At 45.1% G+C, this 72,089-nt stretch overlaps 1 protein-coding gene and 1 pseudogene across 1 annotated transcript; one reads left to right on the forward strand and one right to left on the reverse strand.

Annotated features, from left to right (window-relative positions):
• Positions 1–7,976: 7,976 nt before the first annotated feature.
• On the reverse strand, positions 7,977–20,905 carry LOC129148261 (neugrin-like; annotated as a pseudogene).
• Positions 20,906–35,414: 14,509 nt separating this feature from the next.
• LOC103304605 (zinc finger protein 416-like) lies at positions 35,415–57,620 on the forward strand. Its single transcript, XM_054712878.1, has 7 exons — positions 35,415–35,432; positions 35,886–36,009; positions 40,304–41,044; positions 41,145–41,299; positions 53,276–53,399; positions 54,408–54,524; positions 57,456–57,620. The coding sequence occupies exons 2-7, from the start codon at positions 35,889–35,891 to the stop codon at positions 57,530–57,532; spliced, it is 1,335 nt and encodes a 444-aa protein (XP_054568853.1). The 5' UTR covers positions 35,415–35,432; positions 35,886–35,888; the 3' UTR covers positions 57,533–57,620.
• Positions 57,621–72,089: the final 14,469 nt, after the last annotated feature.

A 72,089-nucleotide genomic window follows, 5' to 3' on the forward strand; every position in this document is an offset into this window, starting at 1 on the left:
CACTGGGGAAAGATATCATGAGGGGTGAATGTAGAAAATCTTTTAGCTACAAAACTAGCAAGCTTATACACATGGCAGTTCACCCTGGAAAAAATTTTTTTCTTTCTTTTTTTTTTTTATTTTTTTAGCAATTATGTTGTAATTTTTTAAAATTTAATTAATTAATTAATTAATTAATTTTTAATTACTTTATTGATTAAGGTATCACATTTGTGTCTTAATCCCCCCCCCTTCCCATCCCAAACCCCTCCCCATGCATGCCCCCACACCCCTGTTGTCTGTGACCACTGGTTAGGCTTATATGCATGCATACAAGTCCTTTGGTTGATCTCTCCCCTTTACCCCCACCCTCCCCTATCTTCCCTCTGAGGTTTGACAATCTCATCGATGCTTCCCTGTCTCCAGGTCTGTTTTTGTTCATCAGTTTCTGTTGTTCGTTGTTTCCCCTAGATGAGTGAGATCAAGTGATACTAGAAATATACATATAAGAACCGAAAATGAGACAAGCAATAATGGTTATGCTGAGAGCCAAATGAATCAGTCTGTAGTGATTTTCTTTCTGGGCCAACAGTTCTTTTGAATCCCAATTTCAATATCACACAGTTTCTTATGTGTACATGTCAGCAATGATATTTCAGTTCTGGATGGTGGACAAATGGTGGTAATGCAGGTCCGACCCTCTTTGGTTTGGTTCTGGACAACCTGCAGTGACGCACACCTGCTGACTGCTAGTATGGAAAGGCGTTGTCAGCGTCTTCCATCTCTGGACTGTTTCTCTTCTGTCTTCATGGCTGGAACAGTCCTATAAATTCCTCTCTGTTGCAGGAATATACATGGCCTTGGAGTTGTTTTCTGAAAATATACAAACATATTTCCCACTAAAAGTTAATAAAGGAATCTTTTCTATAAATTTGACTTTGGATCTTTTTGCATTTTTTGCCCTAACGATTTTCCATTGGCTTGTTTTGACATCATGTATGTTTTTCATGGGTGTCTTGCTGTTAGCATTACAAATGAAAGTTAATTTTCTAAAGTAAAAATTTTCTAGATGTAATTTACTTACAGGATATCTTCCCTTACATGATATTCTTCAACTATTCCCCCTTTTTGATTTAAATATTAGGAGGCTTTTGAAAATTTTATAATGTAGTCTTGATAGCTTTTAAATGTTTTGCACTAAAATATGACTGCTTTAGGTTCATTACATGTTACTATGAGATGAACTACCAATAAAAATTTTAGTTAACACTTTAGGAACAGCTTTTTGTCCAGTACCATTAATTCTTCTAGAATATTCACTTATTTCAATTAGCCAATTTCAATTAGTCTGAGAACTTGGCTACTATTTTACTGTCAAATTTAATACTCTAATAACAATCTTATTTTACCGTGTAAATATTAGTGGAAAGGATTATTTGCCTTCTTGACCAGGCCCTGAGCATTCCTGGTGCTAGGCTGGATTTAGAAATCAAAAACCCACTTCCCCACATCATGGGTACTAGACAACTTAAACAAGTCTTGTTGCAGTGAGAGGGCAGCTGCTATCGTCAAAGTCTCTGTCTGTTACCTGGGTCCGGATTTGAGCTGCGCATGGGAAGCGAAGCAGCTATGGGGGCAGGAGACCTCCCTCAGAAGGGGTGAGGGTTCAGGCCGCTGCAAAGTTGGGGGGCGAGGGTCTGTGCCCCACGTCTGTTGACCCCCAAATTCTCTCCTGATGGCCCCTCTGTGACTGTGCCTGTCTTAGGTTGTTCATTTCCTGAGGAATCTTACCTGTATCTGGCTAACCAGCCATCCTCCAGGGCCAAGCAGGGTGATGTTAGGTTCATTTCTGTCTCCTTGGTAGCCTATGACCCTATGGCCTCCACACCCAGAACCTGCCTTGGGATCCCGTCGCCTGCTGATGAGGCCCTGGCACTGATCACATATGTTGGGGAACCCAGGTTTCTTCTCCAGGGAGGGCCAGCTCACCCCACTGGGTAAGAGACAGATCCATGGTTCTAGCCACCACGAGGCTTCAACCTCAGCATGAACAGAAAGCTCAGGCAACAACTGTGGGCAATTGGATTATGAGAAGAGGGTCCCTCTTGGCCAAAAGGGCAAGAGGGGCCAATATAAATTGCTCAGGTGCCTTCCCAGGGGGCCCTATACACAATGGAAGGGATTAAATCCTTTCATGTCCTTTTTAAATTGCTTCCAGACATTCAAAAAATTAGTTTGTAAGTTTGTTTGGGATAATTGTACATTATGCTGTTGTAATTCTAAAATATCAAGAGATGTGTTACCTTTGTCTCCAAGCACCAAAAAGATGATTTTTTATTGATTCCCAAGGGTGTGAGGTGCTATTATAGGTAATGGGGGTACAAATCTGGGAAAAATTATAATGACATTGTAGAATAATATCACGTAAGGATATGCTTTGTTCTAGGCCATGGCAATTTCATTTCAAACTGACTGTCAATTTCTAATGGGGGAATAAGGACACATGTGTAAAAAAATTATAATAAAAATTTAAAATATAGAAAAGAAATTGTGAAGTAACCAGAATCCCAAGAACGCCTGAGAACGTCTTTCTTTCCATGCTAGCAGTCATCAGCTGTATGGTAGTATTACCTGGGGCAAATGGGGAAGTATTTTGGACTAATGTTCCTGACCCTTCATGGGTAAGAGCCCTTACGTGGGCTGATCCCCCGCCTAATGTAGTCACCAATAATACCAAACACCTTGATCATCCAGGAGGACCATGGGTGGGGCAAGGAAGTATAATTACACAGGGGTCTCCACCCAGCTTCACTTTTGTATAACACAAAATCAAACCATTCCTCCTTTGGGTGTAAAATTAAAGAGAGGTTTCTGGCTTGTGTGGATAACAAAGAAAGGGACTATCACTACTTGCTCCTGGGAGAGGTGCAGAAAATGTAACTGGAAAAATAGTGCAGGGAATGCTTTATTTTTTTTTCCTCTTAAATTAATAACACTGAAGGAGATTCTTTATGCCACATTTACGTGAATTTAAATTCCTTTTAATGGAACATACACTCTGCTAGATTCATCGTAAGTTTAAGATGCAACTGAGGCTTAAAGGAGCTGCATTTTACTTTGTCAGAAGCCGCTCATTGTCCTCACTAGCAGAGAGATGTGGACAAGGAACCTGGAAGACCAGAGCCAATCACTCACTGTCTAGTTGAGACAATGGTAGCTGAAACAACTTCCACCGGTTAATCTTAGGTCAATCCTTGCTGATTGGCTATTACTGGCTATGGGTGGATCCCAAACCTAAAAAAAAGGGATTGCAAGGCCAGGACAAAGGGAGTCCTCCCCCTTGAGTTGGGCTTCTGCCTGGCCCCAAATATTGCCAAATTATTATTTTCTAGTCTCTTTCATTTGTGTGCGGCCTCCTCTAGAAACCAAACCATGAACCTGAACCCTGAACCACGCGGGTCGTGAGGGAGACATTCGCAACTAAAGGCCAAATGTGGGACACTCGAAGCACTTGCTAACATGCACAGACCTACTAACTGATTGATGTCACAGCGAGTATTTGTGGCTGAAGAGATTTCACCTCTTAACACCGGGCTCACCTCAAGAGTGTGCATCAGTCACAACCCCTGTGTGCTCAGAGGAAATGTATTCTGTATTCTCTCTTGTTCTTGAGAACATTATGATTACTCTGAGCTCTTGGCAGTATCTGCATTCCTTTATCTCTGACTAGGGAATACACCTGACGCAGGTTTCATTCAGAGCACCCACTCTCAGGTAAAAATTGCTACCTCTGTCAGGGACATTGTGGTTGTCACATTATGCTGTAATGAATTGTTTCAAGTTCTAATTCACCAACTTACAAATCACTTGCTGTCCTCTGTTCTGGTTTATGATCTTTCAGTAAAGGTGTTTTTTTCTTTTGTACCTTTAATTTTGGGGGTTATATTTACTGCCTGGGATGACTAGAAAGGAAAGTTGTGATCTCTCAGCGTGGAGAGGTGAACAGATATGAATGGGTCCCAAACTTTCTGTGCTTTTGCAGGCACATAATAATGGCAGAAAATCACTGTTTGTCCCATATTGGCTTTTCTGAATTGCTGTCCAATGCCTTGAAAATTGTCTTCATGACTTTGTAGTTCTAATTTGCAGCCTGGTGCCTCTATTATTGCTGAAGTCAATGGTCACCCTGGAAAGGACGCCTTTGTTGTGTTTTTGTGGACAAAATTATTTATAGTCTCTTGTCACAGTGTGTATTGCATAATTTTCAACAATGCTTAGGGGAATTCTTCCCCACATACTGGAAAGGAGCCATATGACATGATATATGAAATTTCATACCCTGGTGTCATCTTTGTATGACTCTGAGGTTTAAATGGAACCACCTCTAGGACATAATCACTTTACTCATAGTGAGTGGGAAAGATTGCATTAGATGAAAAGTGCCTCCTATGATTGTATTCCACAAATGATCAATGGTCTGTGGCTTTGTGATCTTTGCAGACAGACATTCTCAGGGCTTCCAAAACTTTCCTGTGGCTGAAGTCATTGGCAGAAAAAATAATCTCACAATTTTTTGGATTCCCCTGGACCATCTTGGGCATTCACCTCAAGGTTTCCTGATCAGCAAGATCTCAAAGCTAGAGGAAGGATAATCCTGTAGTCAATCCAAGGATGTGTCTTTATAACCAGTCAACATCCGTGTTGATTCCGATGGCAATAGTCTTCACTGCTTGCAATATTTGCTGCCAATGAGGCAAGGCTGGTCCTCCCAGCAAATTAGAAGAGAGATGGTAGAGCCCATATAGGGTTGTCATTGTAATTTTCTAGCAAGACAGAGATATCTAGGTCTTCATTTGGAAGCTATTTTAAAGGCTTTATTTACGTATATTTATAACTGACATGCAACAAAATACACTTTTCTAATGTCACCATTTGTTGAGCTTGGGCAAACGGATGAAACTGTGAAACCTTCTCATGTGAAATAAATGTATCTCTCACCCATATACAGTTTAGGGCAAAAGCAGAGTTACAGAAGTGAGTTTATAAAACAAAGAGCTTATTCTCTATTTTCAATAAGTATTTTATATATTTAAAATATGTTCATTGATTTTTAAAAAAAGAAATGGAGAGAGAGAGAGAGAAAGGAATGGTGATATAAGAAACCTCAAATAGATGCCTCCTGTAAGCCACGTACAGGGCATCCATCCAAGTATGTTCCCTTTCCTGGCATGGAATCAGTGACCTTTCATGGCAAGGGTTGTTGCCATACCAACTTAAGTACAATGGCCAGGGAAGAGTTTATACTTCTATTATTATTTATTATTGAATTAATTTTCATACACTCTAAAGCTACATTACTCCACCCTATATTTTCCTCCTGCCTTTTATAATCTGTCTTCTGCCTTCCTCACCCTAAATGCATTCATTGATTTTCCTTCCTTTACAAGATTAGTTCACATTTTTCATAAAATTTGAAACACTATAAGGTGTTCATTCTTTAACAAATATTGGTCTCTGTCATGCTACACAGTTATTTTGAGATTGAACACTAATGCTTATGTGAAATGTTATTTTTTATTGCTGAGTAGTATTATGTTCTGTGTATTATCACTTTATTGATCTTTCTATGGATTTTGTTATTTCTTGATTTAGGTTATTATAAATAAATTTTCTGGAAATACTGTGTTCAGTTATTTATATAAATGTATGTTTTACTTATCTAAATGTTACAGTGTAGGTACGTGTTTTGCATATGACGATATGCAAAACTGTGATCTAAAATGCTCATTCCCTTTACCTTCCCAGACACACACACTAATGAAAATTCTACTTTTTCTTTATCCCTGTAAACACATGCTATCTTTAATATTTTTAAATTGTAGGCCCAAAAATCAGTATAAACTTGTTGTTTTTTGTTAATGCATTTCCATAGGAAATTTTTATGGTGAGCATTTTCTTGTGTATTTATCTACACTGTCTTTATCTCTTTTATTGAAAGGTCTGGTCTGAAACTTTTGCAATTTTTAAAATGAATTCAGGATTTAATCAATAGGAGGACAGTTCAGCATCTAAGACATCTCTATTCATTTCACCTATTCCTTAAGGACTCAACTGATTTCTTTTCCTTTTGGAACTATATGTTTTGAATACTGGAAGGAAAATTGTTTTTCTCACATTTTATCTTATACACAATTTAATGCTCACTTGAATGATACACTTTTAAGTTAAATTTATGTTGCTAACATTCTCCACCATTTATTTCAAGTCAAAATATTCAATAGTAAATTAAGTGAAGTTAAGATTTGTACTATTTGTCAATTTTCCTCGTGGTAAATACTCTCATCATGATCAATTTCAAAATGACAAAATGTTGGCACAGAGCATGAGCCTGCTAGGATATTTCAGTAGCCCATCATTATATTTTATTTCCAACATGCTGATGTGGTAGGTACAAATATACTTGAGAACATTCATAATAAAATAGTAAAATAATGGAAAGTGGCAAGTTTTAATTATTTTTTTAACTTTGATGTAGGTGTAATTGATTTAAAATATACATTCAAAAATATAATTTTATTGATTTCAGTGAGGAAGGATATATATTTAGAGAGAAAGATGAATGATGAGAGAGAATCACTGATATGCTGCCTTCTGCATGCTCCACAATGTGAATCCAGCCCACCACCTGAGCATGTGTCCTGACCAGGAATTGATCAGTGACCTATAGGGTCATAGGTTAACACTCAACCACTGAACCACACTTCCCCGCCTCTCCTAAGATTTTCAGGGATCCCACGCAACCTGCAACCAGGGTAGCAATGAGCAGTGGCAGCTCATCCTGGCCTAACCCCTGAATCTGCGTTCAAGGCCTCATTTACTCTGAATGTCCCGGGAGCTAACAGCAGCCTCACTTTGGCTCGTTTATTTCCCACAATGTTTCTAGAGAGTCCAAGGAGCCTGCTGTTTCCTGTTCTATCTCTCTGCTGTTTCCTGTGCTATCTTAAGGCCTACATTTTTTCATTATCCCCAGTTTCAATTAATGTACCCTCAAAATCTTCTGAACTCCTGCAGTGAAATATTTTCTTTCTTTTTTTAAAAAATCTTTTCTAACATAAAGTAATGAACTCTAACACTACAGACAAAGGTGAGGTTGACCTGCTCTAGCTGCTTCCTGTTCCTAAACACAGGTATGCCTGGGACATCTTCTACAAAACAGACCAAGGCATGATTTTGCTTAGAGGACCTGGGAGAAAACGTGATGGTCTTCACTCAAATGGGTGTAGTTGAATCAAATCAATTTTAACACTCTTCTTTTTTTATTGATTTTTTTAGAGAGAGAGGGAGACAGAGAAACATCAATGATGAGAGAGAATCATTGATCAGCTCTCTCCTGCATGCCCCCTACAGGGATGGAGCTCTCCAACCTAGGCATGAGCCCTGACTTGGAATCCAACCAGAGATACCTTGTTTCATGGGTCCATGCCCAACCACTGAGCCATGCCATGTGGGCAAACTATTCTTTTATTGTTGACTACTACAAATAGACCCAATTTCCCCCATCCTCATCCCCCTTTGCCTCCCTCTTCCCTGCCCCCACCATTTCTAGGCACTCAGGACATTATTGTCTATGTCCATGGACTATGCATATATGTATATACTCTTTTTTTTGCTGCATTTCACTTTACTTTGCACAAAATGAATACAACCAATTGACTAAGCAGCTCCAGAACTGTTAGTGTTCATTAATCAAGAAGTAAATGACGTCAGAAGGAAAACTTTTCAATTCCTCCCACACACATATTGTAAAGACAACAAACTCCTAACATATGTGACACAGGCTGGTTTTGACACATAGAAAGCCTAAGCAAGTAGGGTGAGTACTGAATAGCCACATGGTCAGACCAGGAGCCATGCTCCAGGAGCTAGACTACACCTAGCCTGTTATTCACGCTGCCCACATATACATCTCTTCTGTGGAGTTCACTGTCCCTTGTCAGACTGAAATCCAAGCAGCTCCTCCCATTTTCAGGCTCATCATTTCCAAGGTGGACAATCCACACACAGAAATCCAGGCAGCTCAAATGTGCTCGCTCAGCTTTGTTTTACATGACACCTCCACCAGCCAGGCTCCAGTTCAAATTCTGTACAGGAAGTTCCCATTGTGGTCAAAGAACTCTCGCCTCCTCTGAGCACCTTGCTGCTGAAGTTCTGCTCACCCAGTTCTCTTGCCTTCAATGCTTCCAGCTCCTTTGCACTTGGCAATCCACCGCTGTCAGTGCCTCTGGCGCCCTCACCACCACTGGTGGAGTACTTCTGCAGCTCTCTGTGCTGACCTTGTGCTGCAGCATCAGGCACAAAGCTTTCCTTCTCCAGGCTCTGGACTCCTTTATTCCTTCCCTTCTGTCTCCTCGGTGTGTTTCTACTCTGAGTATTGGGTTCTGTCACTCTCAAAGCTGTGCTGTGACCGTGGCCTTGAGATGAGGCTTCAGCTCCTGACACAGGGCGGCCTGCAGAAAGCAGCTCCCAGGTATCCCCAGGGCCTGGAAGCTGGTGGAGCGAGTGGGCAGGCCCAGCTTTCTGAAGGACTTTTTGATCCTGCTTCAGTTTCTTCTCCAATGTGGGTACAAACTTGCTTTTTAAAACCCTTCTGATCACATCAGTGCTAATATCCAAGCCTTCAGCCAATCTGGGAACTGAGCAGGACTCTGGAAATTCTTCATGTAAATACCGGATCTGCTCCCTGGCTTCCCTGGTCAGAATCCTGGGCAGGGTCCCTCGCGGCTCCATTTGCCTCTGAATTTTCTGGAACAGGATGGCTTTTTTCTGTCGTCTTGGGTTGCTGGGGGAGAGAACCAATAGCAGAAGCTATGCGTGGGAGCAACATGGGTGGTTGAAGCCTCTGGACTAAATGAGGGAGCGCCCAGCCCTCCTCTCTTTGTTCAAGGCCCCAGAAATCTAACACCCACAACAGCAGCCCCTGAGCAAGGCGAGCTGAGCTCTCTAAACGGTGATGACATACGTTCCTGGTGAAGGGACCCTGGTCCCAAAGGAGTGAACACCTGCTCCTGCGCCTCTGATCAGGGAAGAAGCAGGGTACCTGCTTCAGGCCGAGGGCCCGGGAAGGAGCCGGTACCTCTCCACCTCCTGCAGCTCCCGCTCCTCTGGATCCCAGTCAGAATCTGGTCCGGCTCGTGGCCGGTAGGTCCCGGGCCTGCCACCCCTGTGTCCCGAACCCACTGCGAGTGACCACAGCACGGACTCGCGCCCCGAACAGGAGACTCAGAGCGAGTGCCTTATTGACCCAACTGCTTTCAGCCTGAAACCTATGTATATACTTTAAAAATATTTTTATTGATTTAAGAAAGAAGAAGGAAGGGGAGAGATAAATGAATCAATGATGAGAGAGAATCACTAATTATCTGCCTGTTACACGTCCCCACCCTCACCCAACTGAGAATTGAACCTAAAACCCATGCATGTTCCCTGACCAGGAATAGAACCATGACCTCAAGGATCATAGGTCAGTGTTCAACCATTGAGCAACACCAGCCGGGCTATATTATATATTTTTTTAAAAATTTAATACGTATTTTTGATCGTTGATAGTAATACAGATGTCTCCCATTGTCGCCTGTGCATATATTCTTTGGGGGATCTCTCCCGGTTCTCCCCACACCCCTCTCCTGGGAGGTCTGCCCATCTGTTCCAGTTAACCAGGCCTCTGGTCCCATCTTGGCCTTCCCCAGGGCCACTTGCTGAACCACATCACCTTTACTCACCAATGTCATTGGCTGGGATGCTAGCCCTCCCCTTGGCGTTTGAGAAAACTACCTTACCCAGAAAGGAATGCGATCACGTAGGCGGAGCTAAAGGGCACTGTGTAGGTGCATCCAGTTAGGGCGGGACTTCCGCCTTCCTCCTCCTGGCGGGCATTTTGACCTCTTCAGTTTCTTCCCGGACTCACAGGCTTCAGCCCACTCTTGGTGAGTAGGAGACCCCAGGAGGCAGCGTCCTTGCTGTGCAGGGTGTGTCTGAAGCTTGTTGAGCACCAACAGGCCGGGATTGGGGCCTCCGTGCCTCCCAGACTCCTCTCTGCTTACCGCGTTCTTTCAGCCTGACCCCATTGAACCCCCCAGCCTAGGGGACTGGCGCCTCTCAGTTACTGCAGCCCAGGAAGCCGCCTCCAGAACAGTGAGTCGCCTCTGGGTGACACAGGGTGTAAAGGGGGGAAGAGGGCCACAGGCTGCAATGCCACTTTGTAAGGACACGGTGGTGGGGCTGAGCCTGGAGGCTTAGGAAACCCGGGCCTGTTTGGGATCTAAAGGCAACAGAGAGATGAGGTGTGGATTTTGCACGAGGAGTTTTACTTTCATTCTCAGAACGCTGGGACCATAGATGGTTGTGAAAAAAAGAGGGACATTTTCTGAGGTAGGGTTCTAACTTTCCCTAACATTGCTCAGAGGAAGAACAGACTAGAAAACAGAGGACAGCATTATGGACAGGAAGGGGAAGTCCTGTAAATTACAAGGTAACTGGCAAGAGTGAGCACCGAGGACTGAGCCCTGAGATAATACAGGCATCTGGAGGGCACCTGGCCTCTGGCCTGGGCCAGGGTACTGAGCAGCCTGAGCGTGGTGGTCTCAACAGACCATTTTATTTCCATGAATTCTTGCAAATTCAGAATCGATTAGGTGTATGGGTTTGTGGAGCTTATTTCAGGGTCTCACACACTTGTGGCCTCTGATAGAGTGGACTCCTGGGCCTATCCAGCTGCTCTTATAGCTATTGGGCCTGGGTACTTTGAATGAACACTAAACCCAGAATCCTAAGGCCAGGGCTAGGGCTTCTTGAAGTGGACCTTTTTTCTGTCAACCAGTGTAATGAGTGGGAGGTCCTCCAGGACATAGGTTCCAGAATGTGCCAAGGCTTGGAGTGAGGAGTGAGCTGAATCAGGAACCGAGAGGTATGTTTTGGGGGGATATATATATTAGATGTAGAAAGGAAGGGAGAGATAGGGAAACAGTGATGAGCAAAATAGAAGGATCAGTTGCTGCCTGCACAAACCCTACTGTGAGTCCAGCCCACAACCCAGTCATGTGACCTCACTAGTGCATGGACTATGGTCAACCATCTCAGACATCAGCCAGGAATGTAGATCACTTTAATACAGGGAATCATGGTCAGGATGGTAATGTTAGCAGTAGCTCAGAAGGAACAGTGTGAGCCTGAGTGCTAGCTTTCCTGCTGGGTCCACTGCTTGTGGGAGGTGGGTCACAACACAGTGTAATGACAGAGTTGTCATGTAGAGTGTCGGGGAGAGATAATGGTTTTGAGGTGACCAAGGCCTTTAAAAGATGAGTGTCCCTGAGATTAATTGGAGGCCACAGAGTAATTCAAACAAGATGAGATTGGGTTGGTACATATTTATTTCTCTAAACCCTCACCAGGATATTATTGTGACTCTCAGTGTGGCCTGAATGGGAGAGTAACAGTCCGTTTTGTGGATTAGTTTAGCGGCTTGAATGGTCATCTCTGAGACTCACAAAGCATGGGCCAGCACAGCTCGACTTGAGTAACATTTAAGTGGAGAGATGTTGGTTGTGACTGGTGAAAGGACATCAAGTGCAGCACCAGGGGAGGTGGGCTCTGGGTATGTGAGATCTGACTGTGGTTCTTTATATGTTAAATTTAAGGGGAAAACAGTCATTGTCAGAAGTCTGCATAGCAGGACTCAAGGCTGCCTCTGTCAGTGTGGACTATCAAAGTCTGGGCAGTACTTGATCCTGCTTGAATTTGGCAAGTGTTCTCTTGACCACACATGCTAAATAATATGTAAGAGGGTGAAGAGATGACTATGGGTGGTGGGACTGTAGCAGTGCAGGTGTGAGAGAATTGTGGTAGAAAGAGTGATGAGCACTTGGAGAGGGAGTGTGACTTCATGGCCAGAGCACCCAGACATTGACATAAGAGTGAAAGAAGGGAGAGTCCATTTCTGGTGGAGTCTGGATGATAAAATAAGGGTACTTTTTGGATAATTGCCTGAAAATGGTGATGTTTTGGAGCTACCTGTCAGGTTCAGGGCTTAGATGACATTTATGTATCCACCTTTCTTTTATTAATGGGGATGAAACACTGATGGTTAAGAATGAGATGGTATACATCAGTGTTCCCCAGGCTTGAAAATCTCCATGGAAATGGGTAAGGGAGAAGAGTAAGAGAGAAATGGATTACGGAGATGGTTAACTATAATTTTGGAAAATAAGGAAATTAGGAAACAACCTGTCCTTGCCGTGGCGAATTTGCATTACCTTTGAAGTTGTGCCTCTGGGAATGATGCTGTGGGAGAGAAGTGTTCAAAGAACTATGTGCAAAAGGTAATACAAAGCTATGACCTCAGCACTCTGGGATTGTGGTTGTAAAGGTGGAGTTTGACGCAATGTATTTGGTATCTTTGAAGAACAGTTTGAGGGATTACACAGGTATTGCCTGACAAGACCAGTATCAAATAACTCATACTCCCTTTCTGACCAACATCTCTTCCTACTCTATGTTCTTGACACCCACTCTACTGTCAAGAGGAAGTGTGGTGTACATGTGAATCCCAGAGCTCAGTTATCTTCTATCTGCTCAACTGCCTTTATTGTGGGAAGACAAAATATCAGTAGAAATATAAGATGACAGTGACTTTCATGCAATGAAGGCCTGGTGTCTTCTCTAGTGTGTGGTGGAGTGGAGAGAGCAGATTGATGTGGAGGGTGGGAATATGACAGAGTTGGAATCTTAGGAGTGAATCTGACCCTGGGCTGTACTATTCCCATTATGACAGGATATGAACTTTGAGGATGTGGCCATTGCTTTCTCTCAGGAGGCATGGGGGCTCCTTGATGAGTCTCAGAGACTTCTCTACTGCAATGTGATGCTATAAGTTGTTGCACTTGTATCTGTAGGTAAGACCTTCACATTCTCCCAATGTCCTGAGATTATGTCCTCTCTTCCTTTATTCCTCTGATGTAGCTTTCGCTCTTCTACAGCCAGATAATGGGCTCTGCTAATTTTCCCCACTGTCATGTCAAATGTGCTGTTGCTGCCATGGGTGAGGTCTGTGGAGAGCCCTGAGTGAAGGACTCCACAAACATTGCCTCAGACAGTGCTGGATGTGTCTAGGAGTCAGGAGTCTTACAGATAGCTTAATGGGTCCCACCTGCTATTCCTCTCCCTGGCAGGGTCACTATGTCCAGATCCATGGCTTCCATTTCTACCTCCTTCCTGTAGCCAAAGGTTTTTGGTGACTGCCTGTGCCAGGTTATGGTCTTTACTTACATGAACCTTGAAATGTTCTTACAATATCACACTTCTGTTGTTTGTAATATTATCTTCAATAAATATGATTGCAAGAAAAATTGCTCTAGGCTAGTGTTGGCTGCCCATCTCTGTCGTCTGTCATTAATACTTGGAATATTTCTGTTGTACATATTTGTAGAAAAGAATGTGCAGGGCATACAGGCAGGATGGTCTCAGAAGAGGCCGGCCCTGTTGAGTTGCAACTGTGGGCTAGATATAATATTAGGTTGGTGTTTAGATGATACCAAGCACCTGCTCATTTCCAACAGTGTTTAGGTGCAAGTACCATGGGCAGTAGCACATTTCTACCTTTTCTCTGCCATCCTTGACACTGTGCTAACTTGTCATTTCACTTGTGACTTCCTGGCCGTTGACTACCTTCACCTGTGTGGCCTTTTTGTATCACCTGTTCCTCTGCATAGCTCCATCTTCAGTATTCTCTAACATTGACCTGCACATGTGTTATATGAGATGCACATACAGGCTTAAATAGTTCTTGAACACTAGCTAATAATTTATTGAATACTAGAGGCCCATTCATGAAATTTTTCATGGATAGGGTCCCTAGCCCTGGCTGGTGATCAGGGCCAATCCTATTCCCTTCCTCCCCAACTCCTCCATCCCTCGCCACATGCACACAGCCACTGCATGGTCCCCCCCCGCCCCCGCCCCGCACGCCCCCTACTTCTCCTTCCTTCGCTCTCTCAGCGCCCTGCTGCTGCTGTTGGTCACCCACCATGTTCCACACTGCCCCCTGGTGGTCAGTGCAGGTCATAATGAGCGATTGCTCTCCTGGTCGAACTCCCGAGGGGACACTTTGCGTATTAGCCTTTTATATATATATACTAGAGGCCTGTTGCACGATATTCGTGCAATAGGCCCCTGGCTTCACTCCCAGCCAGGGAGCCAGCAAGTCCCCACTCCCTGGGCCACCCCGGAGCCGGCAAGTCCCCTCCCCCCAGCCACCTGGGAGTAGGCACGTCCCCGCTCCCCATCCACCCGGGAGCCGGCAAGTCCCTTCTCCCCGGCCACCCAAGAGCCGGCACGTCCCTGCTCCTGGGCCTCCTAGAGCCGGCAAGTCCTCGCTTCTGTCAGGCACCACTCCAGTAGCTCCCTCCGCTGCCCTCCTTCCCCTCATAGCAGGCTTCGCACTGCTCTGCGAGTGAATATGCAAATTAACCTCCATCTTTCTTGGGTTAATTTGCATCCTCACTCTGTTTGGCTGTGGGTATAGCGGAGTGATGGTTAATTTGCATGTTTCTCTTTTATTAGGTAAGATAGATAGATTACTTGGAATGAGACATAACGCTATTTCAGCACAGCTTTCCATGTGACTAGCAGACAAACCATGTCCCATTGTTTATTTTGTCTTTAGCTTCCATTGCCCTAGGAGCAGTATCAGTGAAGAAGTTTGTTCGACATATGTCTGAGATTTTGCTGCCTGTGGATTCCTTAAGTCCTACCTAAGAATAGACAAATATGCAAATTGACCATACCTCTGACACACCCACAAGCCACGCCCACCATCCAATCAGAGCAAGTATGCAAATTAACCCAATCAAGATGACTACAGCCACAGAGAGCAAGGTTTCCTAGGTAACAGAGGAAGCCAAGCTTTCCACCTGCCCTTGCCAGGCCTAAGCCTCCACTCAAGCTACAAAGTTTCAATTATAGAAGGTAAACAAATTCAAACAGAAATGGTGGTAGAACGGAGCTTGAGAGAGCAGGCCAGGGTTGCCGGCGGCAACAGGGAAAGCAAAGCTTTCCACACACCCTGGCCGGGCCCACCCGCTTAAGGCAACAAAGTTTCAATTATAACCCCAACAGAAATGGCTGCCGTCTGCAGAGGGAGCCACAGGCTTGGCTCTGCTCCAGGCTACAAAGTTTCAATTGTAGAAGGTAAATAAATTCCAGATACCAGGACCTCGGCTTGGGTTGCCAGGGGGCGTGGCCGCCCTGCAAACCACCACAGGCCCCTCTCTCAGGCCGCCCCATGCCCCAAGGGAACCCCACCCTGATCAGGGACACCCTTCAGGGCAAACCAGCTGGCCCCCATCCCTGTACCAGGCCTCAATCCTATCTAATAAAAGAGTAATATGCAGATTGATCATCACTGCAAAATACAATATAGCTGCCCCCATGTGGTCAAAGACCCTGCCCCCATGTGGACACAAGATGGCCACCACAAGATGGCCAGCAGGAGAGGGCAGTTGGGAGGCACCCAGCCTGCAAGGGAGGGCAGTTGAGAGGGACCAGGCCTGCAAAGGAGGGCAGTTGGAGGTGATCAACTCTGCAGGAGAGGGCAATTAGGGTAACCAGGCTGGCAGAGGAGGGAAGTTGGGGGCAAACAGGCTGGCAGCAGAGTGGTTAGTGGGTGATCAGGCTGGCAGGCAGAAGCGGTTAGGGGCAATCAGGAAGGCAGGCAGGCAGGCAAGCAGTTGGGAGCCAGCAGTCCTGCATTGTGAGAGGGATGTCCGACTGCCCATTTAGGCCCGATCGGGCCTAAATGGGCAGTCGGACATCCCTAGAGAGGTCCCAGATTGAAGAGGGTACAGGCTGGGCTGAGGGACAATCCCCCTCCGTGCATGAATTTTGTGCATCAGGCCTCTAGTGTTTTTATGGTTTCCTGTCTCATGTTTAAGTCCTGTATCCATTTTGAGTTTATTTTTGTGTATGGTGTAAGTTGGTGGTCTAGTTTCATTTTTTTGCATGTATCTGTCCAACTTTCCCAACACCATTTATTAAAGAGACTGTCTTGACTCCTCCTTTGTCAAATATTAATTGAGCATAGTGGTTTGGTTTGATATCTGGATTCTCTATTCTATTCCATTGGTCTATTTGTCTGTTCTTGTGCCAGTACCAGGCTGTTTTGAGAACAGTGGCTTTGTAATACAGCTTGAAATCTGGCATTGAGATCCCTCCTACTTTATTCTTCTTTCTCAGGATTGCTGTGGCTATTCAGGGTCTTTTTTATTCCAGATGAATTTTTGGAGAGTTCTTTCTAGCTCTGTGAAATATGCTGTTGATATTTTAATGGGAAGTGCATTGAATCTATAGATTGCTTTGGTAGTATGGGCATTTTAATGATGTTGATTCTACCAATCCATGAACATGGTATGTTCTTCCATCTGTTTACGTCTTCCTCTATCTCTTTTTTCAATGTCCTGCAGTTTTCCGCGTATAGGTCTTTTACCTCCTTAGTTAAGTTTATTCCTAGGTATCATAATTTTTTTGGTGTGATGGTAAATGGGATTGCTTTTTTAGTCTCTCTTCTGTAAGTTCACTATTGGCGTATAGAAATACCACAGATTTCTTGGCGTTAATTTTGTATCCTGCTACATTGCCGAATTCATTTATTAAGTCTATTAGTTTTTTGATGGGGTCTTTTGGGGCTTTTTATGTACAATATCATGTCATCTGCAAATAAGGACAGCTTTACTTCTTCTTTTCCAATTTGGATGCCTTTTATTTCTTCTTCTTGTCTAATTGCAATGGCTAATACTTCCAGTACTATGTCAAACAGGAGTGGTGAGAGTGGGCATCCCTGTCTTGTTCCTGTACTTAGGGGAAACAGTTTTAGTTTTTGCCCATTGAATATGATGTTAGCTGTGGGTTTATCATATATAGATTTTATTATGTTGAAGTTTGATCGTTCTATTCCCACCTTGCTGAGAGTTTTTATCAAGAAAGGGTGTTGGATTTTGTCAAATGTTTTTTCTGCATCAATTGATATGACTATGTGATTTTTATCTCTCAATTTATTTATGTGATATGTCACATTCATTGATTTTTGGATATTGAACGATCCTTGCATTCCTGGGATAAATCCTACTTGGTCATGGTGTATGATCTTTCTGATGTACTGCTGGATCCGATTTGCTAGAATTTTGTTGAGGATTTTGACATCTATGTTCATGAGGGATATTGGCCTGTAATTCTCTTTCATTGTGTTATCTTTATCTGGTTTGGTATTAGGGTGCTCCTGTCTTCATATAAGGAGCTTGGAAGTGTTCCTTCCTCTTGAAATTTTTGGAATAGTGTGAGGAGGATAGGTTTTAGTTCTTCCTTGAATGTTTGGTAAATCTCCCCTGTGAAGCCGTCTGGCCCCGGGCTTTAGTTTTCCGGAAACTTTTTGATGACTGCTTCAATTTCTTCCATAGTTATTGGCCTATTGAGATGTTTAGATTCTTCCTGATTGAGTTTTGGAAGGTTATATTTTTCTAGGTATATGTCCATTTCCTCCAGGTTGTCCAGTTTGTTGGAATAGAGTTGTTCGTAGTATCTTTTTAACAATTCTTTGTATTTCTGTGGGGTCTGTTGTTATTTCACCTGTTTCATTTCTGATTTTGTTTATATGGGTCTTCTCTCTTTGCTTCGAGCCTGGCTGGAGGTTCATCAATCTTGTTTATCCTTTCAAGGAACTAGCTCTTGGTTTTGTTTGTCTTTTGCATTGTTTCTTTGGTGTCTATGTCATTTATCTCCGCTCTGATCTTTATTATTTCCTTCCTTCTGCTTACACTGGGCTTTTCTTGTTGCTCTCTTTCTATCTCTTTGAGTTGTAGGGTTAGGTAATTTATTACCATTGTTTCTTGTTTTTTGCAGTAGGCTTGTAGAGCTATGATCTTCCCTCAAGACTGTTTTCGCTGTGTCAGATAGATTTTGGATTGTTGTGTTTTCATTGTCATTTGTTGCCATGATGTTTTTTATTTCTTCTTTGATCTCTCTGGTAACCCAGTCATTGTTTCATAACATGCTGTTTAGTCTCCATGTGTTTGATTTCTTTGGATTGTTTTTATTGTAGTTGATTTCCAGTTTTATGCCACTGTGATCTGAGAAGATGCCTGATATGATTTCTATCTTCTGGAATTTGAAGAGACTTTGCCTATGTCCCAACATATGGTCTGTCTTTGAAAATGACCCATGTGCACTTGAGAAGAATGTATATTCTGTGGCTTTGGGGTGAAATGTTCTGAAGATGTAAATTAATTCCATCTGGTCTAGTGAGTCTTTTAGGATTGATGTTTCTTTGCTGATTTTTTGTTTAGAGGATGTGTCCAATGGTTATAGTGGGGTATTAAGATCTCCCACTGTGATTGTGTTGCTGTCGATCTCTCCCTTGATATCCTCCAGTAGTTGTTTTTTTTTAATGTATTTGGGTGCTCCTGTTTTGGATGGGTATATGTTTACCAGAGTTATTTCTTCTTGTTGGATTCCTCCCTTTAGTATTATGAAGTGGCCTTCGTTATCTCTTGTTATGTCCTTCACTTTGAGATCTAATTTGTAAGATATAAGTATTGCTACGCCAGCTTTTTTTTTTTTTTAATTTCCATTTTCCTGGAAAATCTTTTTCCATCCCTTTGCCCTCAGTCTGCGTGCATCTTTTTTTCTGAGGTGGGTTTCTTGTAGAAAGCAGATATATGGGTCTTGTTTTCTTATCCAATCCGTTACCCTATGTCTTTTGATTGGGGCATTTAATCCATTTACATTTAAAGTTATTATTGGTAGGTACTTATTTTTCACCATTTTTATTCTTTACCCCTGTGTACCTTCTTCACTTCCTATTCCTTTCTTTCTTTCTTTTTTTTTTTTTTTTTTACAGCAGACCCTGTAGCATTTCTTGCATTGCTGGTATGGTGGTAATAAATTTCCTTAGTCTTTTTTGGTCTGTGAAGCTCCTGATTTCACCTTCAATTTTGATTGATAGCCTTGCTGGGTACAGTATCCTTGGATTCAGACCCTTCCTTTGCATGACTTTGTATTCAGCTGGAGAAATCAACTGGTAGAAAATGGGACATAAATAATTATTTCAACAATAAAAAATTAAAAATATAAAATGAGCCCTAGCTTGTTTGCCTCAGTGGATAGAACATTGGCCTGTGGACTTTAGGGTTCCAGGTTCAATTCCCGTCAAGGGCACATACTTGGTTGTGGGCTCCATCCTTAGTGGGGTGTGTGCAGGAGATCAATTATTCTGTCATTATTGAAATTTCTCTCTCTCTCTATCTCTCTCTTCCTCCCTCCATCCCTCCTTCCCTTCCTCTTTGAAATCCATAAAAATATATTTTAAATATATATATAATAATAAAAAGGCTAATATGCAAATAGACTGAACAGTGGAACGACTGGTTGCTATGATGCACACTGACCACTAGGAGACAGATGCTCAACCCAGGATCTTCCCCCTGGTGGTCAGTGTGCTGCCACAGGGGAGTTCTACACAGCCAGAAGCTGGGCTCACAGCTGGGAAGTACAGTGTAGATGGCAGGAGCCTCTCCCGCATTCACGGCAGTGATAAAGATGTCCAAGTGATGGCTTAGGCCCGCTCCTAAGCCGTCAGTCAAACATCTCCCATGGGCTCCCATACTGTGAGAGGGCCAGGCCAAGCTGAGGAAACAGCCCCTCCCAAGTGCTAGAACTTCATGCACCAGGCCTCTAGTATATATATAAAATGAGTTTATTCTTTTAACCAATAGGAAGACAGTGCACAATTTAAGAATATTTGAAGTTCACTCATACCTCAGTGACCCAAATGACTTCTTTGCTACGTATATGAAACCATGGGATTTGAATATTGGAATGGAAAAATTTTACCCATATTTTTTCTAGGTATGATTTAAACCCACTTATATCATACACTCACCAGTTTACTCTGCATTGGTAACATTCTCCACCATTATTACTTAAGTCTAAGCATTCAAACTTCAAATGAAGTCTAGTTTTATAATCTTTATTAATATCCCTGGTGTAAAAACTCTCATTGTTGTGAGGTTCAAACGGCCAAAGTGATGGCTCTAAACATGGACATGAGAAAATATTTCAGTAGCACATCATTATATTTTATTTCCAATATGCTGATACAGTAGACCAAATATGTTCAAAATTTTTCATAATAAAAAAACAAAATTATTGGGAAGCATCAAGTTTAAACCTTTTTTAAAGATTGATTTAAGTAAAATTGATTTAAAGTGGACATTAGAAAAAAAACACATACACTTTTGGTGTTTCCCTGCATGCCTGCATTGCTGATACCAAGTTCCTCCTGCCCTTATCAGTGCTTCATTTTCGGTCTATAAAATAATTGATGCAATAATTCAGTCTGACATTGAAATAGCTTACTTTAAATATTTCCTTGTAAAGAAGGCAATAATGAAATCCCATGAATCCTATTCTAGCCTTCCATCACTATCTGTCATCATGATGGTTTTTGTGTCTATCTATTCTCAGGTACATTATTGAGTTATTTTACTTAAAATGTCATATATGTCTGACCGAGGCCAAACAGCTAAATGGGTCAGTGAATAATTTCAGTAATGGAAGGTTGCAAGTTCCAACCCTGGTCAGATCAATTACAAGAGTTAATCAAAGAATGTATAAAATTAATGGAACAAAAAATAGGTCTCTCTCTATATATATATCGTACTTTCCGGCTTATAAGATGACTTTTTAATCCAAGAAAATCTTCTCAAAAGTTGGGGTCTTATACGCCAGAAAATACAGTACTCACTCTCAGCTCCAGCATTGGGACAGCGGCTTGCGGGGGTTACAGGTCCGTAGATAGTCCTCTGGTTACATCCACGTACGTCATTTCGTCGTTTTGTCACCATCTCCCATTTATTTATATATAAAAAGATTCTATCATTTCAATGTAAGGCATTTGCATGAAGTTTGCATGGGAACTAGTTGGTGAGTGGAGCGGATGAATATGTCACGTGGCACGATACTAGGAAGATGCTGTCGTTCAGTCGCCATTTATAAGCCATTTTGGATTGTGCTTCATTCGCTCTCTTTCATTTGTATTGTTCTTTTGAGCACTTTTTGCCCTTTCTTATGTCACCTAAGCATAGGGCAGATTCTTCTGATGGCAGTGCTACAAAAAGAAGGAAAGCCATCACAATGGAAGTGAAAGTAGACATAATAAGACACTCGGAAAAGGGCGAAACACTGAGGAACTTTGGCCAGTTGCTTGGCTTAAGTCACATGACTGTCTCTATGATCATCGGTGACAAAAAGCATATACTTGAACATGTGAAAGGATCTGCTCCTATGAAATCAACTGTGATTACAGAGCAGCGTAGTGGTCTCATTATTGAGATGGAAAGATTATTAGTGCTTTGGCTGGATGAGCAGCATCAACGGCGTATCCCAGTTAGCCTGATGTTGATTCAGGAGAAGGCTAAAAGATTGTTTGAGGCCTTGAAAAAAGAAAAGGGGGAAGGGAGGAAAAGTGAAGACTGTGGATAGTAAAGGTTGGTTTATGCGTTTAAAGGCTCATCCTAATTTGCATAATGTTAAGGTGCGAGGGGAAGCTGCTAGTGGTGATGTGAAAGCAGCAGGTGATTTTCCTAGTGCGTTGGCTAAGATAATTAGGGAGGGGGGTTACTGTGATAAACAAGTGTTTAGTGTGGATGAGACAGGCTTGTTCTAGAAGCATATGTCTACACGTATGTACATTGCCAAGGAGGAGAAGACAGTATCAGGCCCTAAAGCCAGCAAGGAGAGATTGATTTTGCTACTTGGGGCTAATGCTCCTGGTGACTTCAAGCTGAAGCCCTTGTTAGTGTGTCTGGCCGAGAATCCAAGGGCACTCAAGGGCATATGGAAGGGTCAACTACCTGTCATCTGGAAATCTAACAAGAAGGCATGGGTGACACTTAGCGTATTTGAGGACTGGTTCACAAACCATTTTGTGCCAGAAGTGAAGGACTACTTACTGTGCTTCAAGGGGGCTTCCCTTTAAGGTGTTGCTAGTGCTGGACAATGCCCCTTGTCACCCTGCCGATTTGAATGACTTTGATCCAAATGTCAAGGTGGTTTACCTTCCACCTAGCACCACCTCCCTTTTACAGCCTATGGGCCAAGGTGTCATTGCCTCTTTTAAGGCCTACTAACTCCGAAGGACATTTGCTATGGCTTTTAGGGCAACTGAGAAGGATAAAGAGTTGACTCTCAATGACTTTTAGAAATCTTACAATGTTCTTCCTACTGCAAAAAACCTTTCTGATTCTTGGGATGAAGTTAAGCAGATGAACTTGAATCTTGTTTGGAAAAAATTGTGTCCCCAGTTTGTTAATGATTTACATGGCTTTGAGGATTCAGTTGAGGTTGTCATCAAGAATTGATGTAAGCAGCTTGATTTGGAGATGGAGGGTGAGAATGTCACAGAACTGCTGGCATCTCATAGAGAAGAGCTATCTATGGAAGAAGCATTTAATTGAAGAGGAAGACACACCAACCCCAGAGCCCAGGAGATTTACAAGCAAGGCATTAGGGGCTTTTGCCATGATAGAGGATGCCTTGGCAAGGTTTGAGGCTCAGGACCCCAACATTTACAGGTACACTAAGGTTGCCAGAGGGGTCATGGATAGCCTGGGGGTTACAAGGTGAAGGTATCCTTCCAAACTAGCCTCGGACGTTATATTAAGAAGGAAGAGAGGCCTGTAACGGATCCCATACTCTCTACCTCATATGCCTCTCCAGACCCACCTGACCCAGGATCTCTAGCACCTTCTGCAGGTTCTGCCTCTCCAGACCACCTGACCCAGTATCTCCAGCACCTTCTGCAGGTTCTACCTCTCTGGACTCACCTGACCCAGTATCTTATGCTCTTTCTGTAGGTTCTGCCTCTCAGACTTCCTCCCCCCAGGAGCCTAGTGTAAGCCTGTCTTTCCCCCTTTTAAACACCCAGTGTACAAGCCAACAACAGTAGTAAAGGTAAGGATAATACAGAATTTACCTTTGTATTTATATACTAGAAGCCCAGTGCACAAAATTCATGCACCGGTAATGTCCCTAGACCTACTGGCGATCAGTGCTGATTGGAGCTAGGTCGATTGGGGCCAGGCAGATCAGGGCCTGCAGCAGGGGGGGTGAAGGGGGAGGGACCATAGGAGGTTGGACGGTGTGTGTCATAGTGACCGGTCATTCTCATTCCCCTGTTCAGTCTATTTGCATATTAGGGTTCTATATATATATATAGATGTGCTTTATGTTTTTCATTATTTATTTACCACAAGTAAAGGACAGGAAATGTTCTCTTTTAATTTTTTTTTTACTGTTTCACTTCATTACTATTGTGTATGTGTGCCATGTAAGTGATGTAGGTGCTTATGTAGGTGTGTTTTGACGATGAAAATTGTATTGCCTTGCGCCGTAGGAACAGACCTCTGACATAACCCAAAGACCTACTATATCCTATCTAATAAAATAGAAATATGCAAATTGACCATTACTCCAACACACAACATTGCCACCCCCTGTGGCCAAAGATGGCCGCCCCATGTGGACACAAGATGGCCAACAGAGGAAGGTAGTTGTGGGTGATCAGGCCAGCAGGGGAGGGCAATTGGGGGCGACCAGGCCTGCAGGGGCGGATAGTTTGGTGGGACCCAGGCCTGCAGGGGAGGGCAGTTTGGGGTTACCAGGATGGCAAGATAGGGCAGTTAGGGGCGACCAGGGTAGGGCAGTTGCCGCCACCTCCTACCACCACCTTCTGACTCCCACCACCCGCCGCTGCCTCCCGCCACCTCCTGCCACCTCCCGACTCCTGCTGCCTGCCGCTGCCTCCCGCCAAGTTCTGCTGCTGCCTCCCGCCACCTCCTGCCACTGCCTCCTACCACCACTTCCTGCTTCCTGCCACCTCCCACCTTCCACCTCACCTCCCACCTCCTGCCACCTGCCGCTGCCTCCCGCCACCTCCTGCCTCCCACTGCCTGCTGCTGCCTCCCGACTCCCACTGCCTGCCGCTGCCTCCTGCCAGCTCCTGCTGCTGCTTCCCGCCACCTCCTGCCGCTGCCTCCTGCCACCACCTCCCACTTCCTGTCATCTCCCAGCTTCCACCCCACCTCCCACCTCCTGCCGCCGCCTCCCGCCTGCCACTGCAGCCTTCTGTCACCACCGCCGCCATCTCCCGCCGCTGCGGGACTGCCCTGCTTTCCATCCCTCTTCCTTGTACACTCTCCAGTCTTCACTCTGTGCCTGCGTATGCAAATTAACCTCCATCTCTGTTGGGTTAATTTGCATACTCGCTCTGATTGTCTGGTGGATGTAGCGGAATGATGGTTAATTTGCATATTTTTCTTTTATTAGTGTAGATAGGGAATTTTACGATAATTTCTAACAAGATGGGTTGCTGTGGTGCTTCATGCCAGGTTCAGAGCTTAGAGCCCATATATGGGCCCACCTGCCATTTCTTGTTGAGGGCTGACCATGTGAACAATAAGAATGAGATAGCAGGGAGAAACCAAGATGGCGGCATAGGTAAACACCTGAACCACTGCTTTGCACAACAACTTCAAAACTACCACTAAAAGACAAAATAGACATCATTCAGAACAACAGGAATGCTGTCTGAGTGGAAATTCTACAACTAAAAGGAAAGAGAAAAGCACACTGAGACTCATAGGAGGTGCGGAAGTAAAGGTAGAGATACAGAGATGCGCATGCAGAGAGGGCTGGCAACTAAGTATGTGGCTGTCTTTTTCAATTGGGAAGAAGTTAAAAGCTCCCGACTGCTCTAAACTCCAGTTTTGGGCGAGACTCAGAGGACCCAGACTCATACAGGGAGAAAATGGACTGTCTGGCATCGGGCAGAACTTGAGGGCGGCTTTCTTTCAGAGGTGCTTGCAGCAATTACCAAGGGACACTGAGAACCAGGGGACTCATAGGGCAGGGCTGATGGGAAGCCATTGCTGTTTGCTACACCTTGAGACTCCGCCCCATCCCAGCTGTGCACAGAGGCTTTTGCATATGATTGGCCTGGTCCTTTGAAATCTAAACTTACCTAACAAACTGCTGCTAAGTCAATGAGACCTAGAACATCCAAAGAAGGCACAAGGCCCCACAGCAGCTTGCATTTCTTCACAGCTGGGCCTCATCTGGGCACCTCGAAAACCGGCCACGGCCATTTTTGAGCTCCCCCCCAACCTATGTGGCGACCGTATGAAAGCAGCAAGGGCGGCGCTGTACAAGTATGGTAGAAGAAAATCTACTCACCAGGATTCGTGGAAAGATGTGATTTAACGTGGTCCTGATGACAAGGTGACGGGGTGCCTCACCGGCAAGGTGTAAGTGAAGGGCAGAGCAAGCTGCAGGCATCCAGGATACCCAGGTTATGGAAAAAAGAGATAGAGCTGTGTGGGGAGCGGTCTCGGCTTGACAAAGTCCCGAGGGGGCAAGCGTTCACAAAGTGAGCTGCCTCAGCACCCTGGACCCCCCTAGCCAGGCTGGTCTTGCTTAGCTTGTTTGAGGTGCTTAGCTTGCTTAGATTGCTAAAGGTCTAGGGAATAGGGAAGTTAGCCGCAGCAGCATAGCATACAAGATTAAGGAAGTAGCTCGGCCGCACTCTCGCTGAGCCGAGGTCATGAGTATCTGTCCTGACCACCAGACGGATAGGGAAAGGAGACAGGCCGGCTAGGAGGAACTGTTTTTTGCTTAGCATAAGGAACTGCTCAGGGCTGTGCAAACATGCTTGTGTAATCACTGTGTATAATAAGGCTGTGAGAAATAAACTCGGGGCTGCAGTTTGTCTGTCAGTCCTCCCGATCCCATCTCTGTGTCTCTCTCTTTCTTGTGGGCTAGTAAAATGTCATCCATGTAATGGATGATATATACTTCAGGAGAGCACCCTCGGGTAGGAAGGAGTGCTTGGGCTACAAATTTTTGGCACAAAGTGGGGCTATTAGCCATGCCCTGAGGAAGGACCAGCCAATGATATCTTTTCATTGGCTCCTTGAAATTGATGGAGGGTACACTGAAAGCAAATCTCTTGCAATCCTGGGGAGCTAGAGGGATGGTATAAAAACAATCTTTAAGATCCAGGATGATCTTATATGTGTCAGCCGGGATGGCAGAGGGGACCGGCAACCCGGGCTGCAAAGCCCCCATGAGTTCCATGGTCTCATTAACCTTTCTCAAATCTTGTAGTAACCTCCACTTGCCTGATTTTTTCTTAATTATAAAAATGGGGGAATTCCAGGGAGAGTTAGAAGGAGCAATGTGGCCTTTTTCTAGCTGCTCCTGTACCAGCTGCTCTGCGGCCTGTATCTTCTCAGAAGTAAGGGGCCATTGGTCAACCCACACGGGAGACTCCGACTTCCAGGTGATCGGGTCCGGGTGTGTTACAGGAGAGTCAATGACCCCTCCTAAAAATACCCCAGCCCTGCTCGGCCAGGCCTTTGTCGGGGCATAATTGGGTCAGTTCGCCCTTGGCCGTTCTTCCCTAGGCCTTGCATTGGCAACAACCCCTGGTCAAACATTTGCTGCGATACCGCCGCACTGGGGCTATATAAATAGACCCCCATCTCTTGCATGACATCCCGCCCCCACAGGTTCACCGGGAGCCCTGGGATGATATATGGTTGGAAAACTCCAGCGTGCCCCTCCTCATCCTGCCAACTCAATAATTCACAGCTCTGCTCGGGGGCCTCGGCCTGGCCTATCCCCTGGAGTTGAGACATAGCAGACTGCTTTGGCCAAGAATTGGGCCAGTGTTGCTCTGCAATAACTGACACATCTGCTCCAGTATCTAGTACCCCCTGAAAATCCTTCCCTCTTATTCTGAGCTTGAGTTCTGGTCTTTGAGCCTTAATTGCTTGTACCCAGTATAAGTCTGACGACCCAAACCCCCCCCGGCCCCGGGCACGGGAGGATACTTCCTTCCCTGTCTTGGCATAGGGCAGGAGAAGTAACTGTGCGATCCTTTGACCAGTCTGAATTACAGAAATAGTGGTTGGGGAATGTGTCATGATTTTTATTTCCCCAGTATAGTCCTCATCTATTACTCCGGGAGCTACATGAAGCCCCTTCATGGTGGTGCTACTTCTTCCTAATATTAGTCCTAAGACCCCCTTCGGGAGTGGCCTGTAGATGCCTGTGGGTAGGGCCTGCATTCCCATCTCAGGCGTTAATACTGTGTAGGTGGAGGCACAGAAGTGGCCCTTCTTGCCATAGAACAGCTGTGGGCGTGTGTGAGGTGGCCAGAACGTAAGCAGCCCACGTTATAGAATAGTCAAAGAAGGTGACCTGTTGTTGACTTATGGCTTCTTCTACCAGGGCTAAAGCTCGGCGGCCCTCCTCCGTGAGCTTCCTGGGAGAGGTAGGCTGGGCATCCCCTTTAAGGATGTCAAAGAGAGGCTTTAACTGGCCGGTGGCTAATCCTAAGTATGGCCTGATCCAATTGATGTCTCCTAGTAATTTTTGAAAATCATTTAAGGTATTTAATTGATCCTTTCGAAGTTGGATCTTTTGGGGAGTAATGGCATGTGGATGCAGGAGGTATCCCAGGTAGGAAAAGGGAGCCTTGCGCTGGACCTTTTCCGGGGCAATGACTAGACCTTGCTTTTCTAACCCCTGTTGTAAATGTGCATAGGCGGCTAAGAGTACCCCCTCTTGCTTTCTTTAGTCCTGTCCTGGGTGGGCACCTCCGTGCGCCGGGTGGAGTAGGACAGCGGATGCGCGGGGTCAGTCAGGCGTAGCCCCCTCATTCTTCTTCCCAGGTTCGTGACTCCCCACTTGTCGGACGAGCCTCTCCGGTAACCACCGCGGGCCTTCGGCATCCTGTGGGAAAACACACACATGCCCTCGTCCCCAGATTAGTACTGGGTCTGGCCCCTGCCAGGAGCCAGTTAAGGGGTCCTTCCAATGCACCTGAGCAAAGGTGTGTGGTGTGCTGGTCCCCCAGAAACGCTGGGCAGCCGACTGACCGGCAGAATCCAAAGTTAAAAAATTAAGAATAAAGAGAGCATGGTTCAAGGTGTTTTGCGGGGATGCTGGGTATAGCTCCCCCCTTTTTATTTTTTGCAATTGGTTCTTTAATGTACCATTTGCTCTTTCAACTATTCCTTGTCCTTGAGGGTTATAGGGTATTCCTGTCTTGTGCTGAATGGTAAAGGTCTGACAAAATGTCTGGAACTGGCGTCCTGTGTATCCAGGACCATTGTCCGTCTTAATGCATTTTGGTTGGCCCATGATGGCAAAGCATTTGAGGCAATGAGCAATGCAATGCTTTCCCGCTTCTCCTGTCTGGGCCGTGGCCATTAAGAAACCAGAAAATGTGTCGATGGTCACATGTACATAACTTACCCGCCCGAAGGAGGGGATGTGGGTTACATCCATCTGCCATAGATGGTTAGGTAACAGGCCTCTGGGATTAATGCCAAATTGTGGGACATTATGCTGCTCTGGACAACGGGGGCATTGGCGCACGATTTGGCGTGCGGCTTCCCTGGAGATTTTAAATTGTAGACGGAGGGAATTGCTATTTTGATGATGGAGATTATGGGATTGCTGTGCTAACTGCTCCTGAGATAGAAGGACAAGCTGTGTAGCCTTGTCAGCCAGATCATTTCCCTCGGCCAGTGGCCCAGGAAGACTAGAATGAGCACGTAGGTGGCCAAAAAAGCAGGGAAGAGTGCGCTGGCGGAGCGCCTCCTGAATATCTCGAAATAGGGACTGGATGGTGGGATTAGAGGTTTCAATAAAAGGTACAGTCTCTATGACCTCCATGGCCCGTGCCACATAGTGGCTGTCTGTGTAAAGATTAAAGGCCTCGGAGGGAAGGCATCTTAGTACTGCTAAAACCGCATGCAGCTCGACTACCTGGGCGGAGGCGGAGCTGGTGAGGAACGTGGTGACTTGTCCCTTGATGGAAAAGGCGGCCCTCCCTGTAGACAAATAGTCCTCAACGGCCACAACGCTATGCTGAGCGGCGGCCAGCTTCCAGAGTAATAGCTGGATTGGACCGCCAGCTACACTCCAAAGTACCTCGTACAGTCCTTGATTCCAATTGGTCTTGTTGAAGACGGACCAGTTGATGATGGATGAGTTGGTGCCCTGGATCGGGAAGGCGACAGCTTGGCTGGTGTAGCACCGCTCCCAAGGTACAGAGCGTTCTCGTATATTGAATGGTTTTTCACATGGTAGAATGTCTCGGGGAAGAGAGGCGTTCAGTTCAGTTCCTCCTCCACCGAGACTCATCAAATTGATATTCCACCAAACGGTGGAGCCTTTAACCATAAAGGTGGTCCCTGTTCGGGCGCCACCTGCCGGTGCCTGCCGGCAATCCAGGTGAACAGTACCTGAAAGGGGGGTGAGGATTGAGAAAAGAAAGAGAGAGACACAGAGATGGGATCGGGAGGACTGACAGACAAACTGCAGCCCCGAGTTTATTTCTCACAGCCTTATTATACACAGTGATTACACAAGCATGTTTGCACAGCCCTGAGCAGTTCCTTATGCTAAGCAAAAAACAGTTCCTCCTAGCCGGCCTGTCTCCTTTCCCTATCCGTCTGGCGGTCAGGACAGATACTCGTGACCTCGGCTCAGCGAGAGTGCGGCCGAGATACTTCCTTAATCTTGTATGCTATGCTGCTGCAGTCCTAGCTCTCCAGGCAGGATTGCATGAGATAAAGCTCAAGACCATGCCATAAAGAATAAAAAGGGGGGAGATGTGGGGAGCGGTCTCGGCTTGACAAAGTCCCGAGGGGGCAAGCGTTCACAAAGTGAGCTGCCTCAGCACCCTGGACCCCCCCTAGCCAGGCTGGTCTTGCTTAGCTTGTTTGAGGTGCTTAGCTTGCTTAGATTGCTAAAGGTCTAGGGAATAGGGAAGTTAGCCACAGCAGCATAGCATACAAGATTAAGGAAGTAGCTCGGCCGCACTCTCGCTGAGCCGAGGTCACGGGTATCTGTCCTGACCGCCAGACGGATAGGGAAAGGAGACAGGCCGGCTAGGAGGAACTGTTTTTTGCTTAGCATAAGGAACTGCTCAGGGCTGTGCAAACATGCTTGTGTAATCACTGTGTATAATAAGGCTGTGAGAAATAAACTCGGGGCTGCAGTTTGTCTGTCAGTCCTCCCGATCCCATCTCTGTGTCTCTCTCTTTCTTTTCTCAATCCTCACCCCCCTTTCAGGTACTGTTCACCTGGATTGCCGGCAGGCACCGGCAGAGCTGTGCCCAGAAAAACATGCCTCTTTCACCCGTCTGGCCTGCCCTTGTATCCTATTACCATACCTCCTTCTCTGCCTCTCAGATCTTGCTCCTGAGGACTGCAGTGAAGCGGCATTGCTAAGTTGCCAGGGACTTGTCCGGCACTTACTCTCTATTGTGTTTTTTTTATTATTATTATTATTATTATTGATTTTTTACAGAGAGGAAGAGAGAGGGATAGAGAGTCAGAAACATCGATGAGAGAGAAACATCGATCAGCTGCCTTCTGCACACCCCCTACTGGGGATGTGCCTGCAACCAAGGTACATGCCCCTGATTGGAATCGAACCTGGGACCTTATAGTCTGCAGGCCGACGCTCTATCCACTGAGCCAAACCAGTGTCGGCTCTCTATTGTTTGTTATCTTCCTCCTATCATCATCAGTTCCAGTTTGGTTGACAGCTTAGAAAACAAACAGCATGGCAGCTCCCATGGGTTTATTGTCTTATCCATCCTTTCAGCTTTAGAGTGAATTAGGAAAAGTTTAATCCACTTGCAATGTTTTATGTTTACATATTTGATGACAAACAGCCTTATGTTTATAAGTGACAGTTTTTCTGCTAAGAACCTGCATGTCATAAGCATTTGAATTAAAATGATCATATTGAAATCAAATCTGATGTTTTTTTAATTTTTTAAAATATATTTTATTGATTTTTTCAGAGAGGAAGGAAGAGGGATAGAGAGCTAGAAATATTGATGAGAGAGAAACATCGATCAGCTGCCAATGTACATGCCCTTGATCGGAATCAAACCTGGGACCCTTCAGTCCTCAGATCGAGGCTCTATCCACTGAGCCAAACCAGTTTTGGCTGTTTTTTTTTGTTTTTTTTTTTTTTAATTTTTATTTGGTGTGCGTTGGAAGAGGGGTAGACTTATATGGCAAGTATATCCCAAACTCTATATTTTAACTGAAAAAGTTGGGGGTCGTCTTATATGCCCAGTCGTCTTATATGCCGGAAAATACGTCAGTTACCTACAAGGTAGCACCCATACTATTGTCAGCTGATTTCTCAACAGAAACTATGTAGGCCAGACGGGAGTGGCAAGAAATATTCAGAGTGATGAATAGCAAGAACATACAACCAATATTGCACTACCCAGCAAAGCTGTCATTAAGAATTGAAGGTCAAATAAGGAGCTTCACAGATAAGAAAAAGCTAAAGGAGTTCATCACCACCAAACCAGTATAATATGAAATGCTGAAGGGTATTCTTTAAGAAGAGGAAGAAGAAAAAGGTAAAGATTAAAACTGTGACAACAAATGAGTATCTATCAACAAGTGAATCTAGGGGGAGAGATCCAAGATGGTGGCGTAGATAAACATCTGGGCTGCTGCCGTCCACAACAATTTCCAAAACTACAACTAAAAGACAGAATGCCTATTACCCAGAACCATGGGAAAGCTGTCTGAGCGGAACCTCTACAACTAGACCAAAAGAGACGGGCACAATCAGGGCACAAACGCTGAAAAACTGAGGTACAGGGGAGCGCACGCGCGATACGAGCTGACGGCAGAGTCCCGCTGGAGGCGGGCGTTGCTTTCTTCAATCCAAAGAGAGACAAACCCCCAATCTCACTGAAATCCAGATTCTGGGGAGAGACTGGGCTGTCTGCCATTGGGTCGCAGTGAGGGTGGCTTACTAGCAGAGCTGCATGGAGGTAGAATTGTTGGCTGCAACGGGGTGCGAATGGCAGGGACGCGGTTGTGGGGTTGCGGTTGGAGGCGGCTCACTGCCAGCCACTGCTGTTTGCCACGCCCTAGCCTAGTGATGCCCTGAGACTCCGCCCTGCACAATCTACAAACACACCCAAGCCACTAGCAGCGGGTTTTGCATATGAATGGCCTTCTCTATTGCAGTTTAAACTAGTAAACTTGCAACCCAATACAGACAGCTCCAAGGCTCCAAGCTCCAAGCAGGGAGGAGAGGACGGAAGTTCTTGCTGTAGCTCCTGCAGGGTAGCCTTAGACAGCAGCTGAACTGCATCCCATTGGAGATCCAGAAGACAATGCACCTAGTGGTCAGTGTGAGGCACCAGATTTCAACTCCTCACATCCATAAGTGACACATTCGGGAGGCGGACTCAGTGAGCACCAAAGCCCCACTCAAACAAGCCCTGTACCACAAGCGTATCTCCAGCGCAGCAGTGCTACCATTATAGACACAGCAGGTCCTCACAGCCAATGGGCCTGGAGGTCAATTCCTCCCAGTGTACCAACAGCAATCCAGGCTTTTAACTACACCAAGAATAAGGTGCCTCGTTAGCGCAGTAGGTAGCGCGTCAGTCTCATAACTACACCAAGACTTTCCACTCAGCCCACAAAGGGGTGTACCAAGAGCGACCACCTAGGATGATTGGGGAAGCTGAGCTACCAGCTCCTATAGGTCACTGACCACAGAAAGTCACTCCATCAACACAGGGAGACAGCCAAAATGCGGAGACAACGAAGTATGTCATGAGTAGAAGAGATGGAGGAAAGTAAACCACTGGACAACACAGTGTTCAGAACCACATTTATAAGGTTACTCAGGAATCTTCTAAAAACCGCTGAGAAACTTGAAGAGACCTTCAAGGACCTTAATGAGAATACCAAAAAAATGGAAAAGGACCAGTCAGAAATTATGCATACATTGTCTGAAATAAAGAATATACAGAAACTCAGCTGTAGATCACTGTATCAAAGAGTCAAACCAATGATCTTGAATATCAGGAAGCAAAAAACACCCAACTAGAGAAGCAGAAAGAAAGAAAAATCCAAAAGTGTGAGGATAGCGTAAGGAGCCTCTGGGACGGCGTTCAGCGTACCAACATCTGAATTTTTGGGTTCCAGAAGAAGAGAGAGAGCAAGATACTGAAAACCTATTTGAAAAAATAATGACAGAAAACTTCCCCCACCTGGTGAAAGAAATAGACTTACAAGTTAAGGAAGTGCACAGAACCCCAAACAAGAGGAATCCAAAGAGGACCACACCAAGACACATCATAATTAAAATGCCAAGGGCAAAAGACAAAGAGAGAATCTTGAAAGTGGCAAGAGAAAAACTGTTAGTTACCTACAAGGGAGTACCCATATAACTGTCAGCTGATTTCTCGACAGAAACTATGCAGGCCAGACGGGAGTGTTAAGAAATATTCAAAGTGATGAACAGCAAGAACCTATAACCAAGATTACTCTACCCAGCAAAGCTATCATTCAGAATTGAAGGTCAGATGAAGACATTCACAGAGAAGAAAAAGTTAAAGGAGTTCATCACCACCAAACCAGGAGTACATGAAATGCTGAAGGGTATTCTTTAAGAAGAGGAAGAAGAAAAAAAAGTAAAGGTAAAAATTATGAACAACAAAAATACATCAAATACATACCTACCAACAAGTGAATCTAAAAATCAAGTGAATAAAAAATCCGAAGAACAGAATGGACTGGTGAATCTAATCTAATAATAGACAAATATGCAAATTGACCGCACCTTCGCTACACCTAAGCCACGCCCACCAGCCAAGCCACGCCCACCAACCAATCAGGACGAGTATGCAAATTGCCCCAACAAAGATGGCGGCTGATTTGCATATCAAGACAGTGTCGAAAGAAGCCAAGAGCTGCAAAGGGGAGTAAAGCTTCGAAGAAGCAAGCAAGCCAGGGGGGCGGGGGAAGGAGAAGGGAGGAGCAAAGTCAGGGCCGTGGGCGAAGGGAAACGAAGGCGGGCTGGAGGAGAAGGCGGGGCGGGCGGCAAGGGCGGAGCGGAGGCGGGGCCGGGGCTGAAGGGAAACGTGGGGGGGCTGGAGGAGAAGGCGGGGCCAGCGGCAAGGGCGGAGCGGAGGCGGGGCCGGGGCCGAAGGGAAACACGGGCGGGCTGGAGGAGAAGGCGAGGTGGGCGGCAAGGGCGGGGCGGAGGCGGGGCCGGGGGCGAAGGGAAACGAAGGTGGGCTGGAGGAGAAGGTGGGGCCGGCGACAAGGGCGGGGCGGAGGTGGGGCCGGGGGCGAAGGAAAACGCGGGCGGTCTGGAGAAGGCGAGGTGGGCGGCAAGGGCGGGGCGGAGGCGGGGCCGGGGGCGAAGGGAAACGTGGGCGGGCTGGAGGAGAAGGCGGGGCCGGTGACAAGGGCGGGGCGGAGGCGGGGCCGGGGGCGGAGGCGGGGCCAGGGGCAAAGGGAAAAGCAGGCGGGCCGGAGGAGAAGGTGAGGCGGGCGGCAAGGGGCGGAGGCGGGCGACAATGGCGGAGCAAAGGGAAACGCGGGCGGGCCGGAGGAGAAGGCGAGGCGGGCGGCAAGGGAGGAACGGAGGCGGGGTAGAGTGCAGCAGGAAATCCCATTGCAGGAATTTTCCTGCAACGGGAAAGCTAGTATAATAGAATCAGGGACATAGAAAGGGAGGGGACAGACAGTTATAGGCGGAAGGGGGTCTGAGGGGTGCAAGAAGAGATTGGATAAAAATCTTACACCTATGGATGAAGACAGTGGCAGGGGGTAAGGGCATGGGGTGGGGTGGGGAATCAGGTGGAGGGGAGCTGTGGGGGAAAGAGGAACACCTGTAATAATCCGAACAATAATGATTTATTAAAAAAAAAAAGATAAAAACACAAAAAAACCAAGTTAATCTAAAAATCAAGTGAATAAAAAATGTGAACAGAATAAACTGGTGACTATAATAGAATCAGGAAAATGGAAAAGGAGTGGAATGACAATTCTCAGGGGGAAAGGGGTGTGGGGGTGCGGGAAGAGACTGGATAAAAATTGTTTACCTATGGATGTGGACAGTGGGGGAAGTAAGGGCAGAGGGTGGGGTGAGAACCGGGTGGAGGGGAGCTATGGGGGGAAAAAAGAGGAAAAATTGTAATAATCTGAACAATAAAGATATCTTTAAAAAATAATAAATAAATAAATAATAAAAAGAATGAGATAGCATACATCAGTGTCACCTGCACTTGAAAATCCCACCAGCATGGGGAAATGAGAAGAGAGAAGGGTGAGAGAGAAATGTATTACAGAGGTGGTAAACTAGAATTTTGGGAAAGAAGCTAATTAGAAAACACCCTGTCCTCGCCGTGGCTTATTTGTGTTACCAGTGAAGTTGTGCCTTTGGGAATGAAGCTGTGTGAGACAAATGTGGATCAAACAACTATGGGCTGCAGGTAATGCAAATTGATGGCCTCAGCAAACTGGGATTGAAGTCAGAAGTGCCTTGGGCATTACCATGTTGTTTGGTGTCTTGGAGGGACAATTTGGAGGACAACGTGGATATTGCCTGACAAGACCAGTGTCAAATCCATCACATTCCCATTCTGTGCAACATCTTTTCCTACCCTATGGTCCAGACACCCACTGTTATTGAAAGGGGACATTGTGACTCACATTTGAAGATCAGACACACGTATCTTGTATCTGTTCATCTGCCTTTATTGTTGTGGGGAGACACAGCATTAGTAATGATATAAGGAGAGATTGACTTTAATGGGACCAAGGCCTGCTATCTTCTCTGATGTGGAGTGTAGGGGAGCAGATGGATGTGCAGGGTGGGGAGTATGACAAACTTGGAATCTTAAGAGAGAATCTTATCATGGGATGTACTGTCTCCATTATGACAGGATATGAACTTTGAGGACGTGGCCATTGCCTTCTCTCAGGCAGAGTGGGAGGTCCTTGATGAGGCTCAGAAACATCTGTACTGTGATGTGATGCTGGAAGTGTTTGCACTTGTATCATTCGTAGGTAAGACCTTCACATTTCTCCTAGTGTCCTGAAGTGATGACCATTCTTTTTTTTTTAATTTCTTTATTGATTAAGGTGTCACATATTTGTCCTCATCCCCCCATTCCCATCCCACATCCCTCCCCACGGATGCCTGCACCACCCTGTTGTCCTTAACCATTGGTTAGGCTCGTATGCATGCACACAAGTCCTTTGGTTGATCTCTCCCCCCTACCCCCACCCTCCCCTACCATCCCTCTGAGGCCCGACAGTCCGATCGATGCCTCCTTGTTTCTGGGTCTGTTCTTGTTCATCAGTCTATGTTGTTCATCATTTCCCCTAGATGAGTGAGATCATGTGTTACTAGAAATATATTATAAGAACCGAATGTGAGACGAGCAATAATAGTTACGCTGACAGGCAAATGAATCAGTCTGTAGTGAGTTTCTTTCTGGACCAGCAGTTCTTTTGAGACCCAATTTCAATATCCACCAGTTCCTTATGTGTACATGTCAGCACTGACTTTTCAGTTCTGGATGGTGGACAAATGGTGGTAATGCAGGTCCGACTCCCTCTGTTTTGGTCTCGCCCGGACCCAGGGGCGCGTGGCCTCACCTGGACCCAGGGGCGCGCGGCCTCACCCGGACCCGGATCCAGCCTCACCCGGACCCAGGGGCATGGCCTCACCCGGACCCGGGACCCAGCCTCACCCCGACCCAGGGGCGCGTGGCCTCGCCCGGACCCAGGGGCACGCGACCTCACCGGGACCCGGGACCCAGCGGGGCTTAGTCTTCTTGATCCCAATTCCTGTCGCTCAATTCCCTCTCAGCAATTCCTTTGGCCATTTTCTCAAAGTTCCAGGGTGGTTGCCGCGGAACTCACAGGGCGGCGGTCTCAGCGAAGCTCCAGTGCACCCGGTGTGTGGTGGCGGGCTGGTCCGAGGTCGTTGCGGCGGCACTCGGGTCTGCGGCGGCAACCAGTCACCGGGCGAGCGCACCTGGATCTGGGACCCAGCGGGGCCTCTTCTTCTCGATCCCAACTCCCATCGGTCAATTCCTTCTTAGCAATTCCTCCAGACATTTTCTCAAAGTTCCGGGGCGGCTGCCACGGAACTTGTTGGGCGGCAGGCTCGTCGAGGCTCTGGTGCGCCCGGTGCGTGGTGGCGGGCTGGTCCAAGGTCGCTACGACAGCACTCGGGTCTGCAGCGGCGGCCGGTCGCCGGGCGTGTGCACCTGGCCGCTTCTGGGGCGCAGAGATTCTCGAATGACTTGGAGGTCAGCAGGCGCAGAGTCTCCCACCCCATGACCCCCAGGGGCTCGTCTGTCCGTGCTCGGCAGCGAGCGGAGCCATCCCCTTAGCCAGAGACTGCTGGGGTAACCGCGCCGAGCACGTTCCAGGCCGCCATTGTGTCACCACAGCCGTAGTTCTTAAAGTGTGATCTTTGGCTCATCGGCATCAGCATCATCCCGCGTCCCCCTCTCTTTTATTCTAGTTGTAGAGTCTCCGCTCAGCCAGCCCTCCGGTGGTTCTGTATGGTGTCTGCTCTGTTTTCCAGTTGTAGTTTCAAAATTTTTATGGTAGGCAACAATCAGGCGTCTGCCCTATACCACCATCTTGGTCCTCCAGAGGATTCTTAAGTAACCTTATAAATGTGGTTCTGAACAGTGTGTCATCCATTAGTTTACTTTCCTTCATCCCTTCTATTCGTGACCTGCTTCGGTGTCTCCATCTTTTTGCTGCCTCCCTATGTTGATGGAGTGGCTTTGTGTGGTCGGTGACCTATAGGGGCCCATAGCTCAGCTTCCCCAATCTCCCTAGGTGATCGCTCTTGGAACCCTCCTTTGTGGGTTGAGTGCAAAGTCTTGGTATTGTTAAGCCTTGATTGCTGTTGGTACACTGGGAGGATTTAACGTCCAGTCCAATTGGCTGTGAGGATCAGCTGTGTCTATGCCGGGAGACAGCCTTATTTAACTAGACTTGCAAAATTATAAAATCCTCTTCCCATCAGCCCTGCCCTATGAGGTTCCTGGGTCTCAGTGTCCCTCTGTACACCCTGCAAACACCTCTGAGAGAAAGGCGCCCTGGAGTTTCCCCTGCTGCCAAACAGTCTAGTCTCTCCCCCAATGAATCCGGATTCCCAGATTCTCGCCTGGAACTGGGTTTCAGTGTAGTTGGAACTGGGGCTCAGCGCAGTCTGGTGCTTTTGTCTCCTTCCCACCAGGGCAATTGAACGGCACAGTCAACAGACCATCCTCTGTGCGCATTGCCGAGTGCGCCTCCGGTGCTCTGCCTTTCGCCACTCCTTTGCATTTCCGCCTTACAGCCCAGGTTCCCCCAGTATGAGCCTGGCTTTCCAGGGTCTCGCCCGGAACTGGGGTTCAGTGCAGTCGGAAATAGGGTTCAGCACAGTCCGGAGGAGCTGTTGTCTCCTTCCCGATAGGGCAATTCAGCGGCACAGGCAACAGTCCGTCCTCTGTGCGCATTCACGTGCGCGCCTCCGGAGCTCTGCCTTTTGCCGCTCCTCTGTGTTTCCGCCTTACAGCCCAGATTCCCCCAGTATGAGCCTGGCTTCCCAGGGTCTCGCCCGTAACTGGGGTTCAGTGCAGTCAGAGCTGGGGTTCAGCGCAATCTGGAGCTTTAATCTCCTTCCCGCTAGAGAATGCCGGCCAGGCACTCAGCAGCCCCTTCCTCTCTGGTTCCGTCCTCCCCGCACACGCGCACGCCCGTGTCTCCACCAGTGTCTCCATACCTCAGGCTTTTACGGCTCCTCTGATTTTCCTTGTGGTTTTCTCTTTCCTTCTAGTTGTGGGCATTTCAGTCCGCCAGCTTTCCTGTGGTTCTGGATGATGTCCGTTTTGACTTTTAGTTGTATTTTTGAAATTGTTGTGCCAGGCTGTAGGTTAGGTGTTTAACCTATGCCGCCATCTTGGTTTCCTTTCGATGCCCATTCTTTATATATTCTCCAGACATAGCACTCTCTCTCAAAGCCAGACCATGGGCTCTGCTAATTTCTCCCACTGTCTTGTCAAATGGGCTTTGGCTACCAGTGCTGAGCTCTGTGGAGAGTCCTCAGCAATGGACTCCATAAACCTCCCTAACACCAGTTGTCTCAAAACTGCAAGTGTCTGGGTGTCAACAGACAGCTTAATGGGTCTCTCTTGCTCTTCCACTCCCAGGGAGGGTAACTATATCCAGATCCATGGCTTCTACTTCTGCCACTTTCCTGATAAGGACCTTGGTGAATTCCTGTGCCAGTATCTTCTTCTTTTTTTTTTTTTTTTAAATGTCAGAGTTCTCGGTCAGACTTGAAAACACTTTAAAAACAAGTCCTTGGAAACCTCCAAATTATTCTTGGTGACCTTGCTATCCCTCTGGCCATAATCTTGGGGCCAGAAGGGTATATAAAAAGTCACCTTGCCAGTATCATCTTTACATACATAAACCAAGGGCTGTTCTTATAAGGCCCTCCTTCAACTGTTGTTTGCAATATTACTTTCTCTGAATACTATTGCTGCCGAATGCTATGAACAAGTGATGGCTGATCCCCTCTATTGTCTTTCAATTATACTTGGTATATTTAATTTGTACATATTTCTATAAAAGGAGTTGCAGGGAGAACCCTGGAACTAAGAGGATCCTGGCCCTGTTGAGTGGCAACTGGGGAAAGTATGACATTAGAATGATGTTCACATTGTACTAGGAACCTACTACTGTGCAATGGCAATTGGTGTAGTTTCCAATGGCCACCCCTCATTTATAACTTTACTTTTCCACACTTGATACTTTGCTGACTTGTCATTTCACCAGTAACTTCTTAGTTTTGGCTGTCTTTGCCTTTGTGTCCTTTTTACATCACCTATTCCTCTGCACTTTTCTTTCTGCAGTATACTACAACATGGACCTGTGCAAGTGTTATGAGGATCACATACATGCTTAGACACCCCTCAAACACCAGCTACTTGTTTATTGAATTTTCCTTGGAATGAGATGTAACCAACCTTCTGCACAGCTTGCCCGTGTCACCAGCAGAGAAGATCTACTGAATGCTGTTATTAGCAGAATGAGCTGGACCGTCTGCTTCTCTTCCATGTGGTGCTTGCCATATTTTTGCTCTATTTCTGTTGAAATCTCCCCTGTTTTATGATCTTCAGTGGTCAAGAACTTCACAGGGGCCTCTTATTAAGCCATCATGCAGGTCTTTTATTTTCAGCCAATTGCATGAAACCAACGTAGTATATGCAATATAGTTTTATAATAGGACTTCCCCCTGTTACCACTGCCAATATTTATTTCTGCATCATTCCTCTGTTTTCAGGTCCTTGGCATAAAATGGATGATGTGGAGGCCTATTCTGAGCACAATGTATCTGTAGGAGATTCTCATGTTAGGGCTTCCAAGACAGCTCAAGCCACTCAGAGGACCCATCTGTGTAAGCCGTGCTTCTCAGTGTTAAAAGATATTTTGCACCTGAGTGAGTTACAAGTCGCATACTTTCAGAAGAATGTGTTCTTAAGTGATGCATGTGTGAGAGACTTGTGTTTCAGTGTAAACCCTCACCAGCAGCAGAAGGATGCCTGTGGGGAGAAGCCCTGGAAAGAAGATATGGAGAGTGCCTCGCTTGCGACGAGTTGCTGCTTCTACTTATCTGGGGTGCCTGAAGCTAGTACTGAGGTTGGGGTAGACTCCCCAGGCACCTCAGGGCTTCTCCAGCACCAGGCCACTCTTAACACTGAGGAGCCACACATTAACAATGAGCTTTCACAGGAATTTCTCAGTGGAAAAAGACATCACCAGTGGGTTGAATGTGAAACAGCTGTCAGCCATAAACAGAAAATTGCTTATCAGAAAGGTCTCTGCTCTGGAGATATGATTAATGAGAATAATAAATGTGGGAAAGTGTGTGTACAAATCTTCAACCACCTACAACATGGGAGAGTTCACACTACGGAAAAGCCCTACGAGTGTACTGATTGTGGGAAGGTCTTCAGTGAAATCGCTGCTCTCATTAAACACAACAGAGTTCACATTAGAGAAAATCAGTATAAGTGCAGTGACTGTGGGAAGTCCTTCAGCGAAAGGTCTGACTTCACTAGACACCACAGAGTTCACACTGGAGAAAAGCCATATAAGTGTAGTGAATGTGGGAATTCCTTCAGTCGAAGGTATGGTCTCACTGTACATCACAGAGTTCACACTGGAGAAAAGGCATATGAGTGTATTGAATGTGGGAAGTCCTTCAATCAAAGATCTCACCTCACTATACACCACAGAGTTCACACTAGAGAAACGCCATATGAGTGTAGTGAATGTGGTAAGCATTTCAGTCAAAGGTCTCACCTCACTAGACACCACAGAGTTCACACTAGAGAAACGCCATATGAGTGTAGTGAATGTGGGAAGCATTTCAGCCGAAGGTATAGCCTCACTATACACCACAGAGTTCACACTGGAGAAAAGCCATATGAGTGTAGTGAATGTGGAAAGTATTTCCGTGTAAGGGCTGCCCTCACTATACACCACAGAGTTCACACTGGAGATAAGCCATATGAGTGTAGTGAATGTGGGAAGTATTTCAGTGAAAGGGCTTCCCTCAATAAACACCACAGAGTTCACACTGGAGAAAAGCCATATGAGTGTACTGAATGTGGTAAGCATTTCAGTCGAAGGTCTCACCTAACTAGACACCACAGAGTTCATACTGGAGAAAACTCATAAATGTGCAGGAATGGTTTATTTTTCTCACTTATAAGAACACTTAAGGGGCTCTATGAGACCCTTTATATGAATGTAAACCCCTTTTGGGAGAACATATACTCTGCTAGATTCCTCATAAATTTGAGGTACAAGTGAGGCTTGAAAGAGCTGCATTGTACTTGCTAACATGCCTAGAACTATGACCCAAATGATGTCATTGTGACTGTTGCTGAAGAGATTTCACCTCTAACACCTGACTCACCTGAGGAGTGTGCATCGGTCACCATCCCTGGGTGCTCAGGGGAATGTATTCTGTGTTCTCACTTCTGCTTGAAGTAATTATGTTTCCTCCAAGCTGTTGGCAGTATCTTCATTCATTTCTCTATGAATAGAAAATGGACCTGACCCAGGCTTCATCCAGAGAACCCCTTCTCAGCTAAGAAGTGCTACCTGTTTCAGGGACATAGTGGTACTCACCTTATGCTTTTATAAATTTGGGGGATTCTTATTCACCAACCTGCAAATCCTTGCTCACCTGTGCTCTGGCTTATTATCTTTATTTAAGGTGTTTTTACATTTGTACCTTTAGTTTTGGTTTGATTCACTGCCACAGATGATTTGCAAACATAAATGTGATTTTTCAGCATAAAGAGATGAATAGATACTGTGTTTATCTCAAATTTTATGTGGTTTGGAAGGGACAGCATAATGGCAGGAAATCACTTTTTGCCCAGTATTGCCTTATTATTTATTGCTGCCCAAGGCCTTGAAAGAAAAACCACCTGATTTTGTGCATTTAATTTGCAGCCTAGTGCCTTGATTATTGGTGAGGGCATAGGTCACTCTAAAAGGAGACCTTTGCTCTGTCTCTGAGACCAATATGAATCATGTTCTCTGTTCATAGTATGAATTACATAAGCCTCAGCAATGTTTAGGGATCCTGCTCTCCATGTACTACAAAGGAGACATGTGCCAGGAAGTGTGAAATTTCATAGGCTGGTGTCATTTGTTGTAAGTCTCTGAGGTGGAACCACAATTAGGACAGAAACACTGTTTCAAGAGTGAGTGGGGAAGACTGCAGTAAATTAGATAAGTGCCTCTTCTGAACATAAGGCCACAGATGTTCCAGGTCCTGTGGCTTGTTTGGCCTTTATGTACAGACATTCTCAGGACCTTCAAAACTGTTTCGTGTAGCTGAAGTCATTGGCAGGTAGAATAATCTAATGGTATTTTGTATTCCCTGGCTCCTCTGGGGTGTTCACATAAGGTAGTTGCTCAACAGGCAAGAAGGCAAAGGTAGAGGAAGAATGACCCTGTAATCTGTCCCAGGATGTGTCTTTTGTAAGTACTAAGCATTCCTCTTAAATTTGATGGCAATAGTTTTTTTTAAAAAAATATATACACTTTTATGATTTCAGAGAGTAAAGGAGAGAGATCAATGATGAGAATCATTTATCAGCTGCCTCCTGCATGCCCTGCTGTGGGGCTCGAGCCCTGACCTCATTTTGCATAAGTTAATGCTTAACCACCTTGCCACACCAGCTGGGCTGATGGTAATAGTCTTCACTGCTTGCCAATATTTGCTGCCACTGAGGCTAGGCTGGTCCTCCCAAGAAATGAGGAGAGGGATGTTCGTGTCTACATAGGGTTGCCATCTTAATTTTATAACAACAGAGGGATATCTAGGATTTATATGGAACCACATTCCAAGGCTTTACTGATGAAGAAGGAAATCCACTTTTCTAATGTGCACTGTTTGGTGAGGTTGAACATAATGGGTAAAGCTGAGAAACCGTCACAGGTGAAATAGGCTTCTCTGTTACCCACATCCATGTTGGGGAAAAAATAGGCTTATTGTTGTGAGTAAGCCAAACACACAGTTAATTATCTTTTTCAAGTAACTATTTTATATATTTTAAGATGTATTTTTATTACATATTGAAAGCAAAGGAGAGGGAGAGAAACAGCAATGATGTGCCTCCTGCATGACCAATCATCGAGGATTCAGGAAGGCATGTGCCCTGACCTGGAAGCAAATCAGTGGCTTTCAGTGAACATGATCACACCCAACAAAATGAGGCACAAGAGGCCATGAAGAGTTTATATTTTTTTGTTATTTATTAATTATTGTATTATTTTCATTATCAACAACTCTACGTAAATCTACTTTTGCCACACCCTGTATTTTCCTCCAGTCCTTTTGTCAGCTTTCTGCCTCCCAGCCCTCCATGCAGGCATTGATTTACCTTCCTGTACAATAGAGTTGTTCATAGTTTTCATAATTTTATTGGCACTATCAGGTGAATTCTCTTTAACAAACACTGGCTTCCTTCATGCTACACAGATATTTTGAGATTTGACACTGTTGTTTATGTAAATAGTTAATTTTTCATTTCTAGGAAATCTTGTATTCTATGGATAACCACTTTAATTATTGAGCTGTCTATGATTTCAGTTATTTCTATTTGGGGTTTTATAAATCAAACACCTGGGCCCTAACCGGTTTGGCTCAGTGGATAGAGCATTGGCCTATGTAGGAGGCAGCTAATCAATGTTTCTTTCTCATCAGTGTTTCTAACTCTATCCCTCTACCTTCCTCTCTGTAAAATAATCAATAAAATATATTAAAAACAAAAATAAAAATAATAAAACAGCTGGGAATGTTGTATTCCATTCTTTCTACAGGTGTATGTCTTAGGGATCAAACTGTTCCAATGTCAGTGAGTGTGTCACATTTTAACATATGGGGAACTGTGATCTAAAGTGGTCAATCACTTGGCCTTCCCACCAACCCACAGTTATGAAAATTCCATTTCTCTGCAATCCTGCCAGCACAATGGAAGGTTAATCTTTTTAAATATTAGCCCCATCAGTGAATATAATGTTAACTTGCTTTTGTTTTAATTCCATTTCCCTAAAAATGTTTGATGGTGATCATTTCTTCATGCATTTCTTTACACTGTTTTTATCTCCTTTGTTAAAATGTCTGCTCAGGATTTTTGTCTACTTTTAAAGTTAATTTCTTATTCTAACCAATAGGAGGAGAGTGCAGCCTTTACAACATGTTTGAATTTCACTCATTCCTCAATGACTCGAGTGACTTCTTTGCCATATGGAATTCTTGGTTTGGAATGCTATATACAAAATAGTTTTTCTCAATTTTTTAAAAATATATTTTATTGATTTTTTTACAGAGAGGAGGGAAGAGGGATTGAAAGTTAGAAACATTGATGAGAGAGAAAATCGATCAGCTGCCTCCTTCACACTCCCTACTGGGGATGTGCCTGCAACCAAGGTACATGCCCTTGACCAGAATCAAACCTGGGACCCTTCAGTCCGCAGGTTAACCCTCTATACACTGAGTCAAACTGGTTAGGGCAATTTTTCTCAATTTTCACTTTATGTATGTTTTGTATCCCACTTGTACCATACACTTATAAGTTTAATCTGCATTTTTCTCATTCTCTACTGGTGGTCTTTAAGTCTAAGCATTTAATACATTAAGTGAAGTCTAGGTTGTAGTATTTTACCATATTACTGGTGTAAATACTCTCATCAACACCACAGTTTGGCAGGTCAGACTGCCAAAATGATGCACTTGAACATGGACATAAGATATTTCAGTAGTACCTCATATTTTATTTTCTGCATACTGATACAGTAGCAATGAATGTGCTCAAGAGTCTTCATAATTAAACAGCTGAGTTATTGGAAAGTGAAAAGTTTTAAACATTTTTAAAAGCTTGTTATAAGTGTAGTTGACTTAAAACATAAATTTTACCTAAATACTGACCAATAGATACACTAGCTTCTGGATCTCCAATGGGGTGCAGGTCAGCTACTGTCTGAGGCCACCCAGCAGGAGCTACAGTGAGAACTACAGTTTTTTCCTCTTTACTTGGGGTTTGGAGGTTTTGGAGCTGTCTGACCAGAGCTGCAGTTTGTTAGGTTAAGCTGCGATAGGGCTGGCAATTTATATGCAAAACCCGCTGCTTGGAACTTGGGTGGGTTTGTAGATTGTGTGGGGCAGGGTCTCAGGGAGTCACAAGGTAGGGCATGGCAAACAGCGATGGCATTTCTGAGTTTCCAAGTCCCCGTGTCCCATGCCCCAGGGCAGTAAACAATGATTGCTGGGCGCATCTCTACAAGAAAGCCGCCCTCACTTTCTGATTCAATGGCAGTCCAGCTTCTCCCCATAGGAGTTTGGGTCCACAGCATCTCCCCAGAAACGAGTTCAGAGTAATCGGGAGCTTGTCTCCCTTTGGGTTGAAAAAAAGCGCACCCATTCACCCTCCGCCCGCCCGATTCGCGTGCCTCCGTACCTCAGCTTTTTAGCGCTCGTTCACGTCTCAATGCTCTTTTCTCTTTCCTTCTAGTTATAGAACTTCCACTCAGCCAGCTTTCCCGTGGTTCTGGATGATAGACGTTTTGTATTTTAGTTGTAGTTTTGAAATTGTTGTGCAAGGCAGCAGTTTAGGTGTTTACCTATGCTGCCATCTTGGTTTCTCCCAAAGCACACTTTTCTAATGTGTACTACTTGGTGAGCTTTGACATAAGGATAAAACTGAGAAACTGTCACACTTTGACATAAGGATAAAACTGAGAATCTGTCACCAACATACCAGGTGGGTTGAAAATTGATTTAACAATTCTAAATATACTAAACACAGAACTTATTCTTGCCCTGACAAGTTTGGCTAATTGAATAGAGAGTTGGCCTGCAGACTCAAGGGTCCTGGGTTCGATTCCAGTCAAGGGCATGTACCTTGATTGCAGGCACATCCCCAGTGGGGGGTGTACAGGTGGCAGCTGATTGATGTTTCTCTCTCATCGATTTTCTGGCTCTCCCTCTCCCTTCCTCTCTGTAAAAAGTCAATAAAATATATATATTTTAAAACTTTTAAAATATCTTTATTGATTAAGGTATCACATATTTGTCCTCATCCCCCATTCCCATCCCAAAACCCTTCCCATGCATGCCCCCACCCCCTGCTGTCCGTGATCACTGGTTAGGCTTATATGCATGCATACAAGTCCTTTGGTTGTTCTATCCCCCTTACCCCCACCCTCCCCTACCTTCCCTCTGAGGTTTGACAGTCAGATTGATGCTTCCCTGTCACTATACACAAGTTGTGGCAAAAGTAGACTTTTAGTTCTGAGTATAAAAACCGCACCACTTGTGCTTTAAAAAAATATTATTAAAAATTCCATTATTTTATTTTTATTATTATTATTTTTTTTTTAGGAAAAGAGGAGGGAAGGGGGAGGAGAGAGAGATAAACATGCATGAGCTGCCTCCTGCACACCCCTTACTGAGGACCCAGGTAAAGCTGTCACTGACCTGGAATTGAACCAGGATGTTTCAGTGCACTGGATGACACACAGCCATCTGAGGTACATAGTGAATGCTGAGTTTATTCCTGTATTTTTATGTATCAACAAGTAGCCTTGCACATGACTCTGTGAGCCAGAAGGCCACTGCCCTCCTGTAGCTCTCCACCCGCTGTCCCGCCCTCTAGTAGCTCCCCCCACACCCCACCCGCTTTCATAGCTTGCCACCCTGCCCCCTCCTGTAAATCTCTGCAGCCCGCTTGTACCTCGCTGGCCCACTCTTCTGCTGATCTGTGATCTGGTGCTTGGTTGTTACACCTCAGAGCATAATGGCTTATTACTATACTAGAGGCCTGGTGCACAAAATTCGTGCACTGGGGAGGGTGTCCCACAGCCCAGGTTGTACCCTCTCTAATATGGGACCCCTCGGGGGATGTCCAACTGCAGGTTTCACTCCAAATTTCACTCCAATTTTCATTTCTTTACATTCAACATCCTGCAGTTGGACATCCCTCTCACAATCTGGGACCGCTGGCTCCTAACTGCTCACATACCTGCCTGATTGCCCCCTAACTGCTTCCTTGCTGGCCTGATTTCCCCCTAACTGCTCCTCTGCGGGCCTCATTGCCCCCAAATACCTTCCCCTGCTGGCCTGATCACTCCCAAGGCTTTTATTAGTATAGATATGACCCTGCACAGAAAATTTTACTAACCCTGCTTTACAATAAGGGCTTAACAATTGAATCATTAGGACCAGGTACCAAGATTTCCTTTCTTTGAATAGTGGAGGGAATACTTATCTTGTCTTTAAGTTGCCCAGAAATTAAAATGAGATAATGACTTAGAAAAGTATAAAAGCACCACATAAAGACAACTCTCTTTTTAATGAAGTGGCAAAATGAAAAACACTTTTTATTCTCCCCTTCCTTCCTTTACAGCTTTTATTTAAACTTTGAAATTTATAAAAATTTCACTCCAATTTTCATTTCTTTACATTCAACATTATTTTGTATTGGTTTCAGGTTTTATATTAGTTACAGAATAGTGGTTAGACAATCATATACTTTACAAAGTGTTCCCCGATATTTCTAGTACCCACCTGGCATCATACCATCATTAAAACACTACTGACTATATTCCCTACTTAAGTGACAATGGGTTTACAGGTTCCTTTCAATCTTTCTTTTGTGTTTTTTATCCTTCCTTTTCTTTCTCACTTCTTCCCTCATTTTCTTTATATAGTATCTCAATTGGCCATCAAAGCTCAGTGAAGGCACTGGGACACGCTTCATCCATTTTACAGACCAGGAAACTGAGGCCAATTCCAGTTAGCTGTGGAACTTGACTCAGGAAGCCCTCAGAGCACACAGGAAGCCCTCAGAGCCATGCTCTTTGCGCTTCCTAAGGGGCAGCGGCCCAGCAAACAGAACAAACCTTCGAGTGAGGCTTCCCAGCCTCTTTCTCAAGCACCTCTTCATTGCGGATGCTCCACATTCTTTCCTCTCCCCCCATTCTTTACTGCCCCCCCCCTTCTCCGAAGCAGGTGGAAGGCTTCTCATTCACTGCCTAGGCATGCTCTGCTATGGGGCAGGGTATAGAGAGCTTGCTTTTGGGTCAAGGCAGGAGCAGGAGTCACTGCCTCTGATGTGTGAAGGCCGCCTGAGCGAGGCCCATTAGCACTGGGAGCTTCTCTGAATCATGTCAGTCAGTCCAGTACACTGCAGTGCAGCACCCTTTCACGGAGGTGGCTCCACCACTCAATCCCCGCCTCAGGGGTGAGGGTCCTTGCCCCTCTGCCAGGAGTCCTTCCATGCCCCTTGATCCCTGGCTGGGCCCACCCACGTCTTGGGGGCACTGCAGAACCTCTGTCTCTCTGCAGATGAGGGATATCCCTGCCCTAGATCTCCGCAAAGCTATGAATCTCTGGCCAGAGGCCTGGTCTGGGTCTCAGCAACCACATGCCTGAAATGTTCACAGGGACCCCCGGGTTGTGGCTGGCTGGGCCGGTCAGCCTCACCCTGGGACCCCCGGGGAGCGGCTGACTGGGCCCAGCCACACCCCCCCCAGGGTGGCGATCGCCTCCGGGAGCGGCTGGCTGGGCTCGGCCATGCCCCCCCCCAGGGTGGGGATCGCCCCCGGGACCCCCAGAATCCCCGGGAGCGGCTGGCTGGGCCCGGCCACGCCCCCCCGGGTGGGGATCGCCCCGGGGACCCTCGGGAGCAGCTGGCTCGTCCCGGCCACGCCCCCCAGGCTGGTGATCGCCCCGGGACCCCCGGAACTAAGAGGATTTGGCGCCGCCATCTTGGTCTTCTCAACGGCTGGATAGGCCACCCGGAGTCCCGCCCCCAGCCTCTCGCAAGCCTAATCATGGGCATAGCGGGGGTGTGGTCAATTTGCATGTTTCTCTATTATAAGGTAGGATTATTATTATTATTACCATTCCTGTGGCTGGGTTTTTGTTTTTTTAATAAATATTTATTGTTCAGATTATTACAATTGTTTCTCCTTTTTTCCCCCCATATCTCCCCATCACCCGGTTCCCTCCCCCCGTTGTCCTTATCCATAGGTGTATGATTTTTGTCCAGTCTCATACCCCCCACACAGACACTCCTTTCCCCCTGAGAATTATCAATCCACTCCCATTCTATGCCTCTGATTCTATTATGTTCACCAGTTTATTCTGTTCCTCACATTTTGAATTCACTTGATTTTTAGAATCACTTGTTGATATGTATTTGTCATTCATAATTTTTATCTTTACTTTTTTCTTCTTTTCCCTCTTTTTAAAGAATACCTTTCAGCATTTCATATAATACTGGTTTAGCTTTTTCTTATCTGTGAAGCTCTTTATCTGACCTTCAATTCTGAATGATAACTTTGCTGGGTAGAGTAGTCTTGGTTGTAGGTTCTTGCTACTCCCTTCTGGCCTGCATAGTTTCTGTCGAGAAATCAGCTGACAATCGTATGGGTGCTCCCTTGTAGGTAACTAACTGTTTTTCTCTTGCTGCTTGTAAGATTCTCTCTTTGTCTTTTGCCCTTGGCATTTTAATTATGATGTGTCTTGGTGTGGTCCTCTTTGGATTCCTCTTGTTTGGGGTTCTGTGCACTTCCTGAACTTGTAAGTATTTCTTTCACCAGGTGGGGGAAGTTTTCAGTCATTATTTCTTCAAATAGGTTTCCAGTATCTTTCTCTCTCTCTTCTGGCACCCCCAAAATTTGGATATTGGTATGCTTAAAGCCATCCCGGAGGCTCCTTATGCTATCCTCACACTTTTGGATTCTTATTTCTTTCCACCTCTCTGGTTGGGTGTTTTTTTCTTCCTCATATTCCAGATCTTTGGTTTGACTCTTCGGGTGCAGTGGTCTACTCTGTATATTCTTCATTTCAGACATTGTATGCATAATTTCTGACTGGTCCTTTTCCATTTTTTTTTTTTTTTATTTTTTGGTATTCTCATTTAGGTCCTTGAAGGTCTCTTCAAGTTTCTCAGCGGTTTTTAGAAGATTCTTGAGTAACCTTATAAATATGGTTCTGAACACTGTGTCGTCCATTAGTTTGCTTTCATCTACCTCTCCTACTTGTGACATACTTCGATGTCTCCACATTTTGGCTGCCTCCCTGTGTTGATGAGTGGCTTTGTGTGGTCGGTAGCTCAGCTTCCCCAATATAGGGGCCGGTAGCTCAGCTTCCCCAATCATCCTAGGTGGTCGCTCTTGGTACTCCCCTTTGTGGGCTGAGTGGAAAGTCTTGGTGTAGTTAAAAGCCCTGATTGCTATTGGTACACTGGGAGGAATTGACCTCTGGTCCAATTGGTTGTGAGGGCCTGCTGTGTCTATAACGGAAGAATTGCTGTGCTGGAGACACAGTAGGGCTTTGGTGCTCACTGAGTCTGCCTCTTGAATGTGTCTCTTATGAGAGTGGTTGAAATCTGGTGTCGTCCACACCAACAGAAAAGTCACTCTCACTCTCCGACCGATGGCCGAGAGTCCCGTAGGTGTCTGGGTCCCACGCGTGTCCCCAGAAACTGGAGTTCAGAGTGGTTGGGATTGTTGGTATCACTGGTGGGAATTGATCTCCAAGCCAGTTGGCTGTGAGGATCAGCAGTGTCTCCGCTGTGGGAGCTTCTGTGCTCAGCTTGGATGGGGCGGCGTCTCAGGGTGGCACAGACAAGCTTTGGTTTCCCGTGTGCTCCCCCCTTAGAGGGGCGGTTTCTCCGTGCCTGAATTAATGGCTGCGCGCCTCTGAGAGAAGGCAGCTTTCGAGCCTCTCCCGCTGCCTAACAGACCAGTTTCTCCCCAGCTGGGGCTGGATTTCAGTGCAGACCAGAGGTTTTGTTTTTCTCCCGATCGAGACATCCAGTCACTGGGAGGGCTGTGCTCAGCTTGGATGGGGCGGAGTCTCAGAATGGCGCAGACAAACTTGGTTTCCATCCGCGCTGCCCTAAGAGGGCAGGTTTCTCCGTACCCGAATTAATGGCTGCGCACCTCTGAGAGAAGGCAGCTTTCGAGCCTCGCCCGCTGCCAAACAGACCAGTTTCTCCCCAACCGCAGCTGGATTTCAGTGCAGTCGGGAGGCTTTGTTTTTCTCCCAAACGAGAAAGCTAGCCATGCAGCATCTGCTGCCCTCCCTCTCCGCGCATGCTGCGAGCAAGCCTGCCGTGTATTCAGCCGCCCGCCCTTTCCGCGCTCACGGATCTCCGCACCTCCACAGCTCCTGAAGCTCAGCGTCTCCCTGTCTTTTTTTCTCTAGTTGTAGGTTTTCCACTCTGCAAACTTTCCGGTGGTTCTGGACAGTGTGCGCTCTGTTTTCCAGTTGTAGTTTCAAAATTGTTGTGGTAGGCAACAGTTAGGTGTTTACCTTATGCCGCCATCTTGGTTTTTTCTGTGGCTGGGTTTTTGCATTCAGTTTAATTTAATTGCTTAGGGGCATGTGTGGTCATCTCTGAGCTTACTGGACATGGGGTAGAGGGCCACAGATGATGGGATTTAAGTGATTAAAGGCTGCGACTGGTGTAGAGACATCAAGTGCAGTAACAGTGAAGGTGGCTCTAAATATCTGAGATCTGGTGTGGTTCACATTAGGTGAGGTGGGAGGGATAAAAACAATCAGGGATTGAGACCTTCAGAGCAGCACATAACACTTCCTCTATGGTTGTGAACTATGAGATTATGGGTAGTACATCACCCAGTTTGAATTTTCTAGGTATTCTCTGGGTCATTCCTGCTCAATAATGAGTATGAGGACAACAGATAACAATGGGTGCTTAGGATATGGGAGTGCAGGTGTGAGACAGGTGTGGTAGAAATAAATGTCCTGCACTTGGAGAGGATATGTGAATTTATGGCTGCAGGGCCCTGACATTAACATAAGAATGAAAGAAGGGTGAGTCTATTTCTGGTGAGGGCTGGATGGTATGACATGGGGAATTTTAGGGTAATTCCTGAAAAGCGAAGTTGTTGTGTTTCTACATGCCAGATGAAGAGCTTACATTACACACACACACACACACACACACACACACACACACACACACACTCAACTGCAGATTTTGTTGAGGACAGCCCCAATGATCAATAGGAATGAGAAAGCATACATCAGTGTCACCTGTGCTTGAAAACCTCCACTGTCATGAGGAAAGGAGAAGATAAGGGAGAAATACATTATAGAGGTGATAAATTAGAATTTTGAAAGAAGAAGCTAATTAGGAAACAACCTGTCCTTGTCACAGCATTTTCGTATTACCAGTGAGGTTGTGCCTCTTGAATGAAGCTGCATGAAAGGAGTATGGTTCAAAGAATTATGTGAAGAAAAATTATGTAGTGAAATGTTGTGGCCTCAACAATCTGGGTTTGGAGTCAGAATATGTGATGCCATGTTTTTTGGTGTCTTGGAGGGAAAATTGAGAGAAAACATGCATATTACCTGACAAGACCAGTGACAAATCACTCATACTCCCTTTATGTGCAACAGCTCTCATTAGCCTAAGTTTGTGACACCCACTGATATTGAGAGGGGGCAGTGTGACACACATTAAGGCCCAGAGCACAGGTATCTTCTATTTGATCAACTCCCTTTATAGTTGTATAAGACACAGCATCAGTAGGAATATAAAGATAGATTGAATTTTATGGGACCGAGGCCTAGTATGTTCTCTGATGTGGGGAGTAGAGGGAGCAGATGGATGTGGTGAGTTAAGAATATGACAGAATTGGAATATTAGAAGAGAATATGATCATGGCTGTACTGTTCGCAGTATGACAGGATATGCACTTTGAGGATGTGGCCATTGCCTTCTCTCAGGAGGAGTGGGTGCTCCTTGATGAAGCTCAGAGACATCTGTACTGCAATGTGATGCTGGAAGTGTTTGCACTTGTATCATCTCTAGGTAAGACCTTCACATCTCTCCTAGTGCCCTGAGGTGATGTTCTCTCTTTACTCTCCAGGCATAGCACTCTCTCTCTCACAGCCAGACTGTGGGTTCTGCAAATATTCGTAACTGTCTTTTCAAATGTGCTATGGCTGCCAGTGCTGAGCACTGTGCAAAGCCCTGAGCAATAGACTCCACAAACTTCTCTTACAACATTTGCCTCAGGAAGTGCAGGAAGTTCCTGGGAGTAAGAGGTATTACACACAGCTTAATTGATCCCACCTCCTGTTTCTTCCTGGGAGGGTGACTATATTCAGATCTATGGCTTCCATTTCTACCCCTTTCCTATACCTAAATTCCTGGGTGACAATATGTGCCAGATTGTGGTCTTTACTTGCATGAAATATGTACTATTCTTATAAGACCAGAACCAGCTCTTTTCCATCACTGTTCAGATGGAGGTGCCACTGGCTACACCACATTTCTACCTTACCTTTTACCTACTTTATTCTTTCTGACATGTCATTTCACCTGTAACTTCCTGGCTTATGGCATTTTTACATCATCAGCTCCTCTGCATTGCTGCCTCTGCTGTATTCTTTAACACTGACTTACACATGTGTTATGAATTACACATACATGCTTAAGTAAGTTTTAAACATCAGCTACTCGTTTATTGAATTTTTCTTTAAATAAGACATAAGCGAAATTCTGCAGAGCTTGCCCATGTCACCTGCAGCAAGCCCTGCTGAACACTGTTAGCCTTAGGAAGGGCTGGACGTCTTACCTCTTTTCCATGTGGTACTTGCCATCTTTGTGTCATAATCCTGGTGTGTCTTCCTTCCTTTATGATATGCAGAGGCCCAGAACTTCATGGAAGAATCTTATTAATGCTTCCTTCACATCTCTTCTTATCTGAAAATTGCATTGAGAGCAGGTGTCAAGGTCCACACACTTTTGTAATGGAACTTCCCCCTGTCACCACAGTCCTAATTCATTTCCTCACCTTTTTTTTTCTGTTTTTAGGTTGTTGGCATAAAAAGGATGAGGAGGAGGCCTATTCTGATCAGAGTGTATCTGTACAAGGAGAATCACATGTCAGGGCTCTTAACACAGCTGCAGCAATCCACAAATCACATTTCTGTAAGTGGTGTTTCACAGTGTTAAAAGATATTTTGTACCTGACTGAGTTACAAGCAGAATACTTTGGGCAGAAATGCTTCTTCAGTGACTCATGTGTCAGAGACTTCTGTTTCAGTGCAAACTCTCACCAGCAACAGAAGGATGTCAGTGGAGAGACCTCCTGGAAAGAAGCTATGGACAGGCCCTCATTTGTTTCCAGGTGTAGCTTTCATTTATCAGGGGTGACTTCAAACAGGAGAGAGGTTGGGGAAGACGTCCAAGCTCCCTCAGAGCTTCTCCAGCCCCAGGCCTCTCAGAACACTGAGGAGCCACACAATGGCAGTGAGGTTTCCCAAGAATATCTCAGTGGAAAAAGTGATCACCAGTGGGCTGAATGTGAAAAAGCTGCCAGAAAGACACAGAAACTTATTGAATGTCAGGGTGTCTGTTCTGGAGAACTGATTTATGATGGTGACAAATATAGGAAAGTTTTCAGAGGAATCTTTAACGTCATTCAACATAAGAGAGTTCACACTCAAGAAAAGCCATATGAGTGTACAGATAGTGGGAAGTCCTTCAGTCAGCATTCCACCGTCATTCAACATCAGAGAATTCACACTGCAGAAAATCCTTATAAGTGTAATGAGTGTGGGAAGTCCTTCAGATATAAGTCTTATTTCAATAGACACCAGCGAGTTCACACTGGAGAAAAGCCATATGAGTGTACAGATTGTGGGAAGCCCTTCAGTGAGAGTTCTAACCTCACTCCACATCAGAGAATTCACACTGGAGAAAAGCCTTGTAACTGTAGTGAATGTGAGAATTCCTTCGGACGTAAGTCTGATGTCCATAGACACCAGCGAGTTCACACTGGAGAAAAGGTATCTGAGTGTACAGATTGTGGGAAGTCTTTCAGTAGGACTTCCAACCTCATTCAACATCAGAGAATTCACACTGGAGAAAAGCCTTATAAGTGTAGCAATTGTGGGATGTCCTTCGGAAGTAAGTCTGATGCCAATAAACACCAGAGAGTTCACACTGGAGAAAAGCCACATGAGTGTACAGATTGTGGGAAGTCCTTGAGTGAGAGTTCTAACCTCCACATCAGAGAATTCACACTGGAAAAAAGCCTTATAACTGTAGTGAATGTGGGAGGTCCTTCGGACATAAGTCTGATGTCAATAGACACCAGCGAGTTCACACTGGAGAAAAGCCATATGAGTGTACAGACTGTGAGAAGTCCTTCAGTCAGAATTATAAACTCATTCAACATCAGAGAATTCACACTGCAGAAAAGCCTTATAAGTGTAATGAATGTGCGAAGTTCTTCAGATATAAGTCCGATTTCAATAGACACCAGCGAGTTCACACTGGAGAAAAGCCATATATGTACAGATTGTGGGAAGCCCTTCAGTGAGAGTCCTAACCTCACTCCACATCAGAGAATTCACACTGGAGAAAAGCCTTGTAAGTGTAGTGAATGGGAGAATTCCTTCGGACATAAGTCTGATGTCCATAGACACCAGCGAGTTCACACTGGAGAAAAGTCATCTGAGTGTACAAATTGTGGGAAGTCCTTGAGTGAGAATTCTAAACTCATTCAACATCAGAGAATTCACACTGGAGAAAAGCCTTATAAGTGTAATGAATGTGGGAAGTCCTTCGGAAGTAAGTCTAATGTCAATAAACACCAGCGAGTTCACACTGGAGAAAAGCCATATGAGTGCACATTTTGTGGAAAGTCCTTCGGTCAGAATTATAAACTCATTCAACATCATAGAATTTATACTGGAGAAATGCCTTATAAGTGTAGTGATTGTGGGAAGCCCTTCAGATGTAAGTCTAATGTCAATAAATACCAACGAGTCCACACTGGAGAAAAGCCATATGAGTGTACAGATTGTGGGAAGTCTTTCAGTAGGACTTCCTACCTCATTCAACATCAGAGAATTCACACTGGAGAAAAGCCTTATAAGTGTAGTAATTGTGGGAAGTCCTTCAGAAGTAAGTCTGATGCCAATAAACACCAGCGAGTTCACACTGGAGAAAAGCCTCATGAGTGTACAGATTGTGGGAAGTCCTTGAGTGAGAATTCTGAACTCATTCAACATCAGAGAATTCACACTGGAGAAAAGCCTTATAAGTGTAGTGAATGTGAGAAGTCCTTCAGAAGTACATGTAATGTTATTAAATATTAGTGAGTTCACACTGGTTAAAAGCCTTATGAGTGTACAGACTGTGGGAAATCATTTACCAAAAATTGTAACCTTATAAGACACCTGAGACTTCTCAGTGGATATAGGCCTTAAATGTGAGGGAATATTTCCTTTTTCTTACCCAGAATAACAACACTGAAGGAGAATCTGATACACTTTTATCTTAATACTAGAGGCCCGATGCACAAAAATTTGTGCACTGCTGGAGGTCCCTCAGTCAGGCCTGCACACTCTCACATTTCAGGAGCCCTCAGGTGATGTTCTACTGCTGCCTTAGAACACTGGAAAAAAGCCTTATAAGTGTAATGAATGTGGGAAGTCCTTTGGAGCGGGCCTAAGCCACAGTCAGGCCTCCCTCTGCAGGAGGCAACCAGGCTGATCAGGGGAAGGTACCGCTCACATCACCCCACTGCTGCTGCCACTGCCTGCCGCTGCCTGAGCCCTGGGCCTCGCAGCCACTGTGGTTTTGTCCGGATGGATGTCCAGAAGATGTCCGCTCTAATTGGCATATTACCCTTTTATTAGTATAGATTTTTGCATCAAAAGTGACCTATTTATAATTTAAATAAAATGAACATGGATTTCTGATTAAGGAATAAATCTCTAGTAAAGATAGAAATTTCTTAACTATCTTTACATTTGTTGGATAAAGAGCTCACCTGATTTTTCTGTAGTGTAGTCAACGCACAAACTTCCTGAAAAATACCTCATAACGTTTCTCTTCTACATTTTATAGGCAGTCCTCGGGTTACGTCAGACTCTATGTACGTTGTCGTTTTCGTGGTTACATCACTATCTCCCATTTATTTATAAAAAGAAAAGTTCTGTCATTTCAATGTATGTACATATGTGCTTTATGTTTTTTATTATTCATTTACCACAAATAAAGATCAGGAATTGGTATCTTTCTTTTAAACTTTTTTTACTGTTTCACGTCATTACTGCTGTGTCTGTGTCCATGTGAGTGACGTAGGTGCTTATGTAGGTGGGTTCCGACTTACAGTGAAAATCGTGTTACATCACGCTGTAGGAACAGATCTCCGATGTAACCCGAGGACCTACTGTATTATGAAAGTAAGCATATCCATAATATATGACAATCATGGGAGTTGAAAAGTGCAAAGTGTCAGAGAGAGAGAGACAGAAACATCCATGATGAGAGAGAACCATTGATCAGCTGCCTCCTGCACACACCCCACCAGGGATGGAGCCCACAACCTGGGCATGTGCCCTGACTGGGAATCAATCCGTGACTTCCTGGTTCTTAGATCGATGCTCAACCACTGAGCCACACCAGCCGGGCTACCTTCATCTTCTTGATGGCTGCATTGTACTCCACGGTGTGGACACACCGTGGCTTCCTCAGCCACTCCTGCCAGGAGATTCAGGCTGTTTCAGGCTTCTTTGCTGTAATAAACAACTAGAGGCCCATGCACGAACTTTGTGCATGGGGTAGGGGGGTGAATGTCCCTCAGCCAGCCTGCACCCTCTCCAATCTGGGACACCTTGAGGGATGTCCGACTGCCCATTTAGGCCCAATCCCAATGGGCAGTCGGACATCCCTCTCACAATCCAGGACTGTTGGCTCCCAACTGCTCACCTGCCTGCCTTCCTGATTACCCCTAACCGCTTCTGCCTGCCAGCCTGATCACACAGTAATCACGCCCCTGCCAGCCTTATTGATGCCTAACTGCTCCCCTGCCAGCCTGTTTGCCCCTAACTGCCCTCCCCTGAAGTCCTGGTCACCTGTAACTGACCTCTCCTGCAGGCCTGGGTCCCCCCCCCCCCCAGCTGCCCTTCGCTGCAGGCCTGGTTGCCACCAACTTCCCTCCTCTACCAGCCTGGTCACCCCTAATTGCCTGCCCCTGCAGGCTTGATTGCCCCCAACTGCCCTCCCTTGCGGGCATGGTCCCTCCCAACTGCCCTCCCCTGCTGGCCATCTTGTGTCCACATGCGGGCAGGATCTTTGACCACATGGGGGCAGCCATCATGTGTGCTGGAGTGATGGTCAATCTGCATGTTACTATTTTATTAGATAGGATAGAGGCCTGGTGCATGGGTAGGGGCCAGCTGTTTTGTCCTGCAGGGTGTCCCAAATCAGGGTGGGGGTTTCCTTGGGGCGTGGAGTGGCCTGGGCAAGGGGCCTGTGGTGGTTTGCTGGCCAGCCATGCCCCCTGGCGACCCAATCGGAGGGCCTGGTATCTGGGATTTATTTATCTTCTACAATTGAAACTTGGTAGCCTGAAGCAGACCCAAGCCTTCTGCTCGCTCTGTGGCAGCATCCATTTCTGTTGGAATTTATATACCTTCTATAATTGAAACTTTGTAGCCTTAAGCGGAGGCCTAGGCTTGCCAGAACTGCAGAAGCTTGGCTTCCTCCATTGCCAGGGGCAACCCTAGCCTCTTGCTCTTCCAGGTCCCTGGCTGCTGCCATTTCTGTTTGGATTTACCGTATTTTCTGACATATAAGACAACTGGGCATATAGAAGATTTTCCTGGGTTAAAAAGTCGTCTTATATGCCAGAAAATACGGTATTTATCTTCTATCATTGAAACTTTGTAGCTTTGAGTGGAGGCCTAGGCCAGCAAGGGCAAGTGGAAACCTTGACTTCCTCCACTGCTGGGAAAACCCAAGCCTCCCTCCATTGCCCGGGAAACCCAAGCCTCCCTCCTGGTCTCTGTGGCCGAAGCCATCTTGGTTGGGTTAATTTGCATATTTTCTCCTGATTGGCTGGTGGGCGTGGCTTGTGGGTGTAGTAGATGTATGGTCAATTTGCATGTTACTCTTTTATTAGATAGGATGATCCCTTTTTATCAGGATAAACTCTCCTAGATTCCTCATAGGTTTCAGGTACAAGTGTGGCTTTCAGGAGCTGCCTACACTGGCTATCCTGTACAGGTCTACTATGTCATTGATATCACTGTGAAGGTTTATGGCTGAAGTGATTTCTCCTCTGCCACCTGGCTCACATGAACAGTGTGAATCAGTCACAAACCCTGCATGCTCTCCTGTGCTTGAATAAATTCTCAATACTCTGAACACACCCTAGGAAGTTTGGCACAGTGATTAAGTGTTGGCCTGCAGGCAGAAGGGTCCTGGGTTTGATTCCAGTTAAGGGCACATGCTGGGGTTGTAGGCTTGATCCCCAGTCGGGTGCATGCAGGAGGCAGCTGATCAATGATTGCCTCTCATCATTGGTGTTCCTATCTCTCCCTCTCCCTCTCTAAAATAAATAATAAAATTCTTTTTTATAAAGGAACAACTGGCAAAATTTGAAGTAACAGTTTTGTAAATAAGTAAATACATAAATAAATACTCTGAAACCCTGGCAGGGTCTTCATTCCTTCCTCTCTGACTAGGGAATGGGCCTGACTCAGGGTTTGTCTAGAATACCCATCTGCAGCAAAGAAGTAGTCCCTCTTAAGGTGGTTCTCACATTATTCTGTGATGATTGGCTTATGTTCTAGTTCACCAATGTGAACCCCACTGGCTCTGGTTTATGACATTTCAGTAAAGGTGTTTGTTTTTTTTTTTCTGTTGTACCTTTAATTGTCTTGGTTCTATTTACTGTATGCCATGATTTGAAAGCACTGTTGTGATCTGTCAGCATGTAAATGTGAACAGATATTGTGGGGACATCAAACCTTCAGTGCTTCTGAAGCGACAGCAGGATGGCAGAAAATCACTCTTTGTCCAAAACCTGCTTATTTTTGCATTGCTGCCTAAGGCTTTGAAAGAAAGACAGCATGACTTTGCAGTTTTAATTTACATCCCAGTACCTTGGTTTTTGGTGAGGTCATTGGTCACCCAGAAGAGTAGGATTTTACTGTCCTTATGTTCACAGTATGACTTATATTCTGTTCACGGTATGTGTTACACACCTATCAACAATGTTTAGGGGAACTACTCCCTACTGACTGAAAAGGAGCCATGTGCCATGAATTTTGAAATTTCATAGTCTTGTGACACTTGTTTTAAGACTCTGAGGTTGAACTACTATTGAGACAGAAACACGATATTCATAGTGATGGGAAAAACTGCAGTAAATTAGATCAAAAATGTCTCTTTTGAACATAAATCCAAAAACATTCCTGGGCCTATGGGTTGTGTCCTTTGTTTAGAGACATTCTCAGCACCTCCAAAACTTTTCCTGTAGCTGAAGTTATTGGCAGAGAAAATAATTTAATTGTTTTGAGGATTCCCCTGGTTTCTATAAGGTGTTCCCCTCAAGGTCATTTTTCAATATGTAAGAACTCAATGCTGCAGGAAGGATAATCCTGTAATCAGTCCTAAGATGTGTCGTTTGTAACCAGTCAGCATTCCTGTTGATTCCCATGGCAGTAGTCTTCCCTGCTTGCCACTATTTGTTGCCATTGAGGCAAAGCTGTTCCTCTCAGGAAATGAGCACTGACATGCAAGAAAGTGCTCTTTTCTAATGTGTGTTATTTTATCAGCCTTGACCTAGAAATATAGCTTTGAAACCACCACAGGTGAAATCTGACACTGTATTCAAGGAGTGGCAAAAGTAGACTTTAATTTGTGAGTCCACAAAGCACACCGCTTATGCTTTTATAAAATACTAGACGCCCAGTGCATGATTGAATCATGCACGTGTAGGGTCCCCTAGGCCTAACCTGCCATCCAGGCCATATCCACTGCCCTGCAAAGCCTAGCATGCTCCAGGGACACTGGTAGCAGCCTGCTCTCCGCTGTTGATGGCAGGGGGTCCGCTGGTGCTGGAGCGGACACACAGCCCCGCACTTGCAATCGTGGGGGAGCTGGGTGCCTGTCCACTGGTGCACCAGGCCGTTCAGAAGCCTCCGGGGCGGCAGAGGCTTCTGAAAGGACTGGTGCCAGAGCAGACAGGCACCCAGCTCCCAGCTTTTGATGGTCCGCAGCAGGGCATGGGCTGCTAGTACTACCCTGGGAGGTTGAAAAAACTACATTACCCAGAAGAAACTGCACTCAGGTGGGCGGAGCTAAATGGCATTCTGGTGTCTGGGTATCTGTTTTTGGCTGGACTTCTCTCTTCCTCCTCTCAGTGGCCATTTTAACAGTTTAGGTCTCTGTTAATATTCACAAGCTTCAGGGCACTGGACTGGAGTAGGAGGAGGCCTGGGAGGCAGCTGCCTGCTTTGCTGGGTGTGTCTGAGGCTTCTTGAACCCCAACATACCGAGATTGGCGTGTCTGAGCCTCCTGGACTCCTCTCTGCTTACACTGTTCACTCATTTTGACCCCATTAAACCCTCCAGTCTTGGGCACCAGTGCCTCTCAGGTCCTGCCACCCAGGTCCCAGCATTCAGATTGGTAAGTCCCTCATGGGTGACACATGGTTGGTGGGGAAAGAGAGTGGAAGGCCGCAATGCCACCTTGTGATGGTGCAACTAAACAGAGAGCATTCGGAAATCCAGGCATGTTTAAGTGTTATGGCAACAAAGAAGATGAGGTGTAGTTTTGCACGAGGAGTTTTTCTTTCACTCTCAGAAAGCTGGGGCCATACATGGTTGTGAAAAAAGCGGGACATTTTCTGAGGCCAGATTCTAACTTTTCCTACCATCCATTTCACTCTTATGAAAATGTCAGGGTGCTCTGGCCATGAAGTCAAACTCCTTCTCCAAGTGTACCTCACTCTGTCTTCCACACCTATTTCACAGCTGCCCTCCTACAGTCCCGGCCCTCAGTCATCTCCTCACCCTATTACTTATTACTCAGCAAGTGTGGTCTAGAGAATGCTTGCCAACTTCAAACAACTGCCCTCCTACAGAGGAAAAACAGACTAGAAGACTGAGGACAACATCTGTGGACAGGAAGGGGGAGTCCTGCAAATGAAAAAGTAACTGGAAAGCGTGAGCACTGAGGACTGAGCCCTGAGATAATACAGGCATCTGGAGGGCACCTGGCCTCTGGGCTGGGCAAGGGTAATGAGCAGCCTGAGCCCATAGAGCCTGGAGATGTTTTCCAGGCTCTCAACAGACCATTTTCTTTTCACAAAATCCTGCAAATGTATAATTGATTATCTGCCAGGGTTTGCGGAACTTATTTCAGCGCCTCACACACTCATGGCCTTTGAGATAGTAGTGTCCTGGAACTATCATCTGCTCTTCTTCCCCTTGGACCTGGGGACTTTGAAGAGACACTAAGCCCAGACTCCTAAGGCCAGGAGTAGGGCTTCATGATGTGGACCTTGTTTCTGGCAACCAGTGTAGTGAGTGTGAGGTCCTCCAGGACATACGTTCCAGAATGTGCCAAGGCTTGGAGTGAGGAGTGAGCTGAATCAGCAACCTTCAGGTATGTTTTTTAAAACACATATATATATTTTTTATTGATATTAGATGTAGAAAGGAAGGGAGAGGGAGAGAGACAGAGAAACAGGGATGAGAAAACAACAGGGATTGGTTGCCACCTGCACAATCTCTACTGTGTATTCAGCCCACAACCCAGGCATGTGACCTCACCAGTGCATGGGTCAGTGCTCAACCAACTGAGACACAGCCTCCAGGACTGTAGATCACTTTCATGCAGGGGATCATGGTCGGTTTGGTAATGGTAGTAGGAGCTCAGAAGGGACAGTGTGAGCCTGAGGACTGGCTTTCTTGCTGGGGGCACTGTTTCTGGGATGTGGCTCAGAACATAGCATAGGCCAGAGTTGCCATGTAGAGTCAGGGAGAGAGAATGGTTTTGCAGTGGCCAAGTCCTTAAAAAGATGAGTGGACCTGAGATTAATTGGAGGCCGGAGAGTAATTTAAGCAAGATGAGATTGGGTTGGTACATATTTACTTTTATAAACACTCACCAGGATATTATTGTGACCCCCAGTGTGGCCCCCCTGGGAGAGTAACAGTCAGTCTTGTGGATTAGCTTAGCGGCTTGAATGATCATCTCAGACTCACTAAGCATGGTACAGAGGGCCAGCGAAGCTGGGTCTTTAGTAATGGTTAAGTGGAGAGAAGTTGGCTGTGACTGGTGAAAGGGCATTGAGTGCAGCACCAGGGGAGGTGGGATCTGGGTATCTGAGATCTGATTGTGGTTCTTCATAGGTTAGATTGAAGGAAAAACAGTATTGGAGAGAGGCCTTCATAGCATGACTCAAGGCTGCCTCCATGAGTGTGGACTATCAGCGTCTGGGAAGTATTTGATCCTGTTTGAAGTTGGCAAGCATTCTCTAGACCACACTTGCTGAGTAATAAGTAAGAGGGTGAGGAGATGACTGAGGGCCCGGACTGTAGGAGGGCAGCTGTGAAATAGGTGTGGAAGACAGAGTGAGGTACACTTGGAGAAGGAGTTTGACTTCATGGCCAGAGCACCCTGACATTTTCATAAGAGTGAATGAAGGGAGAGTCCATTTCTGGTGGAGTCTGGATGATAAAATAAGGGTAATTTCCTGAAAAGTGAGGGTGTTTTCATGCTACCTGCCAGGTCCAGGGCTTAGATGATGTTTATGTACCCACCTGCCTTTTCTTGTTGGCGGTGACACACTGATTGTTAGGAATGAGATAGTATACATCAGTGTTACCTGGGCTTGAAAATCTCAATGGGCATGGGTAAGGAAAAAGGGTAAGAGAGAAATGAATTATGGAGGTGGTAATCTATAATTTTGGAAAATAAGGTAATTAGGAAACAACCCATCCTCACCATGGCAAATTTGTGTTACTTTTGACATTGTGCTTCTGGGAATGAAAGGGTGTGAGAGAAGTGTTGTTTAAAGAACTATGTGCAGCAGGTAGTGGAAAGCTATGACCTCAGCACCCTGGGATTGTGGTTACAAGGGTGAAGTGTGATGCCATGTATTTGGTCTTTGAGGAACAGTCTGAGGGACTACACAGGTATTGCCTGACAAGACCAGTATCAAATCACTCACACTCTATTTATGGCCAACATCTCTTCCTACCTTATGTTCTTGACACCCACTCTACTGTCAAGAGGAAGTGTGGTATACATGTGAATCCCAGAGCTCAGTTATCTTCTATCTTCTCAACCGCCTTTGTTGTGGGAAGACCAAATATCAGTAGAAATACAATATGACAGTGATATTATTTGTTATTATTGTATTACTTTCATGCGATGAAGGCCTGGTGTCTTCTCTAGTGTGTGCAGTGGAGAGAGCAGATTGATGTGGAGGGTGGGAATATGACAGAATTGGAACCTTAGGAGTGAATCTGATCATGGGCTGTACTGTCCCCATTGTAACAGTATATGAACTTTAAGGATGTGGCCATTGTCTTCTCTCAGGAGCAATGGGGGCTCCTTGATGAGCCTCAGAGACTTGTGTACTGCAATGTGATGCTGGGAGTTTTTGCACTTCTGTCATCTGTAGGTAAGACCTTCACATTTTCCCAATGTCCTGAGATGATGTTCTCTCTTCCTTTATTCCTCTGATGTAGCTTTCAATCTCCTACAGGCAGACCATGAGCTCTGCTAATTTCCCCACTGTCATGTCAAATGTGTTGTGGCAGCCATGGGTGAGGTCTGTGGAGAGCCCTGAGCTAAGGACTTCACAAACATCCCTAACACCCATTCCTCAGACAGTGCAGGGTGTGTCTGGGAGTCAGGAGTCTTATAGACAACTTAATGGGTCCCACCTGCTATTCCTCTCCCTGGCACAGTTACTATGTCCAGATCCATGGCTTCCATTTCTACCTCCTTCCTCTAGCCAAAGGTCCTTGGTGACTGCCTGTGCCAAGTTATGGTCTTCACTTACATGAACCTTGAACTGTTCTTACATGATCCACTTCAGTTGTTTGTAATATTACCTTCCGTAAATATAATTGCAAGCTGAATTGCTCCAACTATGTCATCTTTCATTAATACTTGGAATATTCCTATTCTTTGTATTTGTAGAGAAGAATGTGCAGGCTGAAGCCTGATTTTTTTTACAGAATGAACATGCAGGATGGTCTCTGAAGAGGCTTGGCCCTGTTGAGTTGCAACTGTGGGCTAGATATGATGTAAGGGTGGTGTTTAGATGATACCAAGCACCTGCTCATTACCAACAATGTTTAGGTGCAAGTACCATGGGCAATAGCACAATCCTACCTTTCCTTTGCCATACTTGACACTGTGCTGACTTGTCATTTCACCTGTGACCTCCTGGCCTTTGACTACCTTCACCTGAGTGACCTTTTTGCATCACCTATTCCTCTGCATTGCTCCATCTGCAGTATTCTCTAACATTGCCCTGCACATGTGTTTGAGATGCACCTAAAAGCTTAAATATTTCTTAAACACAAACTACTAATTTATTGAGTACCTGAGCCCCAGTGTATGAAATTTGTTCATGGGTAGGGTCCCTAGGCCTGGCCGAAGATCAGGGCCAATCAGGTTCCTCGCCTCCCCACCTCCTCCATCCATTGGCACACACGGGCCACCACTGCATGGTTCCCCCTCCCTCCCTGCCTCCTCCTTCCCTCACTCCCTCAGCACTGCTGCAGCCTTTGGTCACCCACCATGTTCCACACCGCCCCCTGGTGGTCAGTACATGGCATAGTGAGCGAGTTTTCTCCTGGTCGAACTCCCAAGGGGACACTTTGCATATTAGCCTTTTGTATATTTATAGGTAACTTGTAATTAAATGTAACCATATTTCAGCACAGCTTTCCATGTAACCAGCAGACAAATCTTCATGAACACTGTTAGCAGAAGAATGAGCTGACGATCCTGCTTCTTGCCATGAGTGTGTTATATTTAATTTGAGGTCTTTCTTGTTTTGTGATCTTCAGTATCTTATAAATTCTGCCTACAGATCTTCTATTGTCAGACAATTATATGGAACCAATGTGTTATGTGCAACACACTTTTGTAAAGGGACTTCCACCTGTCACCACAGTCAGCATTCAGTTCCTCACCGTTTTTCTATTTTCACGTTGTTGGTATAAAAGAGATGACGAGGAAGTCAATTCTGAGCAGAGCGTATATGTACGAGGAGAGTCACTGGTCAGGGCTTTTAAGACAGCTCCAGCAACCCAGAAGGCCCAACAGTTTCTCTATCTTAAAATATATTTTGCACCTAACTGAGTAACAAGCAGCATACTTTGAGAAGAAAGCCTTTTTCACTGGCACATGGGTGAGAGACTTCTGTTTCAATGTAAACCCTCACCAGCAACAGAGAGATGCCAGTGGACAGAAGCCGTGGAAAGAAGATATGGACAGGGCAACTTTTACTTAATATGGGTGCCTTTAATCACTAGAGAGGGTGGGAAAGACTTTCCAGCATATCTCAGACACTCTCCAGCACCAGGCAACATTTAACATGGGAGCCACACAGTGATAGTGAGATTTCACAGGAATTTCTCAGTGGAAGAAGTTATAATGAGGGGACTGAATGTGAAAAAGCTGCCAGCCACAACCAGAAAGTTGTTCAACATCAAGTTGTCTGCTCCAGAGAATTGAATTATAAGTGTAAAAAATGTGGGAAAGCTTTTAGAGAAATCTTTAACCTCATTTGTCATAGGAGAGTTTACACTGTAGAAACGCCATAAGAGTGTAGTGATCATGGGAAGTCTGTCATCCTGAGGTCAAACTCATTCACCAACTCAAAGTCCACGATGGAGAAAAGCTGTATGAGTTCTGTGATTGCAGGCTGTCCTTCAGTCAAAGCTGCACTGTCACTCCACACCAGAAAGTTCACACTGGAGAAAAGCTATATGCATATACTGATTGTGGGAAGTCCTGTGTGCTCAGAAAAAAATGAATTCAGTATTCTTACTTCTGTTTGAGGAAATGATGGGTACTCCAAGCTCTAGGAGCTTCACTCTTTTGTCTCTGACTAAGGAGTGGACTTAACCATTGTTTCCCCCAGACCACCATCCTAAGATGTGCTATACCTTCCAGGTACATTGTATTTCTCACATTGTGATGTGATGCATTTTTTTTTCCAGGTAGTTATTCACCAACATGCAAACCACTTGCTGTGTATGGCAATGGTTTATGATCTTTTTGTAAAGGTGTTTTTTGCATTTGTACCTTTAATTCTCTGCCCAGGATGAATTGAAAGCACAATTGTGATCTGTCAGCATGTAGAAGTGGAGATATTGTGGGGATCCCAAACTTTCAGTGCTTCTAAAGGGACAAGTTAATGGCAAAAAATCATTGTTTGGCTATTATTTGCTTATTTTGCAGTTCTGCCCAAAGCCTTAAAATCAAGACTATAGAAGTTTATGGTTCTAATTTGCAGCCTGTTACTGTATTATTGGTGATATCAAAGGTCACCCTGAAGAGGAGGTCTTTGTTGTGCTTCTGTGAACAATATGGATTATATTCTTTGTTCACAGTATGTCTGACATGTCTCAGCAAATGAGCCATATGCCATGATGTACTAAATTTCATAGGCTGGTGTCATTTGTTGTAAGAATCTGAGGGTTAGGTGCAACCACAATTATGGCAGGAACACTGTTTCCATCGTGCGTGGGAAAGACTGCAGTAAATTAGTTGAAAAGTGCCTCTTCTGAATGTTTTCCACAAATGTTGCAGGGCCTGTGGCTTGGGTAATGTTTATTTACAGACATTCTCAGGACGTCCATAACTGTTTTATGTGGGTGAAGTCATTGGCAGAGAAAATAATCTCATAATTTTGCTATTCCGCTGGTGCCTCTAGGGTGTTCACCTCAAGGTTGATGCTCAACAGACAAGAACTCAAAGGTAGTGGAAAGATAATCCTGTAATCAATCCCATCATGTGTCTTGTAACCAGTAAACATTCCTGTGGATTCTGATAGTCATAGTCTAAATTGCTTACCAATATTTGCTGTAACTGGGGCAAGGCTATTACTCCCAGGATATGAGAACTGACATGCAACAAACTCCACTTTCTAATGTGTACTATTTGGTGAGTTTTGGTGTACATATAAAGCTGTGAAGTAGTCACACATGAAACAAACTTATCTGTCACCAATGTATAAGGTAGAGAAAAAATAGGTTTACAATAGTGAACACCCAAAACACAGTTTATTGTTTTTAAAAAATATTTTAAACTTCACATTTATTGATTTATTTAGAGCAAATGGATGGGAGGGGCATAGAAAGAAACATCTACATGAGAGACATATATTAATCTGATGCCTTCTGCCCGCCCCTACTGCAATTTGAAGAGGATATGTGCTCTGACCTGATGAAGTGACCTTTAAGTGTAGGGGACGATGCCCAACTGACTGAGCAACACTGGCCAGGGCATAGTAAATTCTTTTATTATTTGTTATTATTGTATTACTTTCCATACCAACAACTCTAAACCTACTTTTGGCATACCCTATATTTACCTCCTGCCATTTTATAATTTCTCTCTCTCTACCTTACCCAGTCCTACATACAGGCATTCATTTTCCTTCCATTACAACACGCTAGTACATATTGTTTTATAATTTTATAGGCACTATAAGGTGTGTACTCTTTAACAAATAATTCTTCACGCTACATAGTTATTTTGAGATTCAACACAAATGCTTATGTGAATAGTTGTTTTATGGCTGAGTAGTATTATGCACTGTGAATTTCTACTTTAATTATGCGTCTATTATTTTGTTATTATCATGTTTGGGGTATTATAGAGAAATCTGCTGGCCATAATTCATTCAGTTCATTATCTAGATATATGTTTTACTGATCAAATTGTTGTTGTTTAGGTGAATGATTTACATTGTAAGATATGTGGAACTGTGATCTAAAATGGTCATTTCCTTTGCCCTCCCACCCACCCACAGTAGTGAAAAGTCCAGTTTTTATGTAACTATGCCAGCACTTACAGTGGTTAATCTTTTTAAATACTAATCCCATAAATGAGTATAGTATTATCTCACTTTTGATTTAATTCTATATAACTAAGAATTTTTGATGGTGAGCATTTATTTCATAATTTATTCACATTGTCTTCATCACATTTGTTAAAATGTCTGCTCAGAATCTTTTAACAATTTTTAAAATGAATTTATTACCTGAAGAGCATTATGCTAAGCAAAATAAGCCAGTCAGAGAAAGATCAATATCACATGATCTCATAATTTGTGGAATATCATGAAAAGAAAAAACTGATGAACAAAAATAGATCCAGACACATAAAAGCATGGAAGAGACTTTCACACCTCAGAAGGAAGGCATGAGAGGGTGAGTGAGGTTTGGGGATAAGAGATCAACCAAAGAACTTATTTACATACAAGCACAATCAATGGGCAGAGACAATTGGGTGTGGAGGCCAGGGTGGGGGGACAGGGTTCAGCTGGAGAGGTGGAAAATGGGACATAAGTAATTCTTTCAACAATAAAGAATTAGAAACCACGATGGCGGCATAAGTAACCCCCTATAATTGCTGCCTCCCACAACCACATCAAAATTACAACTAAAATACAGAACAACTATCTTCCAGAAATGCAGGAAAGCTGGCTGAGTGGAAGTACTACAACTAGAGAGGTAAAGAAGAAAGTGCATTGAGACTGGAAGGAGATGCGAAGGCGAGGAACCAGCTGGTCCCGCACCCAGGTGTGCCACTTTTTCAATCAGGAGGGAGATAGCCTCTGCAGAGGCTGACTGGAGGAGCAAGGAGTCCCAGCCCCACACCAGAGCCCTAGCACAGGGTTCCAGAGCTGGGGAAAGAAGTCCCTTACAGGCAGTAAGAACTACAGACTAAAAACAAGTGTGGATTGGGGTTAACACACAGGCTGCTGGAGACCCAGCTGCTCCTCTAAAAATGCCAGCACCACGAACAGAACTTACTAGCTCACAGTTGCTCTGAGCTCCTAAGCCCAGAATTCTAAGTCCAGTTGTAGGGTTGTATGAAGTCCTCCCTGATTTTGGCAATTGGAGGAATGAAACGTGTGGGGTCCTCCCAAAATGTGTAAACACATGGAATAAAAAGCAAACCAATTTGGGGACTTACAGGCATCCTCTCTTTTTTTTTTTTAAAAAAAGGGAAGTAGTAAAAATGGGATAAAATAGGATCTAGAGGAGCTTTGTGACAACTTGGAAGTCTTGGTCTGCAGGTGATGGGAGCAACAGATTTGCAGCAGTCGGGGCAGGTAATCTGAACCAGGTCTCATTACACTCCTGGTGGCTGCAGCATGATGAACAATATGCCTTTGAGGGAGGAGGAAGAAAGACTAGGAAGGAAGCAGCTGTGATACATTGGGTGTTGTGATGGTAACTGGCTCATGATGGTGGATGTGGAGATGGAAGTAACAGTTCCATTTTGGATCAGTGATTTAGCTGTGGCTACCTGGATTTTCTAATGTTGAGGTTGAGAGAGACAGAGAGGTAAGAGTCAGAGTTGACATTAGGTGTGGATTTAGCACCTGAATGTATGAAAGCACCATCAACTCAGATGGAGAAATTCATAGTAGGAAGTGTTATATTCATAGGAGATACAAAAATTTTATTTTTGGGCCTGTTAGTGTATTTGAGATAGAAGTTCAAGAGCATCTAGAATTCTGTTGAGTAGTTCAATAGGAAGACTTCCTTAAATATAGTGGAAAATGTATAGACCAGATAGGAGTTGTAGATGACCTTTGTTTGTTTGTTTGTGTAATTGTTTTGAATTGGATGCCAAAGAATATTTCAAACAAGATGAGACTGTGGTTGGTGCTTATTTTCTTCTCTAAACACTTACCAGGTGTGTTTTTGTTGTTGCTGTTGTTGTTGTTGTTTGTTTGTTTTTTATTACCATTGCTGTGCCTGGGTTGTTGCAGTCAGTTTAGTGGAATTGCATAGGGGCATGAGTGGTCATCTCTGAGACTCACTGGGCATGGGGTAGAGAGAGGGCATAAGTGATGAAAGGCTGTGACTGGTGAAGAGACATCAAGTGCAGTAACAGTGAAAGTGGGCTCTGAATATCTGAGATTTGATGTGGTTCATATTAGGTGAGGTGGGAGGGAAAGAAAACAATCAGGGATGGAGACCTTCAGAGCAGGACACAACACTTCCTCTATGGTTGTGAACTATGAGATTACAGGTAGTACATCACTCAGTTTGAATTTTCTAGGCATTCTCTGGATCGTACCTGCTCAATAACGAGTATAATGCCTAGGAGATGACTATGGGTGCTTAGGATATGGGAGTGCAGGTATGAGACAAGTGTGGTAGAAAAAATGGTGTGCATTTAAGGAAAGGGTATGTGAATTTAAGGCTACAGGGCCCTGACATTTACATAAGAATGAAAGAAGTGTGAGTCCATTTCTGGTGGGGGCTGGATGGTATGACATGGGGAATTTTAGGGTAATTCCTGAAAAGAGAAGTTGTTGTGGTTCTACATGCCAGATGAAGAGCTTACATTATACACACACACACACACACACACACACACACACACACACACACACACAAACACACTCTCTCTCTCTCAACTGCCATTTCTTGTTGAGAGCTGCCCCAGTGATCAATTGGAATGAGATA

The sequence above is a fragment of the Eptesicus fuscus genome, chromosome 24, assembly GCF_027574615.1.
Source record: "Eptesicus fuscus isolate TK198812 chromosome 24, DD_ASM_mEF_20220401, whole genome shotgun sequence".
Classification (NCBI taxonomy): domain Eukaryota; kingdom Metazoa; phylum Chordata; class Mammalia; order Chiroptera; family Vespertilionidae; genus Eptesicus; species Eptesicus fuscus.

Bases quoted from the DNA above. Each gene is read 5' to 3' on its own strand.
- LOC103304605 (XM_054712878.1), top strand. From the start codon at position 35,889: ATGAACTTTGAGGACGTGGCCATTGCCTTCTCTCAGGCAGAGTGGGAG. The intron at 41,300-53,275 runs GTAAGCATTTCA...GCAGTATGACAG, and splicing joins ATATGAGTGTAGTGAATGTG to GATATGCACTTTGAGGATGT. The intron at 54,525-57,455 runs GTAAGTGGTGTT...TACATTTTATAG, and splicing joins AATCCACAAATCACATTTCT to GCAGTCCTCGGGTTACGTCA.